Consider the following 72,089-nt stretch of genomic DNA (forward strand, 5'->3'; position numbering starts at 1 on the left):
CAGCCATGATCACATTGAATGGCGGTGCTGGCTCGAAGGGCCGAATGGCCTCCTCCTTCACCTATTGTCTATTGTCTATTGCATCAAATTGAGGCGAGACGGTCCAGATTCAGAGCAGAGTTAACAGCGAGGATCAACCGAGTAATGGTTCTTCCCAACTGCTATCTGACGACTGACCTGTCCTCTCGCCAGCCTCTCGTCTCCTGACCTCCATCTACGGTAGAAAGCCCTTTTCATACTTCCACTTCCCTCCTTTCTACTTTCGGACTGAAGGAAGGTTCCGAATTCTTACCGTGACCTGTGTGGGTTTTCTTCGGGTCCCCTGGTTTCCTCCCACACTTCAAACGCCTGCAGGTTTGTGGGCTAATTGGCTCGGTAAAATTGTAAAATTGTAAAATTTGCACAGTGTTTGTAGAATAGTGTTAGTTGGTGTGCGGAGATCGCTGGTCGGCACGGTTTCGGTGGACCGAATGGCCTGTTTCGGCGCTGCATCTCTAAAACTAAAATACAGTATAAACTAAAGTGATTTGGTACAGCCGGTCTTAAAGCTGAATAGTGCGGTAGTTTCTCGAACTTTATTAATGAGAAACCGGCTTCAGTGAATGGTTTACTTTACATTTGGGATAGAATTTCATGTGACAAATATCTTCGTTCATCAAACCGAGGGTGAGGCTGCCATTGATTTCAAAGCATGTAGAAACAAAGAGGTGCCAGGATGTTTCTACACAATTCTCTTAAGGTTACAGAAGAGCAATTCTTGCTTTGGAGGGCGTGCAGCGTAGGTTTACTAGGTTAATTCCCGGAATGGCGGGACTGTCATATGTTGAAAGACTGGAGCGACTAGGCATGTATACATTGGGATTTAGAAGGATGAGAGGGGATCTTATCGAAACATATAAGATTATTAAGGGGTTGGACGCGTTAGTGGCAGGAGACATGTTCCCAATGTTGGGGGAGTCCAGAACAAGGGGCCACAGTTTAAGAATAAGGGGTAGGCCATTTAGAACTGAGATGAGGAAAAACTTTTTCGGTCAGAGAGTTGTGAATCTGTGGAATTCTCTGCCTCAGAAGGCAGTGGAGGCCAATTCTCTGAATGCATTCAAGAGAGAGCTAGATAGAGCTCTTAAGGATAGCGGAGTCAGGGGGTATGGGGAGAAGGCAGGAACGGGGTACTGATTGAGAATGATCCGCCATGATCACATTGAATGGCGGTGCTGGCTCGAAGGACCGAATGGCCTCCTCCTGCACCTATTGTCTATTGTCAGAACAACTGAATAATCCATTGAGATAGATCGGAATCATACTGCCACAACCTTTGGAGTTTGGACGGATGAGGGGGTGGGGGGGTGGGGGGGCGGGGGGACTCATTGAAACGTACCGAATAGTGAAAGGCTTGGAAAGGGTGGATGTGGAGAGGATGTTTCCACTAGTGGGAGAGTCTCGCACTAGAGGTTACAGCCTCAGAATTAAAGGACGGTCCTTTAGGAAGGAGATGAGGGGGAATATATTTAGTCAGAGGGCGGTGAATCTGTGGAATTCTTTGCCAGAGACGGCTGTGGAGGCCAAGTCAGTGGATATTTTTAAGGCGGAGAAAGACAGATTCTTGATTAGTGCGGGTGTCTGGAGATGTGGGGAGAAGGCAGGAGAATGGGGTTAGGAGGGAGAGATAGATCAGCCTCGACGGGCCGAATGGCCTAATTCTGCTCCTATCACATGAATCCTGAACTACTATCTTCCTCTTTGGTGACCCTCGGACTATCATTGATCTGAATTTTAGGCCACTTGGAACGGAGACGAGAAAAAACTTTTTTACTCAGATTGTGGATGATCAGCCATGATCACATTGAATGGCGGTGCTGCCTCGAAGGGCCGAATGGCCTCCTCCTGCACCTATTGTCTATTAACTTTGCCTTGCAAGAGACGTTGTTCCCTTATCGTGTACGCTGCACACCTTATACGCTGTAAATGTCTCGATTGTAATCATGTATGGTCTTTCCGCTGACTGGATACCGGGCGACAAAAAGTTCACTGTACCTCGGCACACATGACAACAAGCCAAACTGTACTTTATAAAGTGAGAAAATCAATGTAAAAGTCAAAATCGACGGTTCAATGGTTCTTTATTATCACATGTCTAAACGAAAAGTGAAATTCTTTTTTTTTGCACTCAGTTCAGTAAAATAGTTTAGAGATACAGCACGGAAATAGACCCGTCGGCCCACCGGATCCGCGCCGCTGATTAACTACACACACCTGGGACACTTTTCACATTGTCCATGTCAATTTACCTACGCAGTTTTGGTCTCCTAATCTGAGGAAAGACATTCTAGCCTTAGAGGGAGTACAGAGAAGGTTCACCAGATTGATCCCTGGGATGGCAGGACTTTCATGTGAAGAAAGACTGGATAGACTCGGCTTGTACTCGCTGGAATTTAGAAGGGGATCTTATAGAAACATACAAAATTCTTAAGGGGTTGGAGAGGCTAGATGCGGGAAGATTGTTCCTGATGTTGGGGAAGTCCAGAACAAGGGGTCACAGCTTAAGGATAAGGGGGAAGTCTATTAGGACCGAGATGAGAAAACATTTCTTCACACAGAGAGTGGTGAGTCTGTGGAATTCTCTGCCACAGAAGGTAGTTGAGGCCAGTTCATTGGCTATATTTAAGAGGGAGTTGGATGTGGCCCTTGTGGCTAAAGGGATCAGGGGGGATGGAGAGAAGGCAGGTACAGGTTACTGAGCTGGATGATCAGCAATGATCATATTGAATGGCGGTGCAGGCTCGAAGGGCCGATTGGCCTACTGCTGCACCTATTTTGTATGTTTCAATATGTTTCTACGTCTTTGGCGTGTGGGGGGGGGGGGGGGGGGGACGACGAAGATCTCGGAGAAAACAAACCCACGCAGGTCACGGGGAGAACGTAAAAACACCAGACAGACAGCGCCCGTAGTCGGGAACGAACCTGGGTCTCCGGCGCTGCGCCGCCGTGCCGACCTGTCCACACCGCTTATAAAATTAATAGTTGGACCGCGGACCTTACCGGGAACGGCGACAATCGCGAGCATGGGGTAGCAAATTGGTTGAATAGTCCTCAGCACACAGTAGATCCGATCGTCTAATGTCAGCCAGGCATAATCTGCAAAGATGTAGTGAGCCGCCCAGAACACATTCCGCTCCATTGCTGCGGTAACTGTCCCCCAGTTCGGACCAGTAGATGTGGAGCCGCGGATTCCCGCCGGTACCCCCCCCGGGCTGTGCTCCCCGGCAGAGTTACCGCGCATTGAAAGCAACTCCTTATTAATATCAGAGAGGATTCCCAAGTGACACGAGTCAGGCTCCGTGGAGACTGACGTTAATGACACTCTCCCGAAGAAGCGTTTAACCCCCCCATGAGACCGCATTTAGAGGATTGTGTTCAGTTCTGGGCACCATGTTATAGGAAAAATATTGTCAAGCTGGAAAGGGCTCAAAGAAGATTTATGAGGATGTTGCCAGGACTAGAGGGTGTGAGCAGGCTGTGTCTCTATTCCTTGGAGCGCAGGAGGATGAGGGGTGATCTTATAGAGGTGTATAAAATCATGAGAGGAATAGATCGGGTAGATGCACAGAATCCCTTGCCCAGAGTAGGGGAATCGAGGACCAGAGGACATAGGTTCAAGGTGAAGGGGAAAAGATTTGATAGGAATCTGAGGAGTAACTTTTTCACACAGAGGGTGGTGGGTGTATGGAACGAGCTGCCAGAGGAGGGAGGCTGGGACTATCCCAACATTTAAGAAACAGCTTGACAGGTACATGGATAGGACAAGTTTGGAGGGATGTGGACCAAGCTCAGGCAGGTGGGACTAGTGTAGCTGGGACATGTTGGCCGGTGTGGGTGAGTTGGGCCGAAGGCCCTGTTTCCACGCTGTATCACTCTATGACTCTATGCCTCTAACAGCGAGAGAACTTCGAACTGGTGCTGTGAGGCGGCACAGTGGCACAGCGGTAGAGGTGCCTCACAACGCCCGAGATCTGGGTTCGATCCTGACGATGGGTGCTGTCTGTACGGAGTTTGTAAGTTTCCCTGGGGCCGCATCGGGTTTTCTCCTGGTGCTCCGGTTTTCCTTCCACAGAGAAAGAGAATCGGCCTTGGTAAAATTGTAAGTTGTCCCTAGTGTGTAGGATAGTGCTAGTGTGCGGGATGATCGCTGGTCGGCGCGGACTCGGTGGGACGAAGGGCCTGTTTTGGCGCTGTATCTCTAAACCAAAGTCCAATAACTAAACCAGACTGACAGCACAACCTAGGTAATTAGGCACGGTGGCGCAGCGGTAGGGTTGTTGCCCCACGGCGCCAAAGGCCTGGGTTCCATCCTGACCTCGGGTGCCGTCTGTAGGTGTGGAGTCTCAACCATCTCTCTGTGACACCGTGGGTTTCCTACGGGTGCTCTGGGTTCATTCCAGATCCGCAAGGCTCGCGGGTTTGTCGATGAGAGTTTAGTTGAGACACGCCCCGCCAAGTCCACGCCAACCATCGATCACCCGTAACCCCACATTCTCTGTTACCCCGCTTCCTCGTCCACTCCCCACACACGAGGAACAACTTTACACGGGTCAATTAACCGAAAAACCCACACGGATTTGGGATGTGGCAGCACAATTGGAAATCAATTCCAACAATCGATCAATTGGAGTCAAAGAGCTGTACAACATAGAAACATGACCTTCGACCAACCTTATACATGGTCATCAGTTCATAAGTTCAGGGAGTAGAAACATAGAAACATAGAAAATAGGTGCAGGAGTAGGCCATTCGGCCCTTCGAGCCTGCACCGCCATTCAATAGACAATAGACAATAGGTGCAGGAGTAGGCCATTCAGCCCTTCGAGCCAGCACCGCCATTCAATGCGATCATGGCTGATCACTCTCAATCAGTACCTCGTTCCTGCCTTCTCCCCATACCCCCTCACTCCGCTATCCTTAAGAGCTCTATCCAGCTCTCTCTTGAAAGCATCCAACGAACTGGCCTCCACTGCCTTCTGAGGCAGAGAATTCCACACCTTCACCACCCTCTGACTGAAAAAGTTCTTCCTCATCTCCGTTCTAAATGGCCTACCCCTTATTCTTAAACTGTGGCCCCTTGTTCTGGACTCCCCCAACATTGGGAACATGTTTCCTGCCTCTAATGTGTCCAATCCCCTAATTATCTTATATGTTTCAATAAGATCCCCCCTCATCCTTCTAAATTCCAGTATATACAAGCCTAATTGCTCCAGCCTTTCAACATACGACAGTCCCGCCATGGCTGATCATCCAACTCAGTATCCTGTACCTGCCTTCTCTCCATACCCCCTGATCCCTTTAGCTACAAGGGCCACATCTAACTCCCTCTTAAATATAGCCAATGAACCACTCTGATCAAATGACACGATTAAGAAGCACTATGGAAAGGATGTTTGGGGTTATGGGGTGAGGGCAGGAAAATGGGGTTGAGGGAAAGATAGATCAGGCATGATTGAATGGCAGAGTACACTTGATTGGCTGAAGGGCCAAATTCTGCTCCGATCACATGCAACAAGTCTACATTAGATGTGCACTGCTTGCCATTTCAGATAACGTCAAAACTTGTCTGAAGTGAGGACCAGGCAAGAAAACCAGTACCTTATTGTCTCCTCTGGAATGAACCATCCTCCACTTTCCCTATCCCATTAGAATTAGGCCAAGCGGCCCATCAAGTCTACTCTGCCATTCAAGTATGGCTGGTCTATCTTTCCATCTCAACCCCATTCTCCTGCCTTTGCTCCATAACTCCTGACACCCGTACTGATTAATAATCCGTCAATCTCTGCCTTAAAATACCCTTTTTTTATGCATTTATTTTTCTGGTCAATACAATATAACAGATTGACCATACAGTTGTGAAAGTGAAATAGTACGAAATCATTATATCAAAAAATAAAACAATATATTGATATTCTCCGACCAAAAACGACTGCGCCCCCACCCATCCCACCAACACCATCATCAAGTTCGCGGATGACACGACTGTGGTTGGACTCATCTCAGAAGGAGATGAGACAGCCTATAGGGATGAAATCCAAAGGCTGGCAGCATGGTGTTCAGTGAACAATCTGGTCCTGAACTCCTCCAAAACAAAGGAACTTATAATTGACTTTAGGAAAACCAGTGGAGATTACGACCCACTCTACATCAATGGGGTCTGTGTGGAAAGGGTACCAGCTTTCAGGTTCCTGGGTACGCACATCGCAGAGGATCTCACCTGGTCTACCAACACCATCACCACAGTAAAGAAGGCACAGCAGAGACTCCACTTCCTGAGGATCCTCAGGAAAACCAACCTGCAGGAGAAGCTCATGTTGTCCTTCTATCGCTGCTCCATCGAGAGTGTGCTGGCATACTGTATAACCACATGGTATGCCAGCTGCTCAGAAAAGGACAGGAAGGCCCTTCAGAGGGTCATCACGACGGCCCAGAAAATCATCGGCTGCTCACTGCCCTCCCTGGAGCACCTGTTCAGCCTACGCTGCCTCAGTAGAGCAGGCAAAATAATAAAAGATCCATCCCACCCCGGCCACCGTCTGTTTGTTCATCTGCCCTCTGGTCGACGTTTCAGGTCGATAAAATCCCGAACAAACAGACTTACGAACTGTTTTTACCCCAGGGCCATACGAGAACTGAACACTACCTTTGCACTAGGCAACACTAAAAAATCTTTGTACTTAACATAATTGTATTTAATTGTATTTATGTATTTATTTGTTTTTGCATTTATTGCATATATGTTTGTACGCACCGTCAGGATTGGCTATTTTTTAATTTCGTTGTACTCGTTGCAATGACAATAAATGAATATTATTATTATTATTATTATTATTATTATTATTATTATTATTATTATTATTATTATTATTATTATTATTATTATTATTATAAAAGGTGTTGGCCAAAGCCAAAGCTTATTGTGCCAACCCTTAATACTTAACAAAGCATTACCCTAACTAGCCAAAATAGCAGTGAAACAAAACAATAAAACAAAATATAATTTAAAAAAGGGTGGTGGGTGTATGGAATGAGCTGCCAAAGGAGGTAGTTGAGGCAGGGACTATCCCAACGTTTAAACCGGCAAACCTGTACGTCTTTGAGGTGTGGGAGGAAACCGGAGCACCTGGAGAAAACCCACGAGGTCATAGGGTGAACGTACGAACTCCATACAGCCAGCACCCTGTAGTCACGATCGAACCCGGGTCTGTTATATTGTAAAGCAGCAACTCTACCGCGGCACCACTGTGCTGCCCATCTTCTACTCTTTCAGTCCAAATCATGGTCCCAACCCAAAACATCACCTGTCTATTCCTCCACAGATGCTGCCTGACCCATTAATTTCCTCCAGCACTTCGTGTTTTGCTCAACATTCCAGCATCTGCAGTTCCTTGATTCTTCATGTTTAAACGATCTATCATATTTATTTGAAGATGTAACCAGTAATTTGCATGAGAAAATGGGTGCAGCGGTAGAGTTGCAGCAACACAGCATCAGAGACGGCCCCATAGCAGAAGCGTCCACGTCGCCGGGCTGGAAACTCCCTTTGTAGTAAATACCTTGTAATCCAGGCTTCTTTCTGGTAAAACGTCTTTGCTCCCTTTCCAAGGCCTCCACACCCTTCCTGTGATGAGTCGGCCAGAACTGTATGTCATACTCCAAACGCCCCGATCTATGGAAGTGAACATACAATTTGCCTGTTTTACACTCCATCTACTTGTGTTGCCACTTTCGAATGGTTATGACTTGGACCCCAAGATCCCTCTGTACAACAATGCTGTTAAGGGTCATGCTATTAGTTGTATATTTTTGTCTTACATTTAACTTGCCAAAGTGCAACACCTCACACTTACTCAGATGAAACTCCATCAGCCGCTTCTCATATTTGGATAGCCTGCAAACCCAGCAATATTGGCATCACCTGCAAATGCACTGACCAACCTATCTACGTTTACATCCAAGTCATTGAGTCATAGAGTGATACAGCATGGAAATAGGCCCTTCAGCCCAACTTGTCCACAACGGCCAACATGTCCCAGCTACACGAGTCCCACTTGCCTGCGTTTGGTCCATATCCTATCCACGTCCTATCCATGTAGCTGTAAACTATTGCCATTGCTTGGCCAATTGAAACTTGTCAGCCTGCATGCTAAAAAACACAGCTTTGAAGCGAGAGAGGGACTGGGAGAAAATGAGAGAGGGAGGAAGGAGGGGGGAAGGAGGACGTGGGAAGGAGGACGTGGGAATGAGTTGGAGTGGGAGGAGGAGAGGGAAGGGGAGGGAAGGGTGGAGGGAGGGGAGGGAGGGAAGGGAGGGAGGAGGGGAGGGAGGGGAAGGGGAGGGTGGATGGAAGGAGTAGAGGGGAAGGTGGAAAGGGAAGGGAGGGAGGGAAGGGAGGAGGGAGGGGAGGAGGGGAGGGAAGGGAAGAAAGGAGGGAAGGGAGGAGGGGAGGGAGGTGGGAAGAGAGGGGAGTGAAGAAAGGAGATGACGTGGGCTGCCAAAGTCTGAAGAAGGATCCCAGCCTGAAATGTCACCCATCCATTTTCCTCCGGAGATGCTGCCTGACCCGCTGAGTTACTCCAGCACTTTGTACTTGTCCGTTTTCTCCACAGATGCTGCCTGACCCGCTGCGTTACTCCAGCACTTTGTACTTGTCCGTGTTCTCCACAGTTGCTGCCTGACCCGCTGCGTTACTCCAGCACTTTGTACCTGTTCATGTTCTCCAGATGCTGCCTGACCCGCTGAGTTTTTCCAGCACTCTGTACCTGTCCACGTTCTCCAGTGATGCTGCCTGGCCCGCTGAGTTACTCCAGCACTTTGTACCCGTCCATGTTCTCCAGAGATGCTGCCTGACCCGCTGAGTTACTCCAGCACTTTGTGTCTGTCTGCCTCCCTTGTAGTCGTGTTCCCCCTGTTGCAGAAGGCAGAGCAACTGGAACAGACATAGAAACATAGAAACATAGAAAATAGGTGCAGGAGTAGGCCATTCGGCCCTTCGAGCCTGCACCGCCATTCAATATGATCATGGCTGATTATCCAACTCAGTATCCTGTACCTGCATTCTCTCCATACCCCCTGATCCCTTTAGCCACAAGGGCCACATCTAACTCCCTCTTAAATATAGCCAATGAACTGGCCTCAACTACCTTCTGTGGCAGAGAATTCCACAGACTCACCACTCTCTGTGTGAAGAAATGTTTTCTCATCTCGGTCCTAAAAGACTTCCCCCTTATCCTTAAGCTATGACCCCTGGTTCTGGACTTCCCCAGCATCGGGAACAATCTTCCCGCATCCAGCCTCTCCAACCCCTTAAGAATTTTATATGTTTCAATAAGACCCCCCCTCAGTCTTCTAAATTCCAGCGAGTATAAGCCTAGTCTATCCAGTCTTTCTTCATATGAAAGTCGTGCCATCCCAGGGATCAATCTGGTGAACCTTCTCTGTACTCCCTTTAAGGCTAGAATGTCTTTCCTCAGATTAGGAGACCAAAACTGTACACAATACTCCAGGTGCGGTCTCACCAAGGCCCTGTACAACTGCAGCAGAACCTCCCTGCTCCTATACTCAAATCCTCTTGCTATGAATGCTAACATACCATTCGCTTTCTTCACTGCCTGCTGCACCTGCACGTACCTGCACCTGACTGGTGTACCATGACACCCAGGTCACATTGCATCTCCCCTTTTTCTAATTGGCCACCATTCAGGTAATACTCTGCTTTCCTGTTCTTGCTGCCAAAGTGGATAACCTCACATTTATCCACATTATATTGCATCTGCCATGCATTTGCCCACTCTCCTAATCTATCCAAGTCACTCTGCAGCCTCCTAGCATCCTCCTCGCAGCTAACACTGCCACCCAGCTTCGTGTCATCCGCAAACTTAGAGATGTTGCATTCAATTCCCTCGTCCAAATCATTAATATATATTGTAAATAACTGGGGTCCCAGCACTGAGCCTTGCGGTACCTCACTAGTCACTGCCTGCCATTCCGAAAAGGTCCCGTTTATTCCTACTCTTTGCTTCCTGTCCGCCAACCAATTCTCTATCCACCTCAACACTGAACCCCCAATACCGTGTGCTTTAAGTTTGTACCCCAATCCCCTATGTGGGACATTGTCGAAGGCCTTCTGAAAGTCCAGATATAATACATCAACTGATTCTCCCTTACCCACTCTGCTAGTTACATCCTCGAAAAATTCTATAAGATTCGTCAGGAATGATTTGCCTTTCATAAATCCATGCTGACTTTGTCCGATGATTTCACCACTTTCCAAATGTGATGCTATCACATCTTTAATAACTGACTCTAGCATTTTCCCCACTACCGATGTTAGGCTAACTGGTCTATAATTCCCCGTTTTCTCTCTCCCTCCCTTTTTAAAAAGTGGGGTTACATTAGCTACCCTCCAATTCTCAGGAACTACTCCAGAATCTAAAGAGTTTTGAAAAATTATCACTAATGCATCCACTATTTCTGGGGCTACTTCCTTAAGCACTCTGGGATGCAGCCTATCTGGCCCTGGGGATTTATCGGCCTTTAATCCATTTCATTTACCTAACACCACTTCCCGACTAACCTGGATTACCCTCAGTTCCTCCATTTCGTTAGACCCCCGGTCCCCTGCTATTTCCGGCAGATTGTTTATGTCTTCCCTAGTGAAGACAGAACCAAAGTAGTTGTTCAATTGGTCTGCCATCTCCTTGTTCCCTATGATCAATTCACCTGTTTCTGACTGCAAGGGACCTATATTTGTCTTAACTAGTCTTTTTCTCTTCACATACCTATAAGCTTTTGCAGTCAGTTTTTATGTTCCCTGCCAGTTTTCTCTCATAATCTATTTTCCCTTTCCTAATTAAGCCCTTTGTCCTCCTCTGCTGGACTCTGAATTTCTCCCAGTCCTCTGGTATGATACTTTTTCTGGCTAATTTATATGCTTCATCTTTTGTTTTAATACTATCCTTGATTTCCCTTGTTAGCCATGGATGCACTACCTTTCCTGGTTTGTTCTTTTGCCAAACTGGGATGAACAACTGTTGTAGTTCATCCATGCAATCTTTAAATGCCTTCCATTGCATGTCCACCGTCAACCCTTTAAGTATAAATTGCCAGTCTATCTTGGACATTTCACGTCTCATACCCTCAAAGTTACCTTTCTTTAAGTTCAGAACACTTGTTTCTGAATTTACTTTGTCACTCTCCATCCTAATGAAGAACTCCACCATATTATGGTCACTTTTGCCCAAGGGGCCTCTCACAACAAGACTGCTAACTAACCCTTCCTCATTACTCAATACCCAGTCTAGAATGGCCTGCTCTCTCGTTGGTTCCTCGACATGTTGGTTTAGAAAACCATCTCGCAAACATTCCAAGAAATCCTCTTCCTCAGCACCCCTGCCAATTTGGTTCACCCAATCTATATGTAGATTGAAGTCACCCATTATAACTGCTGCACCTTTAGTGCACGCATTTCTAATTTCCTGTTTGATGCCATCCCCAACCTCACTACTGCTGTTAGGTGGCCTGTACACAACTCCCACTAACGTTTTCTGCCCCTTAGTGTTTCGCAGCTCTACCCATATCGATTCCACATCCTCCGAGCTAATGTCCTTCCTTTCCACTGCGTTAATCTCCTCTCTAACCAGCAACACTACCCCACCTCCTTTTCCTTTCTGTCTATCCCGCCTGAATATAGAATATCCCTGGATGTTGAGCTCCCAGCCTTGGTCACCCTGGAGCCATGTCTCCGTAATCCCAACTATATCATAATCATTAATAACTATCTCCACATTTAATTCATCCACCTTATTACGTATACTCCTTGCATTGAGACACAAAGCCTTCAGGCTTGTTTTTACAACACTCTTACCCCTTATACAATTATGTTGAAAAGTGGCCCTTTTTGATTTTTGCCCTGGATTTGTCTGCCTGCCACTTTTACTTTTCACCTTGCTACCTATTGCTTCTACCCTCATTTTACACCCCTCTGTCTCTCTGCTCATCCTCCCATGAATCCCAACATACCATTCGCTTTCTTCACTGCCTGCTGCACTTGCATGCCTACTTTCAATGACTGGTGTACCTCGACACCCAGGTCTCGTTGCATCTAGCCCTTTCCTAATCGGCCACCATTCAGATAATAAGACCCGAGACCACCAGCGCCACCGTGTGGTCGTGACTGGAGTGCAGGGAAAAGCCAGCGCCTACACCTGAGGCTTCGCGTGAATGGCCGGGGCAGGCCGGAGACGCCAGTGCCTCCCCCTTCCTCAGATAACAAGGGACTGTGCCCACATACACACACAGGCAAAGGCTGGCCGTCAGGATAACCCAGAGACCACCAGCGTCACCTTTCCAAGTCAAGTCAAGTCAATTTTATTTGTATAGCACATTTAAGCACAACCCACATTGACCAAAGTGCTGTACATCAGTGCAGGTACTAAAAAAAGAACATACAATACAATACAATACAATACAATATATCTTTATTGTCATTGTACCCAGGGGTACAACGAGATTGGGAATGCGCCTCCCATACGATGCAATAATTTAAGTAATTAACAGCAACCCAACGAAACGAAACAATTGTAACAGTTTTTAGACAGGTAAAGTGTAAGTTGATCTATGCGTTGTGGCCATCCGGCTCAGCAGGACCGGTTCATAGCAGCTATGGCCCTGGGGATGAAGCTGTTCCTGAGTCTGGAGGTGCGGGCGTAGAAGGCCTTGTATCGTCTGCCCGATGGAAGGAGTTCAAACAGACTGTTGCAGGGGTGTGAAGGGTCTTTGTGGATGCTGGTGGCTTTTCTGAGGCATCGTGTGTTGTGGATGCCCTCCAAGTCTGGTAGCTGTGTTCCGATGGCCCTCTGAGCTCTATGGACTACCCGCTGTAGAGCTTTCCTTTCTGCCTCCGTGCAGCTGAGGTACCACACAGGGATGCCATGCGTTAGGATGCTCTCTATGGTGCAGCGGTAGAAGGTCGTCAGCAGCTGTTGGGGTAGACCAGACTTTTTCAGTGTTCTTAAGTAGAACAGTCTTTGTTGTGCCTTCTTGACCAGCGCAGCAGTGTTATTGGACCATGTTAGGTCCTCCGAAATGTGAGTGCCCAGAAACTTGAAGCTGGACACTCTCTCCACACTGTCCCCGTTGATAGAGATCGGGGCATATTCCCCGTTATGTGACCTACGGAAGATGATGATCAGCTCCTTGGTCTTGGTGGTATTTAGGGACAGGTTGTTATCCAAGCACCAGTCCGCCAGGTTCTGCACCTCCGCTCTATAGTTTGTTTCATCTCCGTTGGTGATAAGCCCGATCACCGTTGTGTCGTCTGCAAACTTGACAATGGTGTTGGTGTCGAATGCAGGAACACAGTCGTGTGTGAAGAGGGAGTAGAGCATGGGGCTCAGAACACAGCCCTGTGGTGTGCCGGTACTCAGGGTGATAGTGGAGGACAGGTGCGGGCCCATTCTCACTGCCTACGGTCGTTCCAGCAGGAAGTCCAGGATCCAGTCACATAATGACGAGCTGAGGCCTAGCTGGTGGAGTTTGGTGATGAGCTTGGTGGGGATGACCGTGTTGAAGGCGGAGCTATAGTCTATGAATAGCATCCTCATGTACGTGCCCTGTCTCTCTAGGTGAGTCAGGACAGTGTGAAGAGCCAGAGAGATGGCGTCCTCTGTGGATCTATTCGGTAGCGCAGCGGTAGAGTTGCTGCTTTACAGCGAATGCAGCGCCGGACTCAGGTTCGATCCTGACTACGGGTGCTGCACTGTAAGGAGTTTGTACGTTCTCCCCGTGACCTGCGTGGGTTTTCTCCGAGATCTTCGGTTTCCTCCCACACTCCAAAGACGTACAGGTATGTAGGTTAATTGGCTGGGTAAATGTAAAAATTGTCCCTAGTGGGTGTAGGATAGTGTTAATGTACGGGGATCGCTGGGCGGCACGGACTTGGAGGGCCGAAAAGGCCTGTTTCCGGCTGTATATATATGATATGATATGATATGATGATATTTGCCCTGTATACAAATTGATGTGGGTCCAGTGAGTCAGGGATGCTGGATTTGATGTGTGAGAGGACCAGCCTCTCAAAGCACTTCATGACTATCAGCGTTAGGGCAACCGGGCGGTAGTCGTTCAGGTTGGAGATCTTTGCTTTTTTCGGCACCGGAACTATGATAGCCGACTTCAGGCACTTGGGGACCGTAGCTAGAGATAATGACAGGTTAAAGATCCTGGTGAATACCTCAGCCAGCTGTTCAGCACAGTCCTTCAGTACCCTTCCTTGAACTCCATCCGGTCCTGCAGCCTTGCGTGGGTTGACCCTTTGCAGAGCGCGTTGTACCTCCTGTGTGTTCAGTTGCAAGACATGTCCCACCGCCTCGGCTGGGGTTCTTTCACTCAAGGTGGTTTTGCCAGTTTCAAAGCGGGCAAAGAAGGTGTTAAGCTCGTTGGTCAGTGCCATATCGCTGTGGGGGCAGGCAGGGCTGCTCTTGTAGCCAGTGATGTCCCTGACACCGTGCCACATGCTTCTGGTGTCCGTGGTGTTGAAGTGGTCTTCCACCCGTTGCCTGTGGGTGTCTTTGGCCCTTTTAATACCTTTGTTCAGGTTTGACCTGGCAACACTGTATGCTGAAGTGTCACCAGATTTAAAGGCATTGTTGCGTGCCCTCAGCAGGTTCTGTACCTCCTTGTTCATCCAGGGTTTCCGGTTTGGGAACATCTTTATCTCCTTGTCCTCCGTGACATTCTCCACACAGCAGTTGATGTAGGAGAGCACAGTGGATGCGTATTCCTCCAAGTCTACCTCTGAACCGTAGGTGGCCTGTTGTGCAATAGCACACAAACCTAACAACACATACATAAACAGTTTACAGCGCCCCCTCAGAGGGCCTCAAACGCTCGGGAATAGAAGTAGGTTTTGAGCCTGGACTTGAAGGAGTCGATGGAACCGGCAGTTCTGATGGGGAGAGGGATGCTGTTCCAGTCTAGGAGCTGCAACCGCAAAAGAGCGGTCACCCCTGAGCTTAAGCCTAGACCGCGGGATAGTCAGTAGCCCCAAGTCGGCCGACCTGAGGGACCTGGAGTTAGAGAGGTGGGTTAGAAGATTTTTGATATAGGGGGTGGCAAACCCGTTTAGGGCTTTGTATGTGAATAGGAGGAGCTTGAAATCGATTCTGTACCGTTCTGGGAGCCAGTGGAGAGAGGCCAGAATCGGGGTGATGTGGTCCCTTTTCCGGGTACCCATCAGGAGTCTTGCTACGGTGTTTTGGACCAATTGCAGGCGGGACAGGGATGATTGGCTGATCCCAGTGTAGTAGTCGAGGAGTTGCAGTATTCCAGACGGGAGGAAATAAATTTCCAAGCTCAAAAGGATGTAATGCTGAGGCTCTATAAGGCACTGGTAAGGCCACATTTGAAATATTGTGAGCAATTTTGGGCACCATATCTAAGGAAGGATGTGCAAGGGGTCCAGAACAAGGGGTCACAGTTTAAGGATAAGGGGGAAGTCTTTTAGGACCGAGATGAGAAAGTTTTTTTTCACACAGAGTGGTGAATCTGTGGAATTCTCTGCCACAGAAGGTAGTTGAGGCCAGTTCATTGGCTATATTTAAGAGGGAGTTAGATGTGGCCCTTGTGGCTAAAGGGATCAGGGGGTATGGAGAGAAGGCAGGTACGAGATACTGAGTTGGATGATCAACCATGTTCATATTGAATGGCGGTGCAGGCTCGAAGGGCCAAATGACCTACTTCTGCACCTATTTTCTATGTGCTGGCTCTGGAAAGGGTCCAGAGGAGGTTTACAAGAATGATCGCAGTAATGCGTGAGGAACCTCGTGTAAACATACAGAAAAGTGAAAGGCTTGGATAGAGTGGATGTGGGGAGGATGTTTCCACTAGTGGGAGAGTCAAGGACTAGAGGTCACAGCCTCAGAATTAAAGGACGTTCTGTTAGGAAGGAGATGAAGAGATATTTATTTAGTCAGAGGGTGGTGAATCTGTGGAATTCTTTGCCACAGAAGGCTGTAGAGGCCAAGTCAGTGGAAATTTTTAAGGCGGAGATAGATGGAATCTTAAGTAGTACAGGTGTCAGAGGTTATGGGGAGAAGGCAGGAGAATGGGATCAGGAGGGATAGATCAACCGTGATTGAATGATGGGGTAGACTTGGTGGGCCGAATGGCCTAATTCTACTCCTGTCCCATATGGCCATGAGACCAAAGCTGAGCGGCCAGGAAGAAACCGGTACCATCAGCGCCCCCTCGTGAGGCTTGGGTGAACTGCAGGAAGAAGTCCGATATTGCCAAGCCTCCTCCTACGAAGACCAGGACTAACCTGCTGGGACAACCAGAGATGGGCAACATCATTGCACATGAACACCCTGACGATGAGGGACAGTGGTCTTTCTTCCCACTGTTAATAAGATAATCCACGTGAGTTACAATACAATACAATATATCTTTATTGTCATTGTACAGGGGTACAACAAGATTGGGAATGCGCCTCCCATACGATGCAATAAATTAATTAGCTAGTCAGTATTCATTTAAACAACCCAATGAAACAAATTAGAACAGTTTTAAAACAGAATAAAGTGCAAGTAGATCTGTGCCGGTTCACTGTGCGATGTGACCATCTGGCTCAGCAGGACCGGTTCGTAGCAGCTATGGCCCTGGGGATGAAGCTGTTCCTGAGTCTGGAGGTGCGGGCGTAGAAGGCCTTGTATCGTCTGCCCGATGGTAGAAGTTCGAACAGACTGTTGCAGGGGTGTGAAGAGTCTTTGTGGATGCTGGTGGCTGTTCACCTTATTGCTAGTGTCCGTGTGGTCAATTCCAAACCTGACAGTGTTCCCCTGATACCACACATCCTACACCTCCTTCTCTTCTCAGACTACCTTTGCATTTTAGTATTCTCCATACTGATCTCACTGCCCTCTATGTCCTCGTTGATGAAAACAGATGAAAAATACTTGTATAATAACTTGCCTACATCGCCAGATTCTGAACACAAATTCCCCTTCTTTATACTTGAGTGGTCCCACTTTCTCGATGGTTACCCATTTGTTTTTAAGATCCGTTTAGTTTAGAGATACAGCGCGGAAACGGGCCTTTCGGCCCACCCAGTCCGCACTGACCAGCGATCCCCGCACATTAACGCTATCCTACACACACACACTCGGGACAATTTTACATTGGCACCAAGCCAATTAACCTGCAAACCTGCACGTCTTTGGAGTGTGGGAGGAAACCGAAGGTCTTGGAGAAAACCCACGCAGGTCACTGGGTGAACGTACAAAGACCATAGTCAGGATCGAACCCGGAACTCTGGCGCTCTTTCTTGTCTCTTTTGGACCTTCTAATTGCCCGTTTGTGTTCTTTCCTCTTTTATTTATGTCTGATTCCAACCTGTTAAACATTGCGGGCACTTCCTTTTTCTTTTTGACCAAAGTTACAACCTCTTTGGTCATCCAAGATTCCCTTACTTTGCCATCCTCATCCTTCCTCCTTCCACGACCATGCGGGGTCTGTTCATCCAACATCTGGCCTTTAAACAACTCCCCCATGCCAGATGTGGACATACCCAATAACAATTGCTTCTGCAATTCCCAAGCTCCTGCCTACCAGCATTGCAGTTTGCCTTGCTCCAATTTAGCACCTACCACACAAGGTCCAAGTGAGACCAAATGTAGACTGGGCGATCGTTTCGCTCAGTCCGCCTGGACCTATCTGATCTCCCGGTTGCCAAACACTTTAATTCCCCTTCGCATTCCCACATGGACCTTTCTGTCCTCGGTCTCTTCCATGGTCAGAGTGAGGCTAAACGTAACTTGGAGGAATAGCATCTCATATTCCGCTTGAGCAGCTTACAACCCCGGGGTATGACTTTTGATTTCTCTAATTTCAAGTAACCTCTGCATTCCCTCTCTCTCCATCCCTCCCCCAACCACGTCACACCAGCGTTTCATTTTCACCAAGCAAACAGGTTTTTCTTTATCGTCGGGCAGCGGTAGAGTTGCTGCCTTACAGCGAATGCAGCGCCGGAGACTCAGGTTTGATCCTGACTACGGGAGCTGTCTGTACGGAGTCTGTACGTTCTCCCCGTGACCTGCGTGGGTTTTCTCCGAGATCTTCGGTTTCCTCCCACACTCCAAAGATGTGCAGGTATGTAGGTTAATTGGCTGGGCAAACGTAAAAATTGTCCCTAGTGGGTGTAGGATAGTGTTAGTGTACGGGGATCGCTGGGCGGCGTGGACCCAGTGGGCCGAAGGGCCTGTTTCTGCGCTGTATCTCTAAATCTAAAAATCGTCGTTACTTTTTTTGCATAGTTTTCATTCACTTGTTCTATATCTCTGTACATCTATATACTAAAACTCGTTTGTTTGTTTGTTTGTTTGTTTGTTCCTGAACTACAGCCAAAACGGTACATGATAGTGCAACAATTTTAGGCCCACCTTACTCACTGGCTTCCCTTTGGTGCTGATGGAAAAAGTTTCATTGAAATCGTTGTTATATTTTTAAAGTTATTCACATTTTAAAGTTTAAATCTATCTCCTACGGAGGAAGGGAGGGAGGGGGGGAGGGGAGGGGGGTGGAGGGGGATGGAGTGAGGGGGAGGGGAAGGAGGGAGGGTGAGGAGGGATGGTGGGAGGGGAGAGGGAGGGAGGGGAGGGGGAGAGGGCAGAGGGGGAGGGGGAAGGGAGGGAGAGGGTGCTGTACCAATGCAGGAGAGGTTTGGGCCCAACGGGTCCACTTGGTCTAGTCATCGTCTATATCTCTCCTTTACTTATCCCGTGACTTTCAGTCTGGAGAAGGGTCTCGACCCGAAACGTCACTCATTCCTTCTTTCCAGAAATGCTGCCTGTCCTGCTGAGTCACACCAGGATTTTGTGTCTATCTCCCGTTTAAACCAGCATCTGCATTTCCTTCCCACACATTAAAACCTATGGAGGTGTCATCACTCTCCCCAAAATGCTCTTCCACTGAAACACCGGTCACTTGGACTGCCTCCAATGCCAACACAAGGTCCAGTATGTTCCCTTCTTGGTTTGTCAATCCACATATTGTTTCAAGAGAGTTTCTTGGATACACCACACAAAATCTGCCCTGTCGAAGCCATTCTGTCTACATATCTTTAGACTTTACAGATACAGTGTGGAAACAGGCCCTTCGGCCCACTGATTCCATGCCGACGAGTGATTAACCCGTGCACAGCACTGTCCTAACACACTGGGGACAGTTTACAATGTTTTACCAAAAGCCGATTGACCTACAAACCCGCACATCTTTTTGGAGTGTGGGAGGAAACCGGAGCACCGGGAGAAAATCCACACTGGTCACGGGGATAACATACAAACTCCGTACAGACAGCACCCGTAGTCAGGATCGAACCCGGATCTCTGGTGCTGTCAGGCAGCAACTCAACCACTGCGCCACTACCAAAGCGTTCAAGTTGGTAAAACGACTGTGGCAGGACTCGAACCTGCAATCTTTGGATGACATGGCATCAATTGCCAAAGTCCGATGCCTTAATCGTTAGGCCGCACAGCCCCATACACTCTGGCCATCTCTGACATCTCCCTACTGTTTCCAGATCTCACCGTCTCCATCACAGGAGAGACTAGTGACCGACATCTACTACAAACCCACTGACTCCCATAGCTATCTAGACTAAACTTCTTTCCTTCCAGTTTCCTGTAAAAACTCTATCCCCTACTCCCAATTCTACCGTCTCTGCCACATCTGTGCCCAGGATGAGGTGTTCCGTACTAGGGCATCGGAGATTTCCTCATTCTTTAGGAAACGGGGGTTCCCCTCTTCCATTATAGATGAGGCTCTCATCGAGATCCCACAGCTCCGCTCTCAATCCCCCTCCCCCCATTCGTAACAAGGACAGAGTCCCCCTTGTCCTCACCTTCCACCCCATCAGCCATCGCATACAGCATCTGATCCTCCAACATTTTTGCCACCTCTAACGGGATCCCACTACTGGCCACATCTTCCCATCTCCACCGCTTTCTGCTTTCCGCAGAGACCGTTCCCTCCGCAACTCCCTTGTCAACTCATCTCTTCCCACCCAAACCATCCCCTCCCCAGGTACTTTCCCCTGCAACCGCAGGAGATGCAACCCGTCCCTTTACCTCCCCCCTCGACCCCATCCAAGGACCCAAACAGTCTTTCCACGTGAGGCAGAGTGTCACTTGCACCTCCCCCAAACTCATCTACTGTATCCACTGTTCTAGGTGTCAACTCCTGTACATCAGCGAGACCAAGCATAGGCCCTGCTATTGTTCCGCTGAACACCTCCGCTCACCTTAACACCTTAACCTACCTGATCTCCTAGTGGCTCAGCACTTTAACTCCCCGTCCCATTCCCAATCTGATCTTTCTGTCCTGGGCCTCCTCCATTGTCTGAGTGCTTGTCCCTAGTTGGGTATAGGATAGTGTTGATATGCGGGAATCGCTGGTCGGTGCGGACCCGGGTGGCCGAAAGGGCCTGTTTCCACGCTGTATCTCTAAACTAACCTAAACTATTTTCTCCACAATACTCCTTGCATTTGAAATAAACACACTACATACAGCCCATCAGATTAACCTATTCATAACCTCTGCATAGAAGCAGAATTAGGACGTTCGGCCCATCTAGTCTACTCCACCATTCGATCATGGCTGATCTATCTTTTCCTCTCAACCCCATTCTCCTGCCTTCTTCCCATAACCCCCGACACCTGTAATAATCAAGAATCTGTCAATCTGCGCTTGAAAAATACCCAATGACTTGGCCTCCACCGTCATCTGTGGCAATGAATTCCTCAGATTCACCACCCTCTGGCAAAATAAATTCCTCATCTTTTTTCTGAAGCAGGGGTGTCAAACTACCGGCCCAATCCAGCCCGCGGGATGATTTGGGGACAGGCTATTTGCTCCAGAGATGCTGCCTGGTATGGAGAGATCCTCCAGCAGTTTGTGTTTTGTTTGCTCAGACCACCACCATGTACCTGAGACACAGTACCTGAGTGCATGCATCGAGGCTGGTGGGAAGTCGCTGCACTGCGAATGGGGCTGCAGCCAGCGATCCAACATCTGAGCTGCTCTCCAGGGTGGGGGCTCTGGGTTTGGGTTAAGGTCAGGTGGGTAGTGAAGACGTGCTGGTACTTATTTCACAAAATGCTGGAGTAACTCAGCAGGTCAGGCAGCATCTCAGGAGAGAAGGAATGGGTGCCGTTTCGGGTTGAGACCCTTCTTCAGACTGATGTCAGGGGGGCGGGACAAAGGAAGGATATAGGTGGAGGCAGGAAGATAGAGGGAGAACTGGGAAAGGCGAGGGGGAAGAGAGGGACAGAGGAACTATCTAAAGTTGGAGAAGTCAATGTTCATACCGCTGGGCTGCAAGCTGCCCAAGCGAAATATGAGGTGCTGTTCCTCCAATTTGCGGTGGGCCTCACTATGGCACTGGAGGAGGCCCATGACAGAAAGGTCAGTCTGGGAGTGGGAGGGGGAGTTGAAGTGCTCAGCCACCGGGAGATCAGGTTGGTTAAGGCGGACTGAGCAAAGGTGTTGAGAGAAACGATCGCCGAGCCTGCGTTTGGTTTCGCCGATGTAAAGAAGTTGACATCTAGAGCAGCGGATACAATAGATGAGGTTGGAGGAGGTGCAGGTGAACCTGTCTCACCTGGAAAGACAGTTTGGGTCCTTGGATGGAGTTGAGGGGGGGGGGGGGGGCGGGCGAAAAGGGACAGGTGTTGCATCTCCTACGGTTGCAGGGGAAAGTGCCCGGGGATGGGGTGGTTTGGGATTTAAGGGACGGGTGGACCAGGGAGTTACGGAGGGAACGGTCTCTGCGGAATGCAGAAAGGGGAGGGGATGGGAAGATGTGGCCAGTAGTGGGGTCCCGTTGTAGGTGACGGAAATGACGGTGCTGGTAGTTATGCTGGAATAGGGAAGAGAAGGGAGAAGGTGGTGGTGAAGGAAGGGGAGGGGGAGCAGATGAAGGAAGGGAGGGTTTTTAAGGGATGAGGAAGGGAAGAGAGGGTATCGAGGGAGGGGAGTGGGGGAGTAGGTAGTAAAGAAAGGGAGGGAGGGGGTGAGGAAGGGAGCAGTTGAGAGAAGGAATGGTGTTTAGAGATGAGGGAAAGGAGGGGATTTAGGGACGAGGTGAGGAAAGAGAGAGGATGAAGTGAGGGAGGGGAGTGGGGGAGTAGTTGGAAGGAAGGAAGTGGGGATGAGAGAAGGGATAGGCTGAGGAAAGGGAGAGGGCAGGTGAGGGTAGAGAAGGACACCTGGAGACCGCACCTGGAGTACTGTGTGCAGTTTTGGTCTCCAAATTTGAGGAAGGATATTCTTGCTATTGAGGGAGTGCAGTGTAGGTTCACTAGGTTAATTCCCTGAATGGCGGGACTGTCATATGTTGAAAGTCTGGAGCGACTGGGCTTGTATACACTGGAGTTTAGAAGGATGAGAGGGGATCTTATCGAAACATATAAGATTATTAAGGGATTGGACACGTTAGAGGCAGGAAACATGTTCCCAATGTTGGGGGGAGTCCAGAACCAGGGGCCACAGTTTAAAAATAAGGGGTAGGCCATTTAGAACGGAGATGAGGAAAAACTTTTTCAGTCAGAGAGTTGTAAATCTGTGGAATTCACTGCCTCAGAAGGCAGTGGAGGCCAATTCTCTGAAAGCATTCAAGAGAGAGCTAGATAGAGCTCTTAAGGGTAGCTGAGTCAGGGGTATGGGGAGAAGGCAGGAACGGGGGTACTGAATGAAAATGATCAGCCATGATCACATTGAATGGTGGTGCTGGCTCGAAGGGACGAATGGCCTACTCCTGAACCTATTGTCTATTGACATGAGAGGTGAGGGGAGAGGAAGAAAGACATAAGGAGAAGGATGGGGAGCGGGGCCTTCTTGATGGACGGACCATCTTTCACCCGGCCAGGTAGCTGCTGTTTGGCTGTTCATCACCCAGCCAGCCCACTGTGAGCAAAACATAAACACTGTAGGAAGACTATAAGACAGGGGAACAGAATTAGGCAAATTTCCCATCAAGTCTACTTTGCCATTCAACCATGGCTGATCTATTTTCTCTCTCAACCACATTCTATTGCCTTCTTTCTAACTGTAACCTAATCAAGACCTATCAATCTCTGCCTCAACAATACCCAATGTCTTGGCCTCCCCCGCTGTCTGTAGCAATTAATTCCACAGATTCACCACCCATTCCTCCTCATCTCCATTTTGAATGTATAACCTTTTATTCTGATGCTGTGGCCACTGGTCCTAGACTCTCCTATTATATAGACAATAGGTGCAAGAGTGGGGCATTCGGCCCTTCGAGCCAACACCGCCATTCAATGTGATCATGGCTGATCATTCACAATCAGTACACCGTTCCTGCCGTCTCCCCATACCCCCTGACTCCGCTATCCTTAAGAGCTCTATCTAACTCTCTCTTGAAAGCATCCAGAGAATTGGCCTCCACTGCCTTCTGAGGCAGAGTTCCACAGATTTGCAACTCTCTGAGTGAATTTTTTTTCCCTCATCTCCGTTCTAAATGGCCTACCCCTTATTCTTAAACTGCGGTCCCGGGTTCTGGTCTCCCAGATTACTGGAAACATTATTTCCACATCCACTCTATCTAGGCCCTCGATAACAATCATAAAAGTAATGGTTGTTAGGCAACCTTCTTCACAACAAACAAAATCCGTAAAGTGAAACACTTTGTAGTTATATCAGAGACTGAGACACATGACAGCAGGTTGGAAAAACGAAGGCAACGATAGTTGTGGGAGCACGCGTGCGTGCGTGCGTTTGTGCGTACACAACTGATCCGGCCCGCATGAAGTCGTATTTTGCCCATTCCGGCCCATGACCTAAAATGAGTTTGACACCTCTGTTCTAAAGCTACGTCCTTTTATTCTGAGGCTTGGGCCTTTGGTCCTAGTGGAAACATCCTCCCCACATCAGAATCAGAATAACCTTTATTGTCATCCAAAAAAACAAGTCTTTTGGACGAGATTTCGTCACCCACAGTCCAACAATAAGAGCAATAAAAATAAGCAATTACACAATCACAAACCAACACAAAACAAAAAAAAGAAACATCCATCACCGTGAGTCTCCTCCAGTCCCCTCCTCGCTGTGATGGAAGGCCAGAATGTCTTTTCTCTTCCCCTGCCGTCTTCTCCCACGGTCAGGCTGTTGAAGTTGCCACGTTCCAGGCCGTGCCGGACAGTGAAAGGTCCGCAGTGGGCCGAACCAAGGCCCACGATCCGGGGCGGGAGAAGACGCTGCCGCTGCCGGAGCTCCCAATGCCGGCCCCCACCCAGGGCAGGGGCTGCCCCACTCTCTCCAAGCCTGACACTATTCTGTATGTTTCAATGAGGTCCCTCCTCATTCTTCTCAACTCTAGCGAGTACAGGCAGGCCCAGTGCCGTCCCACACTGAAGGGGAAAAGATTTATTAGGAATCTGAGGGGTAACATTTTCACACAAAGGCTGGAGGGTGTAAGGAACCAGCTGCCAGAGGAGGTAGTTGAGGCAGGGACTGTTGCAACGTTTCAGAAAGAATTAGACAGGGGCAAAGATAGGTTTAGTTTAGAGGGATATGGGCCAAAAGTGGGACTAGTGTAGATGGGACATCTTGGTCAGTGTGAGCACGTTGGGCCGAAGGGTCTGTTTCCACACTGTGTGACACTATGACTATGAGCACAGGCCTGGTGCCATCAAACGCCCATCGTACGTTAACCCAATCATTCCTGGGATCATTCTCCTAAACCCTCCTCTCCAATGCCAGCAAATTCCTTCCCCTCACCCTGCATGTCCTTCCTCTGAGACGCACTGTGCTGCATGACTCTATTACTCCATGTCTATGTGACACAAAAATGAAGAAAGTTGCCATTTATTGCAACATTTTGTTGGAGAATTGAGGGTCTGATGGTGGAGTTAATTGCCAACAGCGCAGAGGTAAAGCTTGCGGCTCAAGAGTCCTGGCTCAACACTGCCCTCTGCTGCCATCCGGTGGAGTTTGCACCACCAGTTGGTGACAGCTGTGTTCCCTGATCGTGGGTGGGTGGGTTAATTGGCTGCTGTACATTTCCCTCACCACCCCTCCCCCCCCCCCCCCCTTCCCCTCCAAGTGTGTCGATGAGGGTAAATCTTGAGGGCATTTGATGGGAGTGTTGGGAGAATTAAATTGTGGTAAGAATTGCAATTGATGGTTGTCTGAGGTTTATAAGTTCATTAGTTCTCAGAATAAAATTAGGCCATTTGGCCCATCAAGGCTACGCCGCCATTCAATCACGGCTGATCTATCTTTTCCCCTCCAACCCCATTCTCCTGCCTTCTCCCCTGACACCCATACTAATCTAGAATCTGTCAATCTCCACCTTAAAAATATCTATTGACTTGGCCTCCACAGCCGTCTGTGGCATTGAATTCCACAGATTCACCACCCTCTAGCTAAATTAATTCCTCCTCATCAGAGACTCTCATTGGATGCAAGGCACAAGAGACAGGTTGGGAGCTGCAGCGAATGTTTAAATAGGGCTAGTTAACCACTCTGTCTGAATTGTTTCGGTCTTAAGAGTCAGACAGTGTGAAAACAGGCCCTTCAGCCCAACTCGCCCACACCGCCAATAACGTCCCAGCTACACTAGTCCCACTTGCCTGCGCTCGGTCCATATCCCTCCAAACCTGTCCGATCCATGTACCTGTGATCTCTCTTTCTATTTTTCTGTCTGCCTATCCCTCTTTATTTTTCTGTCTATCGCCTTCTCCTCCCTTCCACTTCCTCTCCCCCCTATTCCCTCTGCTCCGCCCCCCTCTCCCCGTCCCCCTCTGCCCCGCTCTCCCCTCTCAGCCCCTCTATCCCCTCTCCTCTCCCCCTCTCTTCCCCCCCCTCCAAGGGTTGCCAACTTTCTCACTCCCAAAAAAGGGACAAAAGGTGACGTTACAGCCATGTCCCAGCCAGCGGCCACGTGCTCCCGCTCCAACAATGGCAGCCGCCCGGGCCGAGAGGTGGGTTGCTAGGCAACGTCCGTTAGGCAGCGCCTGGGCCTCTGGGCCTACAGTGCCCCCCGGGCCTAATACGGGTCAAGGGCGGTCCTGTGTGGGACAAACCAATTTAGCCCAATATACAGAATGTCCCGGCTAATACCGGACAGTTGGCAACCCTACCCATGACCCAAACTACCACCTCAGACCTCATGGCCCTGGGTTGTTGTCCTGAGGAAAATATAAGGAAAACGCACCCCATCCTGCACAGTTGTGGTAAGGATGAGAAATTTGCAGAATAGTGAAGTGCAGAGAATTGTGCTGAATGATGTCACAGGCGTCAGAAGCACATGTAATTTGTGGATGCACTGATTTTATTCAAAACATCCTTGGAGCAACTCGTGCTGAATCACAGAGCATTTACAAAGATGCAGTCAGTCCCTTTGCCCTGCTGTCTTCCTCAGCAACTATCAGCGCGTGGTGTTATTTGACAACTGCACTTTGATCTTCCATTCACCATCTTAACAAACCAGTTATCACACGGTGTTAGAAGAATTCTTAAACGATTATTGATGTGTACCATGTTCCTTGGGAGATGTCAAAGACAGATTCCATTCTATCAGCCTTTATCAGAATCACCTGGTGATTGATAACTCCCTCCGCCCCACAATCCTGCACCATTCTTTCAATGAACATCTCCTGGCAGCTCCATTAACGCTGAAGCAGTTACTAATCTGTCTTCCAAATCAAAGCGTGGATTCTTTGCTGAAGGTGATCATTTCCGTTTCTTCTCCAGCAGTAGAGGGAGTGAACCAAGGTGACTGTCATCCCTGCCTTCACTGTTCTGTTGCATATACCATGGCAGAGTTCCTCATACGGCACTTCACAAGGGACCCTGAAGCCTCCAGACCAATGTTAACTGGACAACCTTCTTCCCCCAGATTCTGAACGTAAACTTGGGCAGAGTCCGTTCACACCACACAGAAGAGGAATTGTGACGATCTGACGGAAGAAGAGGAATTGGGAAATCTTTTGGATCTTCAAGCACGGACAAAGGAGAGATGGCACGAATGTGCACAATTTGGGCAGTGTTTCACACACGCAGGGAACCTCCATGTACACCACCGGACCCACACTGGAGAGAGGCCGTACAAATGTCCAGATTGTGGGGCGGAGCCTTACTTATCTCCATCAGCAGAAAGCTCACAATTGCCTTGAAACATGCCACGTGTACGGGAACGTCTTCAAGGACTCACCAGCTTTAACAGTTCAACTGAGAGTCTGTGTTGAACAATAACACAGAGAAAGGTAATCAATTTTCAGTGTTATTACATTTAATTCTTTCCTTTTGAATTACTTTGCACAATTATTTGTTTTCAACAGTATTAATATTTGCACTTGCTGTATTTCCCTCTTTATGATGATACTTTGTGTGGAGAAGTCTGGGATATATGGGATGGGTCCGTGGTTTCCCACTCCCTGCGTGAACTAGGGGACCAGGGATGGGTATCATTGCCACACTAGTAATTTCAAAGTAATTTCTGATGTAGAGGTCAAATAAGTACTTTGATTCTTTGCTGAAAGTTCTATTTCCTTCTCCAGCAGTAGACAGAGTGACCCAAGGAGACTGTCATCCTGGCCCGCACTGCACTGTTGCATTTATCACAGCGGAGCTCCTTATACGGCACTTAAGGATTCCTGAACGCTCCAGACCAACGACAACTGGAGCAATGTCAATTGCTCCAGATTCACAATGTAAATGTGGGCAGAGTCCATTCACACCATCTGACAGAAGGAGTAGAATTGAAAAACCTGATGATCTTCAAGCGCGAACTAATGAGACGGCATGAACGTGCAAAGTGCTTCACGCGGGCAGAGCACCTCCATCGAACCCACATCGGAGAGGCCATACAAATGTCCTGACTGTGGGAAGAGCTTCACATACACAGGGGTCCACCAAAAAACACAAGCAGATCCACACCGGCCGCATAAATGCACAGACTGGGCAACGTTTCACTAGGCAGGGACCTCCAGTGGATACACACCGGAGAAAGGTTGTTTGAATGCACAGATTGGGAAGTTTCACACGGAAAGATCACCTCCAGTGACGCCAGCGGACCCATAGCAGAGAGGCCCTATAAATGACAGTGGGAAGAATTTCACACAGGGACCCTCCACCTACACCAGTCGATCCATACCGGATAGAGTCCGAACAAATGCAAAGCCTGAATGAAGAGATTCAGAGTCCACGTCCCTCCATCGACACCAGAGGACAAACATGTGATAGCGGCTGCAGGAAGAGTTTCATAGACTGCATGAATATGGAGAAGGTGGGAAGAGCTTTGCAAAAACTTCACATACACAGGGGTCCACCAGAAACGCCAGTGGACCCACAGTGGCCACATAAATGCACAGACTGGGCAACGTTTCACTGAGTGGGGACCTCCAGTGACAGCAGGAGAGGCGCCGTAAAAATGCAGACCGTAGGCAGTGTTTCACTGAGCAGGGACCTCCAGGGGACCCACACTGGCGAGAGGCCGTTTAAACGCACAGACTGGGAAGAGTTTCACACGGATAGATCACCTTCAGCAACGCCAGCGGACCTACACTGGAGAGAAGCTGTACAAATGTTCAGACTGTGGGAAGAGTTTCACAGGCGGAGGGACCTTCCAGTAACACCAACGGACCCACATGGAGAGAGCCATATAATTGCATAGTTTGGAAGAAGAGTATCAGAGTCCAGCTCCCTCCATCAACACCGGAGGACCCACGTGGGATAGCAGCTGTTGGAAGAGTTTCACAGACTGCATGAATGTGGAGAAGGTGGGAAGAGCTTTGCATAGGCAGGAACCGTCCACCAAAGCCAGTGGATCCACACAGAGGCCATACATGTTCAGACTACAGACAGAGCTTTACTTATCTCTATCAGAGAAAAGTAGCCAATTTTTCAACGTTGTTTCATTTAATTCTTTCCTTGAATTACTTTGAGTAATTATTTAAGTTTGAATGTATTAATATTGGCATCTGCTGCATTTACTTCTTTATGATGATACTTTGTGTGGAGAAGTGCGGGGTATAAGGGATGGCTCCATGTTTTCCCACTCCCTGCGTGAATTGAGGACCAAGGACAGGTATCATTGCCGCGTGTCCGACCCTCTCCAGACTGCATCGGGGTCGGGGCTGTTGTAATGCAGTCTGGTTATCACTGAGTTCACAAACACGGTGATTGATAAATCAAACACTATTATTGTTGCGGCAAGTCAGGAGTGACGCAAGGAGACTGTCATCCCTGCCCTCACTGCACTGTTGCATTTACCATGGCGGAGTTCCTTATACGTCACTTAAGAAGGCATCCTGAAGCCTCCAGACCAACGTCAGCTGGACAACCATTTTCCTTCGGTGTGAATCCAGATTTACAACGTAAACGTGGGCAGAGTCCATTCACACCATCTGACAGAAGGAGTGGAATTGGAAAATCTGTTGACCTTCAAACACGAATAAATGAGAGGCGGCATGAATGTGCAGAATGTGGGAAGTGTTTCACGCGGGCAGGGACAGTCCACCGACACCAGCGGATCCACATTGGAGAGACACCATCCAAATGTTCTGACTGTGGCAAGAGCTTCACATACACGGGGGTCCACCAGAAACGCCAGCGGATCCACAGTGGCCACATAAATGCACAGACTGGGCAACGTTTCACTGAGTAGGGACCTCCAGTGACAGCAGTGGATCCACACAGGAGAGGCGCCGTATAAATGCAGACCGTGGGCAGTGTTTCACTGAGCAGTGATCTCCAGTGGACCCACACTGGCGAGAGGCCGTTTAAACGCACGGACTGGGAAGAGTTTCACACGGATAGATCACCTTCAGCGACACCAGCGGACCTACACTGGAGAGAAGCCGTACAAATGTTCAGACTGTGGGAAGAGTTTCACAGGTGGAGGGACCTTCCAGTAACACCAACGGATCCACATGGAGAGAGCCATATAATTGCATAGTTTGGAAGAAGAGTATCAGAGTCCAGCTCCCTTCATCGACACCAGAAGACCCACACGGGATAGCAGCTGTTGGAAGAGTTTCACCGACTGCATGAATGTGGAGAAGGTGGGAAGAGCTTTGCATAGGCAGGAACCATCCACCAAAGCCAGTGGATCCACACAGAGGCTGTACGTTCAGACTACAGACAGAGCTTTACTTATCTCTATCAGAGAAAGATAGCCATTTTTTCTGTGTTGTTTCATTTCATTCTTTCCTTTTGAATTACTTTTGAGTAATTATTTAAGTTTGCAAACTGTATTAATATTGGCATCTGCTGCATTTACTTCTTTATGATGATACTTTGTGTGGAGAAGTGCGGGGTATAAGGGATGGCTCCATGTTTTCCCACTCCCTGCGTGAATTGAGGACCAAGGACAGGTATCATTGCCGCATGTCCGACCCTCTCCAGACTGCATCGGGGTCGGCGCTGTTGTAATGCAGTCTGGTTATCACTGAGTTCCTAAACACGGCGATTGATAAATCAAACACTATTATTGTTGCGGCAAGTCAGGAGTGACGCAAGGAGACTGTCATCCCTGCCCTCACTGCACTGTTGCATTTACCACGGCGGAGTTCCTTATACGTCACTTAAGAAGGCATCCTGAAGCCTTCAGACCAACGTCAACTGGACAACCTTCTTCCTCCGGTGTGAATCCAGATTTACAATGTAAACGTGGGCAGAGTCCATTCACACCATCTGACAGGAGTGGAATTGGAAAATCTGTTGACCTTCAAACACGAATAAATGAGAGACGTCACCCCCATTCTGAAAAAACCTGGTCTCAACCCAGACACCCCAAACAACTTCAGACCAATCTCCAACCTACCATTTCTGTCCAAAGTTTTGGAACGTGCTGTAGCTTCCCAACTCAAATACCACCTCTCTACCAATAACCTGTATGAAACTTTCCAATCCGGATTCCGCTCCAACCACTGTACTGAAACTGCGCTCCTCAAAATCACAAACGACCTTTTCCTCTCCTCCGACGCTGGCAACCTCAACATCCTACTTGACCTCAGCGCCGCCTTTGACACCATAAATCACTCCATTCTCCTCACCCGACTTGAAACCTCCTTTAACATCACCGGCACAGCCCTATCCTGGTTCAAATCTTACCTCTCTGACAGGCACCAGTTCATCTCCATTAACAACTGTAAATCCCCACCGCTCCCCTCCCCCAAGGTGTCCCCCAAGGCTCAGTCCTTGGCCCCCTCCTCTTCATCCTCTACCTGTTCCCCCTTGGTCAATTAATCCGCCGTCATGGTCTCAACTTCCACTGCTTCGCCGATGATATCCAGCTCCTCATCTCCACCAAGTCAATCTCCACCACCACACACTCTACACTGACAAACTGCATCTCTGAAATAAAATCTTGGCTTCAATCAAATTTCCTCAAACTCAACTGCAACAAATCTGAAATCATCATCATTGGTCCAAAAACACTCACCAAATCCACCCAAAACTTCATCCTCAATATTGATGGTCTCCCAGTATCCACCTCCCCTCACATCCGGAATCTTGGAATCATCTTTGATCAAACCCTCTCCTTCGACAAACACATCAAACACATCACAAAGACAGCCTTCTTCCACCTCAAAAACATTGCCCGTCTCCGTCCATCCCTCTCCTTCACAGCTGCAGAAACCCTCATCCACGCCTTCATCACCTCCCGTCTGGACTACTGCAACAGCCTCCTCTATGGCTCATCCTCAAAAATCATCAGTAAACTTCAATACATTCAAAACTCCGCTGCCCGTCTACTCACCCACTCCCCGATCTGTGACCATATCACCCCCGTCCTTTACAAACTCCACTGGCTCCCCATCCCCCAGAGAATCCAATACAAAATCCTCCTCATGACCTACAAAGCCCTCCATAACCTGGCCCCATCCTACCTGACTGACCTCCTCCACAGGCACACTCCCACCTGCACCCTCCGCTCTGCTGCTGCCAATCTCCTGTCCCCCCCATCCGGACCAAACTCAGATCCTGGGGGGACAGGGCTTTCTCCATCGCTGCTCCCACCCTATGGAACTCACAACCCCAAACCGTCAGAGACTCCTCCTCACTCACCACATTCAAAACATCACTGAAGTCTCACCTCTTCAGCATTGCCTTCAACCACTGAAGGTCACCTCACCTTCTGTCTCCTTTCTCAGCACGTTTACCTTTTTATCTATTTATTCACTTCTCTATGTTCTAGAAATCCCTGTAAAGCGTCTTTGAGTGCTTGAAAAGCGCTATATAAATGTAATGCATTATTATTATTATTATTATGAATGTGCAGAATGTGGGAAGTGTTTCACGCGGGCAGGGACAGTCCACCGACACCAGCGGACCCACATTGGAGAGATGCCATCCAAATGTTCTGACTGTGACAAGAGCTTCACATACATGGGGGTCCACCAGAAACGCCAGCGGATCCACAGTGGCCACATAAATGCACAGACTGGGCAACGTTTCACTGAGTAGGGACCTCCAGTGACAGCAGTGGATCCACACAGGAGAGGCGCCGTAAAAATGCAGACCGTGGGCAGTGTTTCACTGACCAGGGACCGCCAGTCGACCTACACTGGCGAGAGGCCGTTTAAACGTACGGACTGGGAAGAGTTTCACATGGATAGATCGCCTTCAGCAACGCCAGCGGACCTACACTGGAGAGAAGCCGTACAAATGTTCAGACTGTGGGAAGAGTTTCACAGGCGGAGGGACCTTCCAGTAACACCAACGGACCCACATGGAGAGAGCCATATAATTGCATAGTTTGGAAGAAGAGTATTAGAGTCCAGCTCCCTCCATCAACACCAGAGGACCCACATGGGATAGCAGCTGTTGGAAGAGTTTCACATATTGCATGAATGTGGAGAAGGTGGGAAGAGCTCTGCATAGGCAGGAACCGTCCACCAAAGCCAGTGGATCCACACAGAGGCCGTACATGTTCAGACTACAGACAGAGCTTTACTTATCTCTATCAGAGAAAGGTAGCCAATTTTTCAGCGTTGTTTCATTTAATTCTTTCCTTTTGAATTACTTTGAGTAATTATTTAAGTTTGAAAACTGTATTAATATTGGCACCTGCTGCATTTACTTCTTTATGATGATACTTTGTGTGGAGAAGTGCGGGGTATAAGGGATGGCTCCATGTTTTCTCACTCCCTGCGTGAATTGAGGACCAAGGACAGGTATCATTGCCGCGTGTCCGACCCTCTCCAGACTGCATCGGGGTCGGGGCTGTTGTAATGCAGTACGGTTATCACTGAGTTCCTAAACAGGGTGATTGATAAATCAAAGACTATTATTGTTGCGGCAAGTCAGGAGTGACCCAAGTAGACTGTCATCCCTACCCTCACTGTACTTTTGCATTTATCACGGCGGAGTTCCTTATACGTCACTTAAGAAGGCATCCTGAAGCCTCCAGACCAACGTCAACTGGACAACCTTCTTCCTCCGGTGTGAATCCAGATTTACAATGTAAACATGAGCAGAGTTCATTCACACCATCTGACAGGAGTGGAATTGGAAAATCTGGTCATCTTCAAGCACGAATAAATGAGAGACGACATGAATGTGCAGAATGTGGGAAGTGTTTCACGTGGGCAGGGACAGTCCACCGACACCAGCGGACCCACATTGGAGACGCCATCCAAATGTTTTGACTGTGGCAAGAGCTTCACATACACGGGGGTCCACCAGAAACGCCAGCGGATCCACAGTGGCCACATAAATGCACTGACTGGGCAACGTTTCACTGAGTAGGGACCTCCAGTGACAGCAGTGGATCCACACAGGAGAGGCGCCGTACAAATGCAGACCGTGGGCAGTGTTTCACCGAGCAGGGACCGCCGGTGGACCCACACTGGAGAGAAGCCGTACAAATGTTCAGACTGTGGAAAGTTTCACAGGGGCAGGGACCTTTCAGTAACACCAACGGACCCACATGGAGAGAGCCATTTAAATGCATAGTTTGGAAGAAGAGTATCAGAGTCCAGCTCCCTCCATCGACACCAGAGGACCCACATGGGATAGCAGCTGTTGGAAGAGTTTCACAGACTGCATGAATGTGGAGAAGGTGTCCGACCCTCTCGAGACTGCATCGGCGTCGGGGCTGCTGTAATGCAGTCTGGTTGTCACAGAGTTCATAAACACGGCGATCGATAAATCAAACACTATTATTGTTGCGGCAAGTCAGGAGTGACCCAAGGTGACTGTCATCCCTGCCCTCACTGCACTGTTGCATTTACCATGGTGGGGTCCCTTATACGGCACTTAAGAAGGCATCCTGAAGCCTCCAGACCAACGTCAGCTGGACAACCTTCTTCCTCCAGCATAAACCAGATTTACAATGCATACGTGGGCAGTTCACACCATCTTTCGGAAGGAAGGCGTTTGCATGATGTGGAGGAGGTGGGAAGAGCTTTGCATGATGATCTTCAAGTATGCACAGAGGTGAGTTGGGCCGAATGGCCCATTTTTATATGACCATGAAATTTGAACTGTTTTTTTCTCCACAAGATGTTGCCTGACAGGTTGGGTTTTCCCATTATTTCCTGTCATTATTTCTTTGTTCTATCTTTATCTTTAATCATTGCCCAGCCCTGAGTTGACTTGCTTCAGGTGTAGGTCCTCCCCAGCTTACGAACACACCAAAGTACAGCCCGTAGACATGAGCGAGTGTTTGGGAGACGGCTGGATGGATTTACCTGCTAATGCGGGGCTGTGGGCATCTTCTGCCGAATGGGAACTCTGTTCACCGCAGCATGTTCCGGTTGGGAACAGTTCAAAGGAAGGGAACCCTGCTGCAACCGGGAGACGTCCCGTACAGTCTCCATCTCGACTTTTTGATGCATCTAATGTATGTGTTCTGTCCCAGGCCATATCTGGGCTTCCAACACAACACCATGTCTCCCAGTCACAACTGGTGCTCTGATTTTCAGTCTGCAAGTTTTAAACATAACAGTTTCAGCACAATCTTACCGTACGCCCAATTAACACATGTTGTACTTGCCTTATCTTTCGCAAGGTATCATCAATCTTTACAACAATCTTCCCTTATAGCAACAATAGAAACACAGACAGGCCCACAATGTCAGTGCCGAGTTTCAAGTTGAACATGACCCCTAATCCTCCATTCCCAGCATTCCTATGTGCCTTTCAAAAGCCTCTTAAACGCGACAATTGCATCTGCTTCCATTACCACCCCTGGCAGTGTGTTCCACACACCCACCTCTCTGTGTGATAAAAATCTTTCCCTGCACATCTCCTTTAAATTTATCTCTTTTGACTTTTAAATTACACCCTCCAGTCTTTGACAATTCCACCTTGAGAAAAGGTTTCTGACTGTCTACTCCAGACCTCCCAACATTTGATTTTAAAAATTCATAATTTTGATGTCAAAAATTCTGAATTTTACATCAAAATTCATAATATGGTGCGTAATGCAACTTTTCAGCAAAAAAGTATGCACGCCAAATGCGCGTACACATTGCGCTACATTCATATGTGAAAAACGACTATTATTTCCAACAGTGTGTAGTTCTTGGACTACATGTACAATGTCTGGCCTATCATGAGTATATTCTGCTATTTATAGAAAGGTTATTGAACAGAGGTGCTTTTTGCTTTTTCCTTACACATCCCAATTCCCTTGGTATTGCAGAACATTTGGATAACAGTAACAGGATCGTTCCGAGTCAGCATGGATTTACGAAGGGGAAATCATGCTTGACTAAATTTCTGCAATTTGTTGAGGATGTAACTAGGAAAATGGACAAGGGAGAGCCAGTGGATGTAGTGTACCTGGACTTTCAGAAAGCCTTTGATAAGGTCCTACATAGGAGATTAAAGTGCAAGATTAGAACACATGGTATTGGGGGTAGGGTGCTGACATGGATAGAAAATTGGTTGGCAGACAGGAAACAAAGAGTAGGGATTAACGGGTCCCTTTCAGAATGGCAGGCGGTGACTAGTGGGGTACCGCAAAGCTCCGTGCTGGGACCGCAGCTATTTACAATATACATTAACGACTTAGATAACGAGATTAAAAGTAACATTAGCAAATTTCCGGATGACACAAAGCTGGGTGGCAGTGGGAACTGTGAGGAGGATGCTATGAGGATGCAGGGTGACTTGGACAGGTTGGGTGAGTGGGCAGATGCATGGCAGATGTAGTTCAATGTGGATAAATGTGAGGTTATCCACTCTGGTGGTAAGAACAGGAAGGCAGATTATTATCTGAATGGTGTCAAGTTGGGAAATGGGGAAGTACAAAGAGATCTGGGTGTCCTTTTCATCAGTCACTTAAAGTAAGCATGCAGGTACAGCAAGCAGTGAAGAAAGCTAATGGCATGCTGGCTTTTATGATAAGAGGAGTTGAGTGTAGGAGCAAAGAGGTCCTTCTGCAGTTGTACAGGGCCCTAGTGCGACCGCACCTGGAGTACTGTGTGCAGTTTTGGTCTCCAAATTTGAGGAAGGATATTCTTGCTATTGAGGGTGTGCAGCGTAGGTTTACTAGGTTAATTCCCGGAATGGCAGGACTGTCGTATGTTGAAAGACTGGAGCAACTGGGCTTGTATACACTGGATTTTAGAAGGATGAGAGGGGATCTTATTGAAACATAAGATTATTAAGGAATTGGACATTCTAGAGGCAGGAAACATGTTCCTAATGTTGGGGGGAGTCCAGAACCAGGGGCCACAGTTTCAGAATAAGGGGTAGACCATTTAGAACAGAGATGAGGAAAAACCTTTTCACTCAAGAGTTGTAAATCTGTGGAATTCTCTGCCTCAGAATACAGTGGAGGCCAATTCTCTGGGTGCTTTCAAGAGAGAGCTAGATAGAGCTCTTAATGATAGCGGAGTCATAGAGTCATAGAGTCCTACAGCACAGAAAGAGGCCTTCGGCCCATCGTGTCCGTGCCGCCCGTTACCAAACACAGTCTAATTTTAATTCAATTTTCCCGCATTTCGACTGTAGCCCTGAATGTTGTAGCATTTCAAGTGCCCATCCAAATGCCTCTTAAACGTTGTGAGTGTTCCCGCCTCCACCACCACCCCAGGCAGTGAGTTCCAGACTCCAACCACCCTCTGGCTGAAAAAGTTCTTCTCACATACCCCCGAAACCTCCCTCCCCTTACCCTGTATCTATGTCCCCTCGTTGTTGAACCTTCCACCAGTGGAAGAAGTTCCCCGCCATCTACCTTATCTATGCCCCTCATGATCTTGTACACCTCGATCATGTCCCCTCTCAGCCTTCTCTGCTCCAGGGAAAACAACCCCAGTCTGCTCAGTCTCTCCTCATAGCCGAGGCCCTTCATCCCTGGCAGCATCTTGGTGAATCTCCTCTGCACCCTCTCCAATGCTATCACATCCTTTCTATAATGTGGTGACCAGAACTGTACACAATACTCCAGCTGTGGCCTCACCAGTGTTCTGTACAATTCCATCATAACCCCCCTACTTTTATATTCGATGCCCCGGCTAATGAAGGCCAGTAACCCATATGCCTTTTTGACCACCCTGTCCACCTGTCCTGCTGCCTTTAAGGACTTGTGTACCTGTATTCCAAGGTCCCTCTGTACCCCCGTCTTCCCTAGGGTCCTTCCATTCATGGTGTACTCCCTCTCCAAGTTATTCCTGCCAAAGTGCATCACCTCGCACTTTTCAGAATTAAATTCCATCTGCCACTGCTCCGCCCATCTGACCATCTGATCTATATCTTCCTACAGCTTGCAGATCCCTTCCTCGCCATTCACCACCCCCCCTAACTTTGTCATCTGCAAACTTGCTGATCATGCCCTGCACGTTGACATCCAGATCATTAATGTAGATTACAAACAGCAAGGGACCCAACACCGATCCCAGTGGGTATGGGGAGAGGGCAGGAACGGGGTACTGATTGTGTATGATCAGCCATGATCACATTGAATGGAGGTGCTCGCTCGAAGGGTCGAATGGCCTACTCCTGCACCTATTGTCTATTGTATTGAATAAAAGAACAATGGTCATAAAATGTATGACTAAGTTATGAAGAACGAGTTGATATACGCGACTCGACTAAGCATACGGAAGTACTTGTTGAAGTAAATTAGTACTTTAACTGATAATCAGCCCAAAAACCTGGTAATTGGCTTTTCTGCTGTGTTTTATATTTTAACCCCGTCTAAATTATTTAATATAGTTCTATAATCTTGCACTTAAATTTAATATTTAATCATTACAGTTCTACCACTGATTTTCTGGCACTCTTGGTTCCAGAGCTTTGCTGGTTTATCCAGCTGGCCTAGGAAGTCGGCTATTTGGATAGATGTGCTGGCTCCAGCTGGGCTGGAGTTCCAGAGCCACGGCCGCAGGTTGCAAATTCAACCCACCGATCGGCCATGGAAGTCCCGATGAGGTCGAGATTGGCTGCCTTGCCCAGCCTTGATGCCACATTTTCAGGGAGACTGCCAGGGCAGGGGGGGGGGGGGGGGGGGGGGGTGTTTCGTGGAACCCCTAGCGGCCGATTTAACAAATTGTAATTACCGACTGTTTTGCGGAAAAATATGAGGCGAAATTGGAATGGTAGAAATGAAATAAGAAAGCGGAAACTTTCCACCAAATTCAGAAGGGTTGGGAGGGCTGCTACTCTATTTATGCCTCTCATAATTTGATTTACTTCTATCAGGCCTCCCCACATTCTCTGACACTCCAGGAAAAACAATCCAAGGCTTTCCAATCTCTCCTTATCACTGATACCCATTAATCCAGGCAGCGTACCAATACTGAAACAATATAACAATAAAACAATATTAAAACAATATAACAATATTAAAAGAGTCTGAAGAAGGGTCTCGACCCGAAACGTCACACATTCCTTCTCTCCTAGGATGCTGCCTGACCTGCTGAGTTACTCCAGCATTTTGTGAAATAAATACCTTCGATTTGTTCCAGCATCTGCAGTTTAGATTTTTTTTAGAGATACAGCGTGGAAACAGGCCCTTCGGCCCACCGAGTCCGCGCCGACCAGCGATCCCCGCATATTAACACTATCCTACACACACTGGGGACAATTTTTTTAACATTTTACCCAGCCAATTAACCTACATACCTGTACGTCTTTGGAGTGATTTTCTTACAATATTAAAACACGAAGAGATACTGGCAATATTTTACTTAAGCCACATCCTATTCATCACACTGACTAACTTATTAGAGATTGGTGCAAATATTAAGGAGACACCTTCCAGAAGATGACAGGTGACACGTTGCATTGCATTGCATTGCATTTTGCGAAAAGTCAATTTATTACCAAACATTTTTTTTTTATACTGTTGGATAAATTTTAACAAAATTACCTTTCCTAATGTTGTACTGTCTGCTAATTTACTGATCAGGGCAGGTGGAATGAAGTCTTATCCCGAAGAGGTAGAACTTTTCCATTGAAACACTTACCAGGTACTTGAATCCTGGTAGATTACAGTCAGTGCCACACGTCTGATTGCCTTTGATTCGGTGGTGGCAGCTCATAGTCACTAGAGCAAAGAACCGCAGGTGCTGAAAGCCTGAGATAAATAGAAAAGAAAATGCACGCGAATGCTTCACTGCCAAACTGTTGCTGTGTGTGAGAGAGAGAGATTAAACTGCGGCAGAGGGGTTTGCAGGCCGCGCTGCGGGAGGACATGTTGGGCCTCGACCTTTCCCGGCGGCCACTTCACTGCAGCAGGTGGCAGGGTGGGCCTGGCGTCAGCGCGCATGCGCCCCACCACCGGCTCCCTCTCTTGGGCAGTGCGCATGCGCCGTTCTCCGCGTTCGCCCCCCCCTCTCAGGCAGTGCGCCTGCGCCGCTCTCCGCCCTCGGCCCCGCCCCCCGCTACGCCTACTACGGCAGCAGCCGCGCCCCCCCCCCCACCCACCTCCACCGGTTCTCTCGGGCAGTGCGCCTGCGCCGCTCTCGGCCCCCGACCGCGGCAGCAGCCACACCCTCCCCCCACCGCCTCTCTCAGGCAGTGCGCCTGCGCCGCTCACCGCGCTCGGCGGCGGGAAAGCGAGGATTAGCGGGAGACTCGCGACGGCTTTTGGCGCCTTTTCAGGCCGAGGGCTCGAGCTGCCCACGTGACCCGCGCTCTGGTTGGAGCCGCTCCGCTGACGTGAGGCGCCGCCAACAGCCCGGGCTATAAATAGCGGGAGAGCGTCGAGGAAAGAGAGAGGAATCTTCTAGCACCTTTGGTGGCGAGGGTCGCCATCCGTGTCACCAAAGATACTAGAGGAACAAGATAGACCACTAGACCCTAAAAACCATAGCACGTCACGGTGCCATTTTAGTAGGCAGAAACTTGCAGCAACATTTAAAAAGAGAAATAACAAAAATCTGTGAATTGATAGATGAGATATATTCTGCATTTTTATGGTATCATCACACATACTGTTCCCTCACAACACTGATTACACTGCGAGAGGCAGAGCGAACGGCGGGTTTTGGCCACTAAAATGGCGGCCGTTTCGCTCCTTTGCGTACTACACTTCAGTAGAAGCGATTTCGATGGAGTGGTCCATTTTGATCCTCTAGTATCTGGTTCTCACTCCCAAATAAGGGGCAAAAGGTGGCGTCTGCCCCACATAACCTAACCCAGCCAGCGGCCATGTGCTCCCGCTCCACCAATGGTGGCCGCTTGGGCCTCCAGGCCCACAGTGTCCGGGCCTATAGAGTCCGGGCCTACAGTGTCCGGGCCTACAGTGTCCAGGCCTAATGCGGGACAAACCAATTTAGCCCAATGTACAGGATGTCCCGGCTAATATGGGACAGTTGGCAACCCTACTCTCTCTCCCCCAATCTCTCTCTCTCCCCATCTCACTCTCCCCAATCTCTCTCTCCCCCCAATCTCCTCTCTCTCTCTCCCCCCAATCTCCCCCTCTCTCTCTCTTCCCCCCCAATCTCCCCCTCTCTCTGTCTCTCCCCCCCCAATCTCCCCCTCTCTCTCACTCTCCCCCCCCAATCTCCCACTTGTTTTTACTTTGAAATGCAATAACTGAGGCTTGAAACTGGTAATTTTGTGTGTAATTTTTCACAAAAAAAAATGTTGACCCCCGTTATACGCCTCACGCAAGCGTCGGCTCTTTTCCTCTTTTTCTTTTTACCTCACTCTCATGCCAGTATCCCTTCATTATCACCTCTTCCATAGCCAACAATGGAGCATTGTGGGCTCCACCTTTCCTGGGTCATCGGTGCTGGCTCTGATTTGTTCTGAACCTTTTCATCCCTCTTGGTTCCCTTTCCCCTGACTCTCAGTCTGTAGAAGGTCTCGACCCAAGACGTCATCTATTCCTTTTCTCCGGAGATGTTGCCTAACCCGTTGAGTTACTACAGCATTTTGTGTCTTTCTTCTATATTCAATGTTCTGACTGGTGAAGGAATAAAGGAATAAAATCTGACTCAAAGAAATAAAATCCTAGCCTGCCCAACCTCTCCCTCTAGTGCAGGCAGTCGAGCCTTGACAACATCCTCGTTAATATTCTCTGCTCTCTTTCCAACTTAATAATAATATCCTATATAGCACAGACTACTCTGCAGTATCCAAAGACATCAAATTTGGAGTGTGGTATGATCTCCATAACTCATTCTCAATCTATAACATCAATTCCAGTTTTGGAATCTTGTTGTATGACAAATTGTCATAGAGTCAGAGAGTCATAGAGTGTTGCAGCATGGAAGCAGGCCCTTCGGCCCTAATTGCCCACACTGGCCAACAAGTTCCATCTGCACTAGTCCCACCTGCCTGCCTTAGGCCCACATCACTTTAAACCTGTCCAATCCATGTACCTGCCTAAATGTTTCTTAAATGTTGCGACAGTTCCTGCCTCAACTACCTCTTTCAGTAGCTCGTTCCATACACCCACCACCCTTTGCGTGAGAAAGTTTAGTGTAGCTTAGCGTAGTTCAGTTTAGTTTAGATTAGTTTAGTTTAGCTGACTCAATTTCGATCAGTTTAATTCCCGTTAGTTCAGTTTCATTCAGTTTGGTTTAGTTTAGTTTAATTTAGTTAAGTTTAATTCAGTTTAATTTAGTTCAGTTCAGTTTAGTTTATTGTCACGTACCCAGTTGCAGTGAAAATCTTTTTGCTGCGTGCTATCCAGTCAGCGAAAAGACTATACATGATTACAATCGAGGATAAAGGATAAATTAATCTCCTCTGCTCCAACAACATCGCTCCATTCCCTGCATATAACAACATCTTAAACAGCACTATCTTACCTGCCTCCATCACCACCCCTGACAATTTCAGTGTAATCCACAAATTTATGAAACACTAGACTAAGTGGACCTGTTGGACCCAAACCTGCATTGGTGCAGCACCCTCTCCTCCCCCCTCTCCTCTCCCCCCCTCCCCCTCCCCGCCTCCCCCTCCCCTCCCCCCTCCCTCCCCCTCCATCCTCCCTCCCCTCCTCCCTCCTCCTCCCTCCCCTTCCCCTCCCCCCCCACTCCATCCCCCTCAACCTCTCTTATCCTCCCCCCCCCTCCCTCCACCCCCCCCTCCTTCCCTCCCTCCTCCCTTCCGAGGAGATAGATTTAAACTTTAAAATGTGAATAACTTTAAAAATATAACACCGATTTCAGTGAAACTTCTTCCATTAGCACCAAAGGGACGATGGTGAGTAAGGTGGGCCTAAAATTGTTGCGCTATCGTGTACCGTTTCGGCTGTAGTTCAGGAACAAACAAACAAACAAACAAACGAACGAGAGTTTTAGTATATAAATGTCACCCACATTCCCATCCAAATTATTAATAAATGCAATAAAGGATTATGGAGTGCTTCAAATGTTTGTCCCATTGTAAGATTGCACTCTGGTTAGTTTATAACCTTTGTACAATGATGTACTGCATCTTATCCAAAGGACACTAAGTGGGAGTGTGGTACCACATGTACTCCTCGCTCTCAAGCTACAAACTAACTTCCAGCAGCTTATTAATGCATTTGTCATAGAGTCATAGATTTATACAGTGTAGAAACAGGCCCTTCGGCCGAACTTGCCCACACCGGCCAACATGTCCCAGCTAGACTGGTCCCACCTGCCTGAGTTTGGTCCATATCCCTCCAAACCTGTCCTATCCATGCACCTGTCTAACTGTTTCTTAAATGTTGGGATAGTCCCAATCTCAACTACCTTATCTGGTAGCTTGTTCCACACACCCACTACCCTTTGTGTAAAAAAGTTACCCCCCAGATTCCTATTAAATCTTTTCTCCTTCACCTTAAACCCTTGTCCTCTGGTTCTCGATTCCCCTAACCTGGGAAAGAGACTCTGTGCGTCTACCCCATCTCATGATATTGTACAAGATTACCCCTCATCCTCCTGCACTCCAAGGAATAGAGTCCACTCAACCTCTCTCGATAGCTCAGGCCCTCGAGTCCTGGCAACATCCTTCTTTGCAAATCTTCTCTGCACCCTTTCCAGCTTGACAACATCTTTCCTCCAACATGGTACATAAAACTGAACACAATACTCTAAATTTGGCCTCACCAATATCTGATACAACTGCAACATAATCTCCCAACTTTCATACTCGATGCTCTGAGTGATGAAGATCAATCTACCAAAAGCCTTTTTGACCACCTCATCTACCTGTGATGCCACTTTCAACAAACTATGTACCCCACTGGCCATATCTTCCCATCCCCTCCCCTCTCTGCGTTCCGCAGGGACCGCTCCGTCCATAACTCCCTGGTCCACTCGTCCCTTCCTACCCAAACCACCCCATCCCCGGGCACTTTCCCCTGCAACCGCACGAGATGCAACACCTGTCCCTTTACCTCCCCCCTCAACTCCATCCAAGGTCCCAAACAGTCTTTCCAGGCGAGACAGAGGTTCACCTGCACCTCCTCCAACCTCATCTATTGCATCCGCTGCTCTAGATGTCAACTTATTTACATCGGCGAAACCAAGCGCAGGCTCGGCGATCGCTTTGCTCAACACCTGCGCTCGGTCCGCGTTGGCAAAACTGATCTCCCGGTGGCCGAGCACTTCAACTCCCCCTCCCATTCCCAGTCTGACTTTTCTGTCATGGGCCTCCTCCAGTGCTATAGTGAGGCCCACCGCAAATTGGAGGAACAGCACCTCATATTTCGCCTGGGCAGCTTGCAGCCCAGTGGTATGAACATCGACTTCTCCAACTTTAGATAGTTCCTCTATCCCTTTCTTCCCATCCTCCTTCCAAGATCTCCCTCTATCTTCCTGTCTCCACCTATATCCTTCCTTTATCCCGCCCCCCTGACATCAGTCTGAAGAAGGGTCTCGACCCGAATCGTCACTCATTCCTTCTCTCCTGAGATGCTGCCTGTCCTGCTGAGTTACTCCAGCATTTTGTGAATAAATACCTTCGATTTGTACCAGCATCTGCAGTTATTTTCTTATACTACCTGTGCTCCTCGATCCATCTGCTCTACAATGTTCCCCTGAGCCCTAATATTCACTGCCTAGGTTCTGCCCATATTAGTGCTCCCAAAATACAGCACCTCACATTTCTCTGTATTAAATTCCATCAACCATTCCTCTGCCCACTTGCACAACCAATCAAGATCCTGTTGCAATTTTTGACAACCCATCTTCACTATCTACAATACCACCCACTTTTATGTCATCTGCAAACTTGCTAACCATGCCATGTACGTTCTCATCCAAATCATTGATATAGATGATAAACAGCAATGGGCCCAGCACTGAACCTTGAGGCACACCACTAGTCACAGGCCTCCAATCCGAAAAGCAACCTTCCGCCATTACCCTATGCTTCCTTCCAAGAAGCCAATGTTCAATCCATTCTCCTTGGATCTCATGCGATCTAACCAGAGTAGACTGTACCTGCTGAGGAGACTCAGGTCCTTTGGAGTGCAGGGGGCACCCCTGATGACCTTATTCGACACTGTGGTGGCATCAGCCATTTTCTATGGAGTGGTCTGCTGGAGCAGCAGCATCTCAACTGCTGACAGGAAGAGAATTGATAAACTGATCAAGAAGACCAGCTCTGTCCTGGGACAGGGCCTGTCCTGCCCCCTCGACTCGGTGCAGGCGGTGGGAGGGAGGAGGAAGATGGCAAAGCTATCATCACTGCTGGACAACGACTCCCACCCCATGCAGGACATTGTCACTGCACTGAGCAGCTCCTTCAGTGACACTTCTTCACCCCAAGTGTGTGAAGGAGAGATATCGAAGGTCCTTCCTTCCTGCTGCCATGAGACTGCACAATCAGCACTGCTCCCAGCAGACCAGTAAATAAAGAGAATTATTTGTATTTTATTTATAACTAGACCAAGTGGACCCGTTGGGCAGAAACCTCTCCAGCGTTGGTGCAGCACCCTCTCCTCCCCTCTCTCTCCCTCCCCTCCCCCTCCCCTCCCCACTTCCCCTTCCCCCTCTCCATCCCCCCCAACCCCCTTTATCCACCCTCCTCCCCCCTCCCTCCCTCCCCCCCCCACCTCCCTCCCTAGGAGATAGATTTAAACTTTAAAATGTGAATAACCTTAAAAATATAACACCGATTTCAATAAAACTACTTGCTTTACCATTAAAGCGATGACGGTGAGTAAGGTGGGCCTAAAATTGTCACGCTATCGTGTACCATTTTGGCTGTAGTTCGATCACAAATAAACAAACAAACAAGAGTTTTAGTATATAGATGAATGCTTATTTATTTTTGCTATCCACTTTGCTGCTGTAACCCTGCAAATGTCCCCGTTGTGGGACGAATAAAGGATTATTATTATTATTATTATTATTATTAACCTTCCGGAACAGCCAACCATGTCAGATGCCTTACTGGAATCCATGTATACAACATCTACAGCTCTGCCTTCATCGACCATTTTGGTCACATCCATTCGTGAGACACGATCTTTGACATACAAAACCATGTTGACTATCCCTAATCACCCCTTGTCCATCTAGATGCATGTATATCCTCTCCCACAGAATACTCTCTAGTAACTTTCCGACCACAGAGGTTAAAATCACTGGCCTGTACTTCCCAAACTTTTCCTTGCAGCCCTTCTTGAATAAAGGCACAACATTTGTCAGTCAATTTTCCGATGTGAAGAGAAATTCTGGACTACTTGGTAACATCTGAACCATTGCAGGATTTGAGTCCATTTATTTCATGGCCTTTGTCCCATAAATTACTGTCTCTTTTGAAAAGTTCAGTTTAGTTTAGTTTATAGATACAGTGACGAAACAGGCCCTTCGGCCCACCGAGTCAACACCTGCCAGCGATCCCTGCACACTAACACTATCCTACACACGAGGGACAATTTAAGTTTATAGCAAGCCAATTAGACCGCAAACCTGTACCACTTTGAAATGGGGGAGGAAACCGAAGATCTCGGAGAAAACCCACGCAGGTCACAGGGAGGGCGTACAAACTCCGTACAGACAAGCGCCCGTAGTCAGGATCAAACCCGGGTCTCTGGGGCTGTGAGGCGGCAACTCTACCGCTGCACCACTCAGTTTCTGACTGAGAGCAGCAGAATCAGCAAATCTTCATGGTGCAAAGAAATGGTACAGTGAAATTGTAGCTTCGTCTAATTACGATCAGTTTAATTCCGATTAGATCAGTTCCATTCAGTTTGGTTTAGTTTCGTTTAGTTTAGTTTAAATTAAGAAGCTGAGAAGGTTGTTGGCTGCAACCTTCCCCCCATTGACGAACTGTACACTGCAAGGGCCAGGAAGCGAGCGGGCAAGATCATCTCTGACCCCTCTCACCCTGGCCACAAACTCTTCGAAGCACTTCCCTCTGGAAGGCGACTCCGGACTGTCAAAGCAGCCACAGCCAGACATAAAAACAGCTTTTTTTCCACGAGTGATTGTTCTACTCAATACCCAAAGTATGTAGTCTCTTTTTTGCTCTGGTTTATTTTCACCCACATGTTTAGACCGTAATGGTGTATCCTTATTGTTTTGATGTGTTTATGCTTTATTCTTAATTGTTAACTGTATGTTTGTGTTGTCATTTGTGAGCGGAGCACCAAGGCACATTCCTTGTATCTGCATACTTGGCCAATAAACTTATTCATCTATTCATTCATTCATTCATTAATTCATTCATTAATTCATTCATTAATTCATTCATTCATTCATTCATTCAAATTAGTTAAGTATAATTCAGTTTAATTCAGTTCAGTTGAGTTTATTGTCACCTACCGAGGTGCAGTGAAAATCTTTTTGCTGCGTGCTATCCAGTCAGCGAAAAGACTATACATGATTACAATCGAGGATAAAGGATACATTAATCTCCTCTGCCTGCACTCCATCAATATCGCTCCATTCCCTGCATATAAAAACATCTTAAACAGCACTAACCTACCTGCCTCCACCACCACCCCTAACAATTTTAGTTTAATCCACAAATTTATGAAACATCTCACCTACATTCTCAATCAAATTATTAATAAATGCAATAAAGGAGTATGGAGTGCTTCAAATGTTTGTCCCACTGTAAGATTGCACTCTGGTTAGTTTATAACCTTTGTACAATGACGGACTGCATCTGATCCAAAGGACACTAAGTGGGAGTGTGGTACCACATAAACTCCTCGCACTCAATCTGCAAACTAACTTCCAGCAGCTTATTAATGCGTTTGTCTTCTTCCATTTGTCATAAGATCTTAAGTGATTGGAGTAGAATTAGGCCATTCGGCCGATTAAGTGGCTGATCGATCTCATCCTCGTAACCCCATTCTCCTGCCTTCTGCCCACAATCCCACAACCGTAGTAATCAAGAATCCATCTATCTCTGCCTTAAAAATATCCACTAACTTTGCCTCCAAGTCCCGTAGGCAGGATCGAACCCGGGTCCCTGGGGCCTGAGGCAGCAACTCTACCGCCGCCCAACTGGGCCGCCACTCTCGGTAACAAACTTGCCACACACATCTCCTTTAATCTATGCCCGTCACACCTGAAAACTGTGCTCTCTAGTCTTTAATGTTTCCACTGTGACAAAAAGATTGTGAGCTACTACTCTTTATGTGAAGTGTAGCCTGGTGGTGTGTGGAGATATATGTACCTCACTGTAAGACCTGTAAGGGCGGTAGAGTTGATGCCTTACCACGTCAGTAGGGTTGCCAACTGTCCCATATTAGCCGGGACATCCCGTGTATTGAGCTAAATTTGTTTGTCCCGTACGGGACTGCCCTTGTCCCGTATTAGGCCCAGGGGGCGCTGTAGACCCGGACACTGTAGGCCCGGGGGCCGCTGTAGCCCCAGACAATGTAGGCTAATGGAGTGTGTTCGGGGAGTGGGGCTGAGTATGTTCGCCTAACGGAGGTTGCGTATCAACCCGCCTCCCGGCCCAGGCGGCCACCGTCGGTGGAGATGGAGCACATGGCCGCTGGCTGGGTGAGGTCACATGGGGCGCGGGTGGTGACATCACCTATTGTTCCTTATTTGGGAGTTAGGAAGTTGGCAACCCTACGCGTCAGAGACCCTGGTTCGATTCTGACCGCAGGTGCTGTCTGTACGGAGTCTGTAGGTTCTCCCCGTGACTGCGTGGGTTTTCCCCAAGTGTTCCGGTTTCCTCCCACACTCCAAAGACATGCAGGTTTGTAGGTTAATTGGCTTCAGTAAAGATTGTAAATTGTCCCTCATTTGTAGGATGGTGCCAGTGTAGGGGGAATCACTGGTCGGTGTAGACTCGGTGGACCGAAGGACCTGTCTCCACGCTGTATCTCGAAACTAAACTAAACTAAAACTTTGTCGTGCAGAATAACTTCTCTTATCCAAGGATGGATGATGAGGATAAACGAGGGTTTGGCCAAGAGTAAGAAGGAGGCATGGACAGGTGTCGACAGCTGGGTTGAAGTGTGTTCCTGGAGGAGTTTCGGGAACTAAGGAGTAGGCAGAAGAAGGAAATCAGAAGGGCAAAACGGGGACAGGAGATAGCTTTGGCAGATAGCAGAAAGGACAATCCCAAGAGGTTATATCAGCACATAAAGGGGAAAAGGGTAACCAGAGAGTAGGGTTGCCAACTGCCCCGTATTAGCCGGAACATCCCTTATATTGGGCTAAATTGGTTTGTCCCGTACGGAACCGCCCTTGTCCCGTATTAGGCCCGGGGGGCGTTGTAGGCCCGGAAACTGTAGGTCTGAGGGCTGCTATAGGCCCAGACACTAAGAGGGGGAGAGGGAGAGAGGGGGCAGGAGGGAGGATAAGGAAGATTGAGGGGGATGGAGTGAGGGGAGGGGAACGGGGGAGGGGAGGGGGAGGGAGGGCGGGAGGGGGAGGGAGGGGGAGGGAGGGGGAGGGAGGAGGGGAGGGGGGGGAGAGGGTGCTGCACCAATGCAGGAGAGGTTTGGGCCCAACGGGTCCACTTGGTCTCGCACATCTTAAAACCATGCGCACAGGCATTTTATTTTTCCATCCTGGGAAAAGGGGTTCTGACTGTTCAGATGGAGTTGAATTCAGGTAAATGTGTGGTGAGATTTTGTGGTGAGACAAACTAGGACAAACAAACAAGGTGCCACAGATATCAGTGCTGGGTCCACTGTTGGTTCCCATTTACATGAACTATTTAGAGGTGAATTTAGGTGGCATGGTAAGTAGGTTTGCTGACAGCAGTAGAATTGGTGATACAAAGAATAGCGTCGAGGGTGGCACGGTGGCGCAGTGGTAGAATTGCCGCCTCACAGCGCCAGGGACCCGGGTTCGATCCTGACTACAGGCGCTGTCCGCAGGGAGTTTGTCCGTGCTCCCCGTTACCACGTGGGCTTTCTCCAGGTTGTCATAAGGTCATAAGTGATAGGAGCAGAATTAGGCCATTCGGCCCATCGAGTCTACTTCGCCATTCAACTATGGCTGATCCATCTCTTCCTCCTAACCCCATTCTCTTGCCATCTTCCCATGACACTGAATGATGGCCAATTAGGAAAAGGGGAGGTGCAACGTGACCTGGGTGTCATGGTGCACCAGTCATTGAAAGCAAGCGTGCAGGTGCAGCAGGCAGTGAAGAAAGCGAATGGTATGTTAGCATTCATAGCAAGAGGATTTGAGGATAGGAGCAGGGAGGTTCTGCTGCAGTTGTACAGGGCCTTGGTGAGACCGCACCTGGACTTTGCGTACGGTTTTGGTCTCCTAATCTGAGGAAAGACATTCTAGCCTTAGAGGGAGTACAGAGAAGGTTCACCAGATTGATCCCTGGGATGGCAGGACTTTCATATGAAGAAAGACTGGATAGACTGGGCTTATACTCGCTGGAATTTAGAAGACTGAGGGGGGATCTTATTGAAACATATAAAATTCTTAAGGGATTGGAGAGGCTAGATGCGGAAAGATTGTTCCCGATGTTGGGGAAGTCCAGAACCAGGGGTCACAGCTTAAGGATAAGGGGGAAATCTTTTAGGACCGAGATGAGAAAACATTTCTTCACACAGAGAGTGGTGAGTCTGTGGAATTCTCTGCCGCAGAAGGTAGTTGGGGCCAGTTCATTGGCTATATTTAAGAGGGAGTTAGATGTGGCCCTTATGGCTAAAGGGATCAGGGGGTATGGAGAGAAGGCAGGTACAGATTACTGAGCCATGATCATATTGAATGGCGGTGCAGGCTCAAAGGGCCGAATGGCCTACTCCTGCACTTATTTTCTATGTTTCTATGTTTCTATGTCTATGACCCTTGACACCCGTACTAATCAAGAATCTATCTATCTATGCCTTAAAAATATCCACTGACTTGGCCTCCACAGCCGTCTGTGGCAGTGAATTCCACAGATTCACCACCCTCTGACTAAAGAAATTCCTCCTCATCTCCTTCCTAAAGGAACATCCTTTAATTTATAGACTCTGACCGCTGGTCCTAGACTCCCCCACTACCACTCCGGTTTCCTCCTACACTCCAAAGCCGTACGGGTTTGTAGTTTGATTGGTTTTGGTAAAAATTGTGAATCATTCCCTAGTTTGCAGGGTAGTGCGGGGAGATTGCTGGTCGGCACAAACTCGACGGGCTGTTTCTACCCTGTATCTAAAAACTAAACTAAATTAATTGTGAAGAAGAATATCTAAGGATATTTAGTTACCAATCGTGGAAGAATCTTGGCCCAGAGGCCATAGCCTCAGAATAAAAGGACGTATCTATATACGAGAAATTTCTATATTCAGAGAGTGGGGAATCTGTGGAGTTCATTGCCATAGAAGGCCGTGGAGGCCAAGACAATAGATATTTTTAAGTTGGAGATTGAAAGATTCTTAATTAGTACAGCTGTCAGGGGTTAGAGAAACATAGAAAATAGGTGCCGGAGTAGGCCATTCGGCACCACCATTCAATATGATCGCGGCTGATCATCCAAAATCAGTATCCCGTTCCCGCTTTCTCCCCATATCCCTTGATTCCGTTAGCCCTGAGAGCTGTATCTAACTCTCCCTTATGGAGGGGAAGGCAGGGGAAGGAAAGAGAGGGAAAGATAGATGAGTCAAGATTGAATGGCGGAGTAGACTTGATGAGCCGAATGGCCAAATTCTGTTCCGACAACTTATGAATTAAGGATGTCAATCCTCAAATTTGGGGCGGCACTGTGGCGCAGCGGTAGAGTTGCTGCTTTACAGCGATTGCAGCTTGAGAGATGTGGGTTTGATCCTAACTACGGGTGTTGTATGTATGTTATCCCTGTAATCACGTGGGTTTTTTTTATGAGATCTTCCGTTTCCACCCACACTCCAAAGACATGCAGGTATATAGGTTAATTGGCTTGGTATCAATATAAAATTGTTCATAGTGTGTGTAGGATAGTGTTAATGTGCGGTGATCACAGGTAAGTGGGCCGAAGGGCCTGTTTCCACGCTGTATCTCTAAACTAAACTAAACTAGTCTGAAGAAAGGTCTCGACCAGAAAAGTCACCCATTCCTTATCTCTAGAGATGCTGGCTGTCCCACTGAGTTACTCCAGGTTTTTGTGTCCATCTTCGGTTTAAACCAGTATCTGCAGTTCCTTCTTACACGAACTAAACAATCAACTGAACGAATAGGCCAAGGAATGGCAAATGGAGTTGAATTCAGATAAATACGAGGTGTTGCCCTTTAGTAGGATCAACCAGGGCAAGGACTAAACAATACATGGTAGGACCCGAGGGAATGTTGTAGATTAGAGAGAACTAGGGGTGCAGGGACATCTTCCTATAAAGTGGCAACAAAAGTCGATAAGGCAATGAAGAAGGCAATTGACACATTTGCCTTCATTGGCCAGGATACTGAGCCCAGGAGTGGGGCCGTACAAGACAGTTTTGGTTACCCTACTATCTTTAAAAAAAATTATTATCAAAAAATGTATTCAGTTATTTAAAAACAATATTTACAATACAAGGCTCGAAGGGCTGAATGGCCTACTCCTGCACCTATTGTCTATTGTCTATTGTCTATTGTCTAAAACAAAACAGAACCCACCACCAGAATACAATACAAACAAATATATCACATGAAACTATTACACAACAATATTACAATGCCTATCCAGGATGCATCCAATCCCCCACTGTGCCCAGCGGTCCCGGAAATCCCCCAGGGTGCCCGTGGACAGCGCGCGGTCCCTCTCCAACGCCACCCGGGCGCGGACGGACGAAACCCCGGAAAAGGGGCGGGAAGCCGGCTCGAGCAGAGCCCTCTTCCGCCTGGCGCCGTGACTCGCTGACGGCCGGGTTGGCCAGGCCCAGGAGCAAACCCGACCCGGACATCTTCAGGCCCCCCCACCCTCTCCCCCTACGCACAGGGTGGCCAACGATGGGGGCGGTGGGTGTGAGGGGCAGCCAGAAGCCCAAAGGAGCGGCCCCTTTACAGATATTGGAACAGGGGCTGCAACCTCACGCGGTCCATGTACACATGGAACACAGACTCACACACTCCATGTACACGTGGTACACAGACTCACACACTCCATGTACACGTGGTACACAGACTCACACACTCCGTGTACACGTGGTACACAGACTCACACACTCGGTGTACACGTGGTACACAGACTCACACACTCCATGTACACGTGGTACACAGACTCACACACTCCATGTACACGTGGTACACAGACTCACACACTCCATGTACACGTGGTACACACTCACACACTCCATGTACACGTGGTACACAGACTCACACACTCCATGTACACGTGGTACACAGACTCACACACTCCATGTACATGTGGTACACAGACTCCTCCAGCCTGCAGAAGTGGCGGGCGGCTGGCGAGTCTGTGAACCGCGAGAGAAACAAGTTGCCCTACTATCGGAAGGATGTCGTTAAACTGGAAAGGATGCACAAAGATTTACAAGGATGTCACTCGGTCGGCACAGTGGTACACTTTCTGTCTTTCTGCGCCAGAGACCCGGGTTCAATCCTGATCATGGGTGCTGTCTGTACGGAGTCTGCATGTTCTCCCCGTGATCACGTGGTGCTCCGGTTTCCTTCCACACTCAAAAGGCGTTCGGGTTTGTAGGTTAATTGGCTTCTGTAAATTGTAAATTGGCCCTAATGTGTGGGATAGTGCCATTGCACGGGGTGATTGTTGGCCGGTGCTGTCTCGGTGGGCCGAAGGGCCTGTTTCTGTGCTGTATCTCCTAAAGTAAAAACTAGAAGGCTTGCTTTATAAGGAGAAGCTGGATAGGTTGGTTCTTTGTTCTACAAGGCATAGATGACTGAAGGGTTTAGTTTAGTTTAATTTAGTTTAGTTTTATTGTGTCCAGAGATACAGCACCAGCACAGGCCATTCGGCCCGCCGAGTCCATACCGACCTGCGATCCCCGCACAACCACACTATCCTACTCACACCAGGGACAATTTACGATCGTATCAAGCCCCAATTAACCTGCAGACCATCACGTCTTTGGAATTTGGGAGGGAACCGGAGCACCTGGCGAAAACCCACACAGATCACGGGGAGAACGTACAAACTCCGTACAGAGAATAAGTGTGATCGTATAGATGTCCACAAAATAAAGAGGGCCGTAGATAAGATGAAAGGCCGCACTCTGTTCCTCAGGGAAGGGAGGGCATAGATTTAAGGTGAGAGGGGGAAGATTTCATTGGAAACTGGTTTATTTTGCGGAGAGGGTGGCGGGTATACGGATGAGCTGGCAGAGGAGATACAATAGGTGAGGCAGGTATTGTAACTATATCTGAAAGACGCAGGTGGATATAAGGGTAGGAATAGTGTTCAAGCACAGCCAAGTGAAACAGCTTGGCTAGTTTATAACCTTTGGATAATGAAGTACCTGCATCTTATCCAAAGGACACTAAGTGGGAGTGTGGTACCACATCCACTCCTCACTCTCAAACTACAAACTAACTTCCAGCAGCTTATTATAGCTGACTAGACCATGGACCAGTTGGGCTCAAAACTCTTCTGCATTGGTGCAGCACCCTCTCCTCCCCCTCCTCTCTCCCCCTCCCCCTCCACTCCTCCCTCTCCCCCCTCCCCCTCCACTCCTCCCTCTCCCCCCTCCCTCTCCCCCCTCCCTGCAACCCTTCCCTCTCCCTCTCCCCACCTCTTCCCCTCCCCCTCCCTCCTACCCCCCTCCCCTTCCCCTCTCCCCTCCCCTCCTCCCCCTCCCCTCCCCCTCCCTCCCACCCCCTCCTCCTTTCCTCTCCTCCTTCCACCCCTCCCCCTCCCCCCTTTCTCCACCCCTCCCCCTCCCTCTTCCTCTCTCCTCCCCTCCCCCTCCCTCCTTCCTCCTCCGTCCTCCCCTCCCCCTCCCCCCTCCCCTCCCCCTTCCCCTCCCACCCCACTCCATCACCTCAACCTCCCTTATCCCTCCTTTAAAAATATAACACCGATTTCAATGAAACATCTTCCATTAGCACCAAAGGGACGACGGTGAGTAAGGTGGGCCTAAAGTTGTCGCGCTATCGTGTTATGGTGAGTCGTAAGGCGATGTGCGTTGAGGTAGACGTTTATTAGAAGACTAACAACCGTGACAAAACCAACGCTGTAAACGACAAACAACCATAAATCTTACTGTCTCTCTTGGAGTTCTAAACCAGACTGCCTGGTTCCTTTACCTGCGCACCACCTCACCTCTTCTACCAATCAGTGGGTTCGATGGTCTGGACAAATCCCTGTGCCCCTACATGACCCCCCCCCCAGAACCCTCAGCGCGGTACCGGGCAGGTGCCCGGACCACCCGACCGGAGCGGGTGCGGGGAGGAGAGGGAGGCCCAACCGGGGGTGGGGACGGGGAAGCCGGCACCGCGGGAGGAGGGGAAACTGACGGAGCCGGAGGCGGCAGTGGCAAGGCGACCGGGGGAAGAGGAGTCCCGAACGGGGGCAGCGAGGGGGAAAACTGCTGTATGGGAGCCGCGGCCGGAGGTCGGCCCCGGCGAGGAGGTTGAGCCGCTGTGACGGGCTGGTCTGGGTCCAAATAGGCAGGCTTAAGGCGGGATACCGAGACGACCTCTTGTCTTGTACCCACTTCTAACGTGAAGGTGACTGTGCCTTTCTTCACTACCCTGAACGGACCCTGGTAAACCGGCCGGAACGGGGGACGGTGGGCATCGATGGGTCGGAACACAAACTCACAGTCGCCCAAGGCCGCCGGGACATGTGAAGGGGGATCCCCGTGACGAGAAGCAGGGACCGGGGCCAGGGACCCCACCCGCGCTCGGAGTGAAGCTAAGAGTGCTGGCATGGAGGGAGGGAGGGTAGAACATTGAGGGAGAACGTCGCCTGGTACCCGCAGGGGCGAGCCATAGACCAGGTCTGCCGAGGAAGCTCCGAGATCGTGCTTCGGAGCCGTGCGGATACCCAGGAGAACCCATGGGAGCTGATCGGCCCAGTCGGGGCCGGACAGGCGGGCAGTGAGGGACGCTTTAAGCTGCCTGTGGAACCGCTCCACCATCCCGTTAGCCTGGGGGTGATAGGCGGTGGTTTGCTGTAACCGGGACCCGCACAGCTGAGTCAGAGCCACCCACAGGGACGAGGTGAATTGGGCGCCCCGGTCGGTAGTGATGACGTCCGGGACGCCGAAACGGGCAATCCAATTTAGTGCCAGAGCCCGAGCGCAGGAGGCTGCTGAGATGTCGGACAACGGGAGCGCCTCTGGCCACCGGGTGAACCGCTCGACTACCGTGAGGAGGTGGGTGTAGCCCCTGGAGTGGGGTAACAGGCCGACGAGATCCACATGGATGTGGAGGAATCGGACTGCGGGGACCGTGAACTGCTGGACGGCGTGCCGAGTGTGCCGGTGTACCTTGGAGGTTTGACAAGGGATGCAGGAGCGGGACCAGGCGGCCACCTGCCTCCGCAGCCCGTGCCAGACAAAGCGAGCCGCAACCAGAGCCAAAGTGGCCCGGATGGACGGATGTGCCAGGCCGTGAATGGTATCAAAAACCTGGCGCCGCATGGAAGTGGGCACTACCGGGCGGGCGCGTGGCAGAGAAATATCGCACCAGAGTTTGGTACGAGTGAGACCACAGGCTACCTGTGCCAACCGCAACCCCGAGGTGGTGTGGGGGTACAGGGAGGGGGTGTCTTCCAGGCGCTGAGCCTCCGCGAGCTCCTGGAAATCCACCCCGGAACTTACCTCGGCAACCGGGGAAACCGCCGGTCTGGACAGGGCAACCGCCACGGCGTTTAGTTACCCGCAATGTGCCGAACGTCGGTGGTAAATTCCGAAACGAAAGTGAGGTGTCTCTGCTGGCGGGCCGACCACGGATCGGAAACCTTCAAAAAAGCAAACGTCAGTGGCTTGTGGTCAGTGAAGGCCACGAAAAAGCGACCCTCTAAAAAATAGCGAAAATGACGGATCGCCAGGTAGACGGCCAGGAGTTCCCGATCAAAGGCACTGTTAGCCATTTCGGGGCGAGTGAGCTGGCGGCTGATAAACGCCAAAGAGTGCCAGAGGCCGTTAACCTGCTGTTCTAAGACGCCTCCCACCGCCACGCCGGAGGCATCGACGGTGAGGGCGGTGGGGGCAGAGGAGCGCGGGTGGACGAGCATGGTGGCGTTCGCGAGGGCCAGCTTGGCCGCCGCGAAAGCCGCGTCGGCAGCAGGGGACCACACGAGCTCGGTGGGGTTACCCGCGAGGCATTGGAAAAGGGGGCGCATGATCCGAGCTGCCGCCGGGACGAATCGGTGGTAAAAATTCACCATTCCTACAAATTCTTGTAACCCTTTGATAGTGTCGGGGCGGGGAAAAGAGCGGATAGCAGCCACCTTCTCGGGCAAGGGAATGGCACCGGCCTGTGTGATCCGATGACCCAGGAAATCGACTGAGGATAGTCCGAATTGGCATTTGGACGGGTGTAGGATCAGCCCGTGGTCCTGCAACCTTTGGAATATGGAGCGCAGGTGGGACCGGTGTTCGTGAGCCGACCGAGAATATCGTCCAGATAGATGAACACAAAAGGCATACCCCGACCCACATGACCCATGAGGCGTTGAAATGCCTGGGCGGCGTTTTTGAGGCCGAAAGGCATCCGCAGCCATTCAAAAAGCCCGAACGGGGTGATCGTGGCGGTCTTAGGGATGTCTGCAGGGCGAACCGGGATCTGGTGATACCCTCGGACTAAGTCCAGTTTTGAGAATACCGTGGCACCTGTAAGATTTGAGAAGTTTTCCCTCATTTGGAAAGCAACACAATACCAAAGAGCTGCAGTTTGGACATTTTAAACGAGAGACTGGGGCTGATAGCGGAGAAAGGCTGCGGTCAGATTAACAAAGGATGTCACAATCCGTGGGTCCTAAAATGGCCGCAGGACCTCGTGACCAGCCACAAAAAGTAAAAACCTTACAACCCAGTCTCTAGGTTTCTGCAAAGCTACGGCCAGAACAAAGGATGGGTATTGGCCATGCAGAAACCTACGAAACCAGGTCGGAGTCCAGACACTGGGGCGCTGACATCAGCATACTCACAATGCCCCAAGCCGACCTAAATAGTTCATCTCAGTGAGGGGGCACAATAGCCCATAGAAAACTACCTGGTAGGTGATGGGAAACCAGTTAACACCCATCACCTCACAATGAAATCCCAATTTACACCGTCTGGCCATCCCCGGTATCTCCGACCACAAGGCAGATCAGAAGAAAACCTCATACATATCTTTTTGAACAAAGAGATTCCAAGATCTGGCGGGAGATAGGACGGGTCAGAAACAGTATAACTGGCCACTACTTTTGGGTTTTAAACTCAAGAAGAAATACTGGAAGAAGAAGCTGAAGCTAGAAGAAAACCTGCAGGAAACGCAAGCAGGCAAGAAAACGAATGCAGGAGGAAGAAAAGACAGGCAAGAAAAACGGATGCAAGAGAGAGGAACAGGCACGCAACTCGAGGAGAAATACTGCCAAACGAACAGCCAGTAACCCCAGTAATAGCCCCATGGTGAGCATGCATTCCAAATCCTACATATCCTGGACATAGTTTAGTGTAGAGGGGAGGGTGGTTGTGAATAAACGTTGGGTGTGTACTAAAATATGTGTTGGTCAAGGTTGCGATGCGTCGTGCGTTCCCCATCTTACAGTCGTGTATGTGTCTTGCAGAACTGTGTTTAAGAATTCATAAGTAAAAGGTATTCGTGTATGTGTCTTGCAGAACTGTGTTTAGGAATTCATAAGTAAAAGGTATTCGTGTATATGTCTTATAGAACTGTGTGTGTTTTATGATTCATAGTTATAAGTATTCGTGTGATTCGGTATGTGTTTCATAGACATGTATTATAGAACTGTATAAGTATTCATGGACAATAGTCCCAAGTGCTGAATAAAAGCCTTTTTCATTTAAACCCTGGTTTTAAAATCTGGTCTGGTTGAATTTTTTCTGCACTATAAGAGCTCCTGCATCTAAGCCCAGTGTCTAGAACCGTAAGGGGTGAGTGGGTCGAACCACTCACGGGGAACCAGTGTGCACGGCCTGGTCAAGGGATCAGAGCAAGGCACGGGGACCTTAGGTCGGGCGAAAGCTCGGCGCAGAAACCCCTTACAGATAATGGCGACCACGAAGGGACACTGGCAGCAGGATGATAGTGTGCCGGAAAAGGATTTTAAAACTAGGGACATAATGGACGAGCGCATTGCGGACTATGTGTTTAGTAAGGTGAATATCACCAAACAATGGATGTGTGCGTTACTAGATGACAAGCGCCCACTGGATGCAGTGATCCGGTGGACGGCCAGTAATGCCCATAAGAAATCTGTAGAGAAGGCGGTCTGGCTGACCTGCTATAAAAAGCAGGTCCAGCTTTTGGACCGTGTGGTTGTGGCACAGGCAGCCCAGATCAGGGACCTTCAGGAGGAGGTAGAGGAGAAGGCTGCGGGTGGGAACCAGTTGATTGAGGCTCTGGACTCTTTAAACAAGGAGCGCCGGGTCGTGACCAACCGCCACGAAGCCAGGGTAGAGCTGATGGAGTGTCAGATCACTGAGGCTATGCGCAGTAAGGGCAAGCTCAGGGAGCAGTGCGCTTCCCTGAGCCACCAGCTGGAGACCCAGGAAGAGAAACTTAAGGGTGTTAGGGCAGCCTATAAAATGGTTTTGGAGGACAGGTCGGAAGGGGCCGACCACGGGGCCTGCCTGCAGGAGATAGAGGGTCTGCGGGGTGCTTTAAATAAAGCAAGCGGGCTGGTCTGTTTGATGAACCCCCCCGCGGGCCAGTCACTAGCGGGTGCGAAGGTCCCGGTTCCGATCCCTAGAAAGACCATGGTGGCTTCAGCCCCCAGACTCCACAATTCCCCTAGCTATGAGGCATCCTGGGAAAGGGGTAGTGTAGGGGAGAGAGAGAGAGAGGAGCTCCCGGTAGAATACTCGGCACCGGCACCCATGTGCCCGGTCCTGGAAACCAGAAGGGGACCCACCGTGCTGAATGGGGACGCCGGACCCATTCAGAGCGAGATCGTGGTGCCCCACAGCTCCCAGCAGTTAAGAGCCATGATCGGGCATGTAATGAAATTGTCCGAATCAGGGGACCCTTCGCTACATTTTAGGGAGATCGAGCAAACCGCCGCAATCAACGGTTGCGACGAGGGAGAACGGGCAAAAATGTTGCTGTTCTCCCTGGACAGCTCGATCCTCCAATGCCTCTCAGACGAGAGTAAAAGAGGGACCAGGACCTACGATCTCTTACGGGACGAGGTCCTGGACGTCTTGGGGATGGGCGATGAGGGTCCATTTGCCCGATTAGGGAAGACCCTCCAGATGGAGGGAGAACCCCCAAGGGTTTTTGCGGCGCGACTGTGGACAGTATATCAGAGCAGTTGCCCGCACGTCCCCGGGATGACCTGGCCGGGAATGGGAGAGCCCAGTGGCTCCGTTGCTTGGTGTCAAACAGCCTGGCAGCCGTCAGAGAACAGGCGAAAGCCTGGTTTGATCCCACAAATAGCACGGAGGAGGCGGTTTTGGACCATCTCACGGTAGGGTATAGAAACACCCGGAGTACGTCTACCCGACTCGAAAAAGGGAAGGTGTACGTAGCGGAGGCTACTGCACCGGCCCAAAAGGAGTGGCGACAGGAGGGTAACCCTACCACACAGTCCAAGTGTTTCAGGTGCGGTAAGGTGGGACACTGGCAGAAGGATTGCAGGGCCCACACCAAGGAAGATAGGGTTGGCACCACCCAGCGCACCGAGGTCCCAGTTAAGCCCGAGATCATCGAAACGATGATCGAGGTGATGCAGTCCCTCATGGCCGCACAGGGGAAGGTGGCAGTCGCTACCGGCTCCCCGGGTGCGAGGGGGGCACTGGACATTCCCCAATGACATCAGCCCGCGCAGCCTGCCTATCTGTGTCCTCCCCGCTACGATGCGTGGAAGAGACCGCTTGTGGAGATGGTAGTGGAGAGGCAAAGGGGCAGTTATCTGTTGGACACGGGGGCTTCATGCACCGTGGTCCACACAGAGGAACCCTTTGACTCTCCCCTGTCCACGGGGGTCCCTTTCGCACTGGCGGGGTTCACAGGGAAGGAACAGGCTGGCGCGCGTTCACAGCCAAGGATGAGGCAGGTCACGCAGACAGGCAAGGTTGCCTGCGTGAGGGGGGAGGACATTCTCCAGGAATGGAGGGTCTCCCGTTTTGGGTGGGATTCAGGTGAGGAAGAGCCTGATCAGCTCGATCAGGGGCTGGATCCCATTACGGAGGAAGAGGAGTCGGAGGGGGACGACAGTAACGTCCCCGACTCAAGCACCAGGAAGGCGGGGGTAGCGAGCGAAGGCTCACCACCTGTAGATACAGGTAGAGTGAGGCCGGATGCCGCGGGTATACCCAGCACCAAGGGGGCAGAGCTGGATGAGGCGGGGCCAGGGTCGGCAGCTGCGGGGGGTACCCGAGCTGCGGCACGGCAGGAACCGGTCCTCAGCCAGGCTGTCCAGGGGGCAGTGTCTAAGGTGATCCTCCGTAGGTCCAGCAGAAAACCCCAACTTAGGAAGTTTTGGCCAGAGGTCAATCACGCCCCGAGGTACGGGAGCCAAGTAGGGAGGAGGGAGCTTACGTCCCGGAGGGGACCTAGCCCTCGCCAGGCAGCGACAGGCTGCGGAGGATCAAAGGTGGGAGACAGCGTGGTGCAGCCGCAGGAGACGACCCGCTGCAGCCCTGACAGGGATTAGCTGAGCCGCCCTGGGAAGGCGGCACTGTATTATATTTTAGATAATATAAATAAGGATAGGTATTTTAGATAAGGATAAGCTATTTTAGATAAGGATAAGCTATTTAAGATATTTTAGGTAATATAGATAAGGATAGGTATTTTAGATAAGGATAAGCTATTTTTGATAAGTTTTGTGGGGATAGTTAGCGTTTAAATAAAGTTGATGCATCCAGGATGTGTGGGTGTGGGGTGCAGGCTGGGGGTCAAGAGACTCGCCCGCAGAGGTGTTTAACAAAGCCAAGCGCTCCCCAAGAGGCTGGCTATACCATTCTTCTTTATCTGTTTTCTGGAGTGGAAGGAGGCACTCGTATGGTGGATCTTTGCCACGGCGATCGGATGTGGGTGGACCTATCGGGGCCGCACCAAGGACATCATCGTCTACGGCTGCTCCGGGGACACGGCTCCCATCACGACCGATGGGACTGGAAGGAGAGAAGCGGAGGAGACCGCAGTTTACTTCCATGAAGGCCGGTGGCCGGGGTGGCTGGGATCGAACTCTTCAGAGTATTCCAGCGCCCCAGGTTTTGCTTATCGGGACACTTCATTATTGTGCCCGAGAGTCAAGATCATCGCCCAAAAGATCAGCGCCACCGTTGGCAAAAGGATCTGCCTGGTATGCACGGGGAAGGTCCCCGCGAGCAGGCGGTGGTGGCTGAGGAAAACGAGCAGGACAATGGCCAACTCCACTGTTGAGTGGGAGAGACTTAACAACAACACTCACAGGACTATTTCTGGGACTAAAGAACAGTTGAGTGTGTGTTGGGACAAATGGTGGGAACCGGATGAGAGGATTTATATGTGTATGTGGGGTTCGAGGTATCGTTGCCCCACGAGCAACAGCATATTTTTCCAGAGACAGTGGCAGGATGACGGTAAGGGGATGAGGTGGGATGTTAGCTCGCGGGCTTGTGGGGTCCCCCTTTCCCCGATCCCGGTAAACGCCACAGACCACGCATGACACCTCCCACAGTTCCGCTGGCAGTAGCACAGGAGGGTGAGTGCCCAAAAACCACTAAGGGGCCCGGGAATGGCCTGGTACTGATACTGACTGACCAGGTATTATACATAACATAACATAACATAACAACACTTTATTGTCACTCGGCACAACACCGAGCGAAATTTCAGCAGTCACACAAAATACAGCAAAAAGAAAAGAACACAGGACACCCGACCCCAACACAAACATCCATCACAGTGACTCCAAACACCCCCTCACTGTGAGGGATGCAACAAAACTTCCCCTCTCTTCCCCCCGCACCCACGGACAGGCAGCTCGACCCCTACCGAGGCAAACGACACGCACAGCCCCCGCAAGGGGATGGAAGGCCCCCCGGCCGAGCCGCCCCGGGCACCGAAACGTCCCGCGGCCACACCGGGCGATGTTAAGTCCAACGGCCGAGCCGCACCGGGCACTGAAACGTCCCGCGGCCGAACAGCGCTGACGATGTTAAGTCCAGCGGCCAAGCCGCACCGGGCACTGAAACGTCCCGCGGCCACACCGGGCGATGTTAAGTCCAGCGGCCAAGCCGCACCGGGCATTGAAACGTCCCGCGGCCGAGCCGCACCGGGCACTGAAACGTCCCGCGGCCACACCGGGCACTGAAACGTCCCGCGGCCACACCGGGCGATGTTAAGTCCAGCGGCCGAGCCGCACCGGGCACTGAAACGTCCCGCGGCCGAGCCGCACCGGGCACTGAAACGTCCCGCGGCCGCACCGGGCGATGTTAAGTCCAGCGGCCGAGCCGCACCGGGCACTGAAACGTCCCGCGGCCGAGCTGCGCCGGCAATGTTAAGGCCCGCAGCCGAGCCGCACCGGGCACTGAAACGTCCCGCAGCCGAGCTGCGCCGGCAATGTTAAGGCCCGCAGCCGAGCCGCACCGGGCACTGAAACGTCCCGCAGCCGAGCTGCGCCGGCAATGTTAAGGCCCGCAGCCGAGCCGCGCCCCGGGGAAGAGACCTAATAAAATAAAGGTTTCCCCCCGCCCCACCCCCCCACCCCACCCCACACCCCCACCACACACCCCCACCACACATACACAGCCAAAAACAGAAACAAAAACCATCCCAACACCGACACAAACAAAAAAAAAGAAAAAAGACAACAGACTGCCAGAGAGCCGCAGCCGTTAGGCGCAGCCAACTCCACCAGGGGGTGCACTACGCGGTAGCCTCAGTGATTTTAAACCTCACCGAGGTGCGGTTGCCGGAGTGGTGCCCCAGGGAAACTGAAAGACTAACCGGGTATATCAGAGAGAATGGAGAGACCGTTACGTGCGGGTGGGCGAGCAGGACCCAGCCGCAAGCTGCTAGGAGGACGTGCCCCCCTCCACACCGAGTAGACTGTGTTTAATATTGTCCCCTTTTAAAATTTGTATAAACTAGGTTTTTGTATTCGAATTTGTATCAAGAGTGATTGTGAAGGAATGTAAAAAAAAATGTATCGTTTTACTGTTGTATTGTTTTCATGTCCTACATTACAGCTGACACCAGTAGGAGGATGGCGGAGGCATCGGCCCGGGACAAGGTGTAGGTGTATGTGTCTGACATGAAAATGTACATACTTGTAATATAGTTTTGCCCGGGACACGGGCAGTAAATGTCAGCCTAAGATGGGGACTGTACGTTCGCAATGAAACACTAGTTTAGTTAAAACCTCAGGGGTCTGGATATGGAGAATCGGGAAAACATTGCTCAACCACATTATTTAATTGATTCGATAAGCTGGGGTTATGCAAATCAACAGGAGGGACTGTAAGATTTGAGAAGTTTTCCCTCATTTGGAAAGCAACACAATACCAAAGAGCTGCAGTTTGGACATTTTAAACGAGAGACGGGCTGATAGCGGAGAAAGGCTGCGGTCAGATTAACAAAGGATGTCACAATCCGTGGGTCCTAAAATGGCCGCAGGACCTCGTGACCAGCCACAAAAAGTAAAAACCTTACAACCCAGTCTCTAGGTTTCTGCAAAGCTACGGCCAGAACAAAGGATGGGTATTGGCCATGCAGAAACCTACGAAACCAGGTCGGAGTCCAGACACTGGGGCGCTGACATCAGCATACTCACAATGCCCCAAGCCGACCTAAATAGTTCATCTCAGTGAGGGGGCACAATAGCCCATAGAAAACTACCTGGTAGGTGATGGGAAACCAGTTAACACCCATCACCTCACAATGAAATCCCAATTTACACCGTCTGGCCATCCCCGGTATCTCCGACCATAAGGCAGATCAGAAGAAAACCTCATACATATCTTTTTGAACAAAGAGATTCCAAGATCTGGCGGGAGATAGGACGGGTCAGAAACAGTATAACTGGCCACTACTTTTGGGTTTTAAACTCAAGAAGAAATACTGGAAGAAGAAGCTGAAGCTAGAAGAAAACCTGCAGGAAACGCAAGCAGGCAAGAAAACGAATGCAGGAGGAAGAAAAGACAGGCAAGAAAAACGGATGCAAGAGAGAGGAACAGGCACGCAACTCGAGGAGAAATACTGCCAAACGAACAGCCAGTAACCCCAGTAATAGCCCCATGGTGAGCATGCATTCCAAATCCTACATATCCTGGACATAGTTTAGTGTAGAGGGGAGGGTGGTTGTGAATAAACGTTGGGTGTGTACTAAAATATGTGTTGGTCAAGGTTGCGATGCGTCGTGCGTTCCCCATCTTACAGTCGTGTATGTGTCTTGCAGAACTGTGTTTAAGAATTCATAAGTAAAAGGTATTCGTGTATGTGTCTTGCAGAACTGTGTTTAGGAATTCATAAGTAAAAGGTATTCGTGTATATGTCTTATAGAACTGTGTGTGTTTTATGATTCATAGTTATAAGTATTCGTGTGATTCGGTATGTGTTTCATAGAACTGTATAAGTATTCATGGACAATAGTCCCAAGTGCTGAATAAAAGCCTTTTTCATTTAAACCCTGGTTTTAAAATCTGGTCTGGTTGAATTTTTTCTGCACTATAAGAGCTCCTGCATCTAAGCCCAGTGTCTAGAACCGTAAGGGGTGAGTGGGTCGAACCACTCACGGGGAACCAGTGTGCACGGCCTGGTCAAGGGATCAGAGCAAGGCACGGGGACCTTAGGTCGGGCGAAAGCTCGGCGCAGAAACCCCTTACAGATAATGGCGACCACGAAGGGACACTGGCAGCAGGATGATAGTGTGCCGGAAAAGGATTTTAAAACTAGGGACATAATGGACGAGCGCATTGCGGACTATGTGTTTAGTAAGGTGAATATCACCAAACAATGGATGTGTGCGTTACTAGATGACAAGCGCCCACTGGATGCAGTGATCCGGTGGACGGCCAGTAAAGCCCATAAGAAATCTGTAGAGAAGGCGGTCTGGCTGACCTGCTATAAAAAGCAGGTCCAGCTTTTGGACCGTGTGGTTGTGGCACAGGCAGCCCAGATCAGGGACCTTCAGGAGGAGGTAGAGGAGAAGGCTGCGGGTGGGAACCAGTTGATTGAGGCTCTGGACTCTTTAAACAAGGAGCGCCGGGTCGTGACCAACCGCCACGAAGCCAGGGTAGAGCTGATGGAGTGTCAGATCACTGAGGCTATGCGCAGTAACCCCTTACACACCCCAGGCTGGCGGAAAAATCCTGAATATGCGGGATCGGGTATCAGTCAGCCGTGGTGATGGCGTTCAGACGCCGGTAATCGCCACACGGTCTCCACCCCCCAGATGCTTTTGGGACCATGTGTAACGGTGAGGCCCACGGGCTGTCCGACGGGCGCACGATCCCCAGCCGTTCCAAAGTGAGGAACCCTTCGCGAGCGACTGCCAGCTTATCAGGGGGTAGGTGTCGGGCTCGGGCGAAAACAGGCGGTCCCTCCGTAGGGATAAAGTGTACGACTCCGTGCTTGGCGGCAGGTGTGTCGAAACGCTGGACTAGGAGCTCCGGGAATTCAGCGAGTATCGCAGCAAACGGGTCGGAGGTCGTGGTGACGGCCTGGACGGTCGGGCTGGATGACATGGAAACCGAAGGAGCGGGGGAGTCAACGCTACTGGACGACGGCTGCAGGCTCTTCCCGCGGACGTCGGGGATCAATGAGAAAGCCCAAAGGAAATCCGCTCCCAGGATTGCCTGGCCTACATCCGCGATGATGAAAGTCCAGTTGTAGGTCCTGGAACCAAAGGACAGGGACATGTCCCGTGTTCCGTAGGTACGGACAGGGCTGCCATTCACCGCAATGAGTGGGGGGGCCGGTCTTACCTGATCGCGCTTCCTGGCAGGATGGGGGCACAATGCTGATGATCGCCCCGGTGTCCACGAGGAAAACGGTACCGGTATGTTGCTCAGCAAGGTAGAGGCGATGGTTCTGGCCGATCGAGATTGCCTCTACATTTGATCGGCCGAGGCATTTCCCGAGAACGTGCAGGGGCTTCTACAGTTGCGTGCCGCTGCTCCCCACCGTTTATGAAAGAAACACCAGCCGCGCTGGTGTGTTTCTATGTCACGGGCCTGTTTCAAAATGGCCGCCGTCGACGTAGCAGTTTGGCGGGTTTTTTGAAAAGTGGTGGGCGGATGGGCGCCATCTTGGCCGCGCGGTCGGTCGCTCACCGGTGTGGAAACCCGATTTACTGAGCTGGGGCGCCCCGTCTTTGCCGCGACCAGTGCGTCCGCCTTTTCTGCAAAATCCATCGTGTCCCCGAAAGTAACGTCTGCTAGGACTACGCGGACGTCCTCTGGCAGCTTCTCGCGGAATGCCTCCTCGAACATGAGGCATTTGGTGTGCTCTCCCGCTAGAGTCATCATCTCCGTCATGAGGACCGACGGCGGTCGGTCCCCGAGCTCAGGTAAGTGCAGGAGTGTGCTGGCCCTCTGTTGTTGGCTGCGGCCGAAGGTTTTCAGCAGCAGCGACTTGAGGCCCGCATACTTGCCGGTTTCTGGCGGGTCGGTGACATACTGCGCGACCCGTGCGGACGTCTCCGACGGCAGGACGCTCAATAGATGGTAGAACCTGGTTTCGTCCTCCTGTATGCCCCGGAGGTGGAACTGTGCCTCCGCTTGGGCGAACCACAGGCGTGGTTGGTGGGCCCAGAACGGGGGCAGATGAATGCCGACTGCGATCGGTGTCGATGCCTCCCGATGGGACATCTTGGTGATCTGTGATCACGTCGGGGTCACCACTATGGTGAGTCGTAAGGCGATGTGCGTTGAGGTAGACGTTTATTAGAAGACTAACAACCGTGACAAAACCAACGCTGTAAACGATAAACAACCATAAATCTTACTGTCTCTCTTGGAGTTCTAAACCAGACTGCCTGGTTCCTTTACCTGCGCACCACCTCACCTCTTCTACCAATCAGAGGGTTCGATGGTCTGGACCAATCCCTGTGCCCCTACAGTGTACTGTTTTGGCTGTAGTTGGGGAACAAACAAACAAACAAACAAACAAGAGTTTTAGTATATAGATGTTAATGCTAAATTAGATCAATGCTAATGGTAATGTTTCCCTCTGCCCTGACATGTTTATGTTAAATTATATTTTATGTGGCTGTGTGTCTTGTTGCTTTTTACTTAGTATGGCTGTATGGTAACTCAAATTTCACTGTACCTTAATTGGCACATGTGGCAATAAATTGAATCTTGAATCTTGACTCTCAGTCTGAAGAAGGGTGTCGCCCCGAAACGTCACCTATTCCTTTTCACCCGAGATGCTGCCTGACCCGCTGAGTTACTCCAGCAATTTTGTGTCCATCTTTGGTGTTTCATTCTCCTCTGACTCTCAGTCTGAAGAGGGCTCTCAACCCAACATGTCACCGATTCCTTTTAGAATCGTAGAGTCACGCAGCGTGGAAACAGGGCCTTAAACAGGTCTTTTGGCCCAACATGTCCACACAGGCCACCATGCCCCAGCTACACTAGTCCCACATGCCTACATTTGGCCCATATCCCTCCAAATCTGTCCTCTCCATGTACCTGTCTAACTGTTTCTTAAACATTGTGATAGTCCCAGCCTCAACTACCTCCTCCAGCAGTTCGGTCCACACACCCACCACCCTTTGTGTGAAAATGTTACCTCTCAGATTCCTGTTAAATCTTTTCCCTTTCACCTTAAACCTATGTCCTCTGGTCCTCTGGGATGGTGGTGCGGGCAGGTACAATAGTGGTGTTTAGGAGGCTTTTAGATGGGCACATGGATACGTAGGGAACTGATGCAGTGGATCGCATGCAAGCAGACGACATTAGTTTAAAATTGTATCAAGTTGGGCATGGACATTGAGGATCAAAGAGACTTTTTACGTGCTGTACTGTTCTATGTTCAATGGATCGGTGCTTTGATAATTAACGCTCAGTAGTTTAGTATAGTTTAGTTTAGTTTAGAGATACAGCATGGAAACAGGCCCTTTCAGCCCACCGGGTCCGTGCCGACCAGCGATCCCCGCACACTAACACTATCCTATACCCACTTGGGACGATTTTTACATTTACACCAAGCCAATTAACCTACAAGCCTGCACGTCTTTGGAGTGTGGGAGGAAACCGAAGATCTCAGAGAAAACCCACGCAGGTCACGGGGAGAACATGCAAACTCCGTACAGACAGCACCCGTAGTCGGGATCGAACCCGGGTCTCCGGTGCTGCAAGCGCTGTAAGGCAGCAACTCTACCGCTGCGCCACCGTGCCGCCCTGTATTTATATTAATAATTTGGATGACAATGTAGGTGGCATGTTGACTAAGTTACACTTTACTTTAGACTTACGAGATACAACATGGAAACAGGCCCTTCGACCCACTGAGTTCACGCCGCCCAGCAATCTTCCCACACACACATTCCTACACACTGATTTACAATTTACAGAAGGCAATTGAACCTACAAACCTGTATGTCTTTGGAGTGTGGGAGGAAGCCAGAGCACCCGGTGAAACTCCACGCGGTCCACAGGGAGAACGTACAAACTCCGTATAGACAGCACCCGCAGTCAGGATCGAACCCGGGACCCTGGGGCTGTAAGGCAGTAACTCTACCGTTGTGCCACCACGCCGCTCAATCCAATTACGGATGCTTTAAACATTTCTCCCATTGTAAGATTCCACGAGTCATAAGGTCATAAGTGATAGGAGTAGAATCAGGCCATTCGGCCCATCGAGTCTACTCTGCCATTAAATCACGGCTTATCTACCTCTCCCTCCCAACCCCATTCCCCTGCCTTCTCCCCATAATCTCTGACACCCGTACTAATCAATAATCTATCTATCTCTGTCTTAAGAATGTCCACTGACTTGGCATCTTCAGCCTTCTGTGGCACTCTGCATCCACTCCTTATACACGAGGGGCAATTTGTAGAAGCCAATTAACCTACAAACCCACACGCCTTTGGGAAGTGGGATGTCACAGGGAGAACGTGCATACTCCACATAGACAGTAACGGAGGTCAGGATCGACCTGGGTCTCAGGCGCTGTGAGGCAGCAGCTCCACCCGCTGCAACGAGGGGGGGAAATGACAGAATTCCAGGAGAAAACCATTCTTTGTTTGTAGCTTTACCAGTTCTTACCCACGCTTACCACCCCTTGCATCCTATTCCTTCAAGTACTTGTCCGCTTGCCTTCAAATGCACAAACAGTCTCAACGTCTCCATTCGATGTACAGTACACCATCACTTTCTGCTTCTGTGGGAAATGTTTTGTACTTAGGGCCGCAGTGCGAGCACCTTGCAACTGATTAAATGCCTCACCTCCAGCTTCCCTTCCAAGATTTGCTGAGAAGGTTGTTGGCTGCAACCTTCCCCCCTTTGACGAACTGTACACTGCAAGGGCCAGGAAGCGAGCGGGCAAGATCATCTCTGACCCCTCTCACCCTGGCCACAAACTCTTTGAAGCACTTCCCTCTGGAAGGCGACTCCGGACTGTCAAAGCAGCCACAGCCAGACATAAAAACAGCTTTTATCCGTGAGTGGTAGCTCTACTCAACAACCAAAAGTCTGTAGCCCCTGTTTGCTCTGGTCTATTTCACTCACATGTTTAAACTATAATGTTTCATTCTTAATGTTTTAATGTTTTATGCTTTATTTTTAATTGTTTACTGTATGTTCGTGTTGTTACTTGCGAGCGGAGCACCAAGGCACATTCCTTGTATGTGTACATACTTGGCCAATAAACTTATTCAATACAATTCAATTCAGAAGCCTTTGACATTTCATTTGCCTTTGAGTTAGTGACCTTTGTACAATGGCTTTCTGCATCTTATCCAAAAGACAGTCAGTGGGAGTGTGGTACCACAGACACCCCTCGCTCTCAATCCGCAAAGTAACTTGCAGCAGTTTATTAATTGACTTGTTTTCGTTCATTTGTTATGCTTTGTGTGAACAAACTTGGGAGGATGCCAAGGAGTCTAGCATACTGATAATGGCAACGTATTGTCAGGGAACACAGAGTTACACAGCCCTTCAGCCCAACTTGTCCATGCCAACCAAGATGCCCCAATTAAATTAGTCCCATTTGCCCAGGTTTAGCTCGGGTGGCACCAAAGATACCAGAGGAGCAAGATGAACCACTACGTCGAAATCGCCTATACCGAAGTGTAGTACGCAAAGGAGCGGAACGGCCGCCATTTTAGTAAGCAAAACCCGCCATTCGCTCCGCCTCTCGCAGTGTAATCAATGTTGTGGGGGAACAGTATGCGTGATGATACCATAAAAATGCAGAATATATCTCATCTATCAACTCACAGATTTTTGTTATTTTTCTTTTTAAGTGTTTCTGCAAGGTTCTGCCTACTAAAATGGCGCCGTGACATACTACGGTTTTTAGAGTCGAGTGGTCTATCTTGTTCCTCTATTATCTTTGGGCGGCATGGTGGCACAGCGGTAGAGTACACTCCAAAGATGTACAGGTTTGTAAGTTAATTGGCTTGGTCAATGTGTAAATTGTCCTTAATGTGTGGGGATCGCTGGTTGGCGCGGACCCAGTGGGCCGAAAGGGCCTGTTTCCACGCTGTATCTCTAAAGCAAACTCTAAACTACACTAAACTCACATCCCTCTAAATCCTTCCTATCCATGTATTGTCAGAAAGTCTTTTAAATGTTGTTATAGTACCTGCCTCTGGCAGTTTGTTCCATATACCCACCACTCTCTGAGTGAAAAAGCAGTCCCTCGGATTCCTATCAAATCTCGCCCGCCTAATCTGAAGAATCTCGACCCGAAACGTCACCCATTCCTTCTCTCCAGCGATGCTGCCTGTCCCGCTGAGTTTCTCCAGCATTTTGTGTCCGCCTTCGAAATTCTGAGAAACAATCTTCTCAAATACCAGGAAGCAGTAAAGTCTGCTAGAGCACAATACTTCTCCGACCTTATTTCCAAAAACTCTCATAACTCCAAGGTCCTATTTAGAACAATTACCTCTGTCTTATGTCCCGCCCCCAGTACCAGCTTAGTTGGGTCCCCTGCTAAGTGCGAAGAATTCGCTAAATTTTTCACCAACAAAGTTGAGAACATTAGAATGTTCATCTAAATTGGACTGC

The 72,089-nt window shown here is 49.6% G+C and overlaps 2 protein-coding genes across 2 annotated transcripts in view; both read right to left on the bottom strand.

The window, feature by feature from the left end:
• LOC144609263 (putative G-protein coupled receptor 139) overlaps positions 1-3,178 on the bottom strand; it is a 4,212-nt gene extending 1,034 nt beyond the window's left edge. Inside the window, exon 1 of the mRNA XM_078427692.1 lies at positions 3,040-3,178. Within this exon, the coding sequence (XP_078283818.1) occupies positions 3,040-3,178 (139 nt within the window). The remainder of the gene's footprint in view (positions 1-3,039) is intronic.
• A 23,214-nt stretch (positions 3,179-26,392) lies between these two features.
• Positions 26,393-40,110, bottom strand: LOC144609541 (uncharacterized). The gene is made up of 4 exons (XM_078428044.1): positions 40,058-40,110; positions 39,486-39,595; positions 34,758-34,992; positions 26,393-27,296 (listed from the first exon to the last, which is right to left on the bottom strand). Exons 2-4 carry the CDS (start codon positions 39,558-39,560, stop codon positions 27,277-27,279), a joined length of 330 nt encoding a protein of 109 aa, XP_078284170.1. The 5' UTR covers positions 39,561-39,595; positions 40,058-40,110; the 3' UTR covers positions 26,393-27,276.
• Positions 40,111-72,089: the final 31,979 nt, after the last annotated feature.

Source organism: Rhinoraja longicauda, chromosome 34 (assembly GCF_053455715.1).
Source record: "Rhinoraja longicauda isolate Sanriku21f chromosome 34, sRhiLon1.1, whole genome shotgun sequence".
In the NCBI taxonomy this organism is placed as follows: Eukaryota; Metazoa; Chordata; class Chondrichthyes; order Rajiformes; family Arhynchobatidae; genus Rhinoraja; species Rhinoraja longicauda.

What these genes read in the sequence shown, in the direction of transcription:
- LOC144609541 (XM_078428044.1), bottom strand. Translation starts at nt 39,560, where the DNA reads ATGAGCTGCCACCACCGAATCAAAGGCAATCAGACGTGTGGCACTGAC. An exon ending in TACCAGGATTCAAGTACCTG is followed by an intron (nt 34,993 to 39,485) that starts GTAAGTGTTTCA and finishes TAAAACTTGCAG; the next exon opens with ACTGAAAATCAGAGCACCAG. An exon ending in CCACAGCCCCGCATTAGCAG is followed by an intron (nt 27,297 to 34,757) that starts GTAAATCCATCC and finishes TGTTCAACACAG; the next exon opens with ACTCTCAGTTGAACTGTTAA.